Source organism: Carya illinoinensis, chromosome 8, assembly GCF_018687715.1.
Source record: "Carya illinoinensis cultivar Pawnee chromosome 8, C.illinoinensisPawnee_v1, whole genome shotgun sequence".
Classification (NCBI taxonomy): Eukaryota; Viridiplantae; Streptophyta; class Magnoliopsida; order Fagales; family Juglandaceae; genus Carya; species Carya illinoinensis.
In genome coordinates, this window is record NC_056759.1 from 8,522,356 (window position 1) to 8,594,444 (window position 72,089).

At 34.0% G+C, this 72,089-nt stretch overlaps 3 protein-coding genes and 1 non-coding gene across 4 annotated transcripts; 3 read left to right on the forward strand and 1 right to left on the reverse strand.

The window, feature by feature from the left end:
• Positions 1-15,413: 15,413 nt before the first annotated feature.
• On the forward strand, positions 15,414-16,937 carry LOC122274370 (alkane hydroxylase MAH1-like). Its single transcript, XM_043083413.1, has one exon. The coding sequence runs from the start codon at positions 15,414-15,416 to the stop codon at positions 16,935-16,937; it is 1,524 nt and encodes a 507-aa protein (XP_042939347.1).
• A 4,944-nt stretch (positions 16,938-21,881) lies between these two features.
• On the forward strand, positions 21,882-24,143 carry LOC122317965 (small nuclear ribonucleoprotein SmD3b-like). Its single transcript, XM_043135062.1, has 5 exons — positions 21,882-22,140; positions 23,158-23,210; positions 23,330-23,396; positions 23,484-23,540; positions 23,844-24,143. The coding sequence occupies exons 1-5, from the start codon at positions 21,982-21,984 to the stop codon at positions 23,904-23,906; spliced, it is 399 nt and encodes a 132-aa protein (XP_042990996.1). The 5' UTR covers positions 21,882-21,981; the 3' UTR covers positions 23,907-24,143.
• Positions 24,144-24,901: 758 nt separating this feature from the next.
• On the forward strand, positions 24,902-24,974 carry TRNAE-CUC. Its single transcript has one exon. It is a non-coding gene; the product is annotated as a tRNA-Glu (tRNA).
• Positions 24,975-25,677: 703 nt separating this feature from the next.
• On the reverse strand, positions 25,678-29,039 carry LOC122317869 (G2/mitotic-specific cyclin-2-like). Its single transcript, XM_043134917.1, has 12 exons — positions 28,729-29,039; positions 28,527-28,585; positions 28,300-28,432; positions 28,005-28,061; positions 27,870-27,915; positions 27,638-27,784; positions 27,426-27,551; positions 27,020-27,109; positions 26,691-26,912; positions 26,505-26,603; positions 26,230-26,408; positions 25,678-26,131 (listed from the first exon to the last, which is right to left on the reverse strand). Exons 2-12 carry the CDS (start codon positions 28,579-28,581, stop codon positions 26,002-26,004), a joined length of 1,284 nt encoding a protein of 427 aa, XP_042990851.1. The 5' UTR covers positions 28,582-28,585; positions 28,729-29,039; the 3' UTR covers positions 25,678-26,001.
• Between the last annotated feature and the right edge of the window lie 43,050 nt (positions 29,040-72,089).

Consider the following 72,089-nt stretch of genomic DNA (forward strand, 5'->3'; position numbering starts at 1 on the left):
CTGAGGCAGAATATGTTGCTGCGGGTAGTTGTTGTGCTCAAGTTCTCTACATGAAACAACAACTTGAAGATTTTAAACTCAAGTATAATCACATTCCAATCAAATGTAATAATACAAGTGCTATAAATCTTTCAAAAAACCCAATACAACATTCTAGAACTAAGCATATTGAAATAAGATATCATTTTTTTCGAGATCATGTGCAGAAATGCGATATAGTACTAGAATTCACAAACACACATGATCAGTTAGCAGATATTTTCACAAAGCCTTTACCAGAAGATAGATTATGTATGATTAGAAGAGAAATAGGTATGATGCATGCTATGAATATCTCTTAAAAGATAGACTAGAGTCAATAAAAATAGAGATAGATTTTTTAAATACTTTTACATAAACTTGAGATTCTTAGCCTCATGTTTGAGACGCTCATTCTCTTCATACAATATCATGTCATTCTTATCCATGGGAACCGGCAAGCGGAATGAAGAATCTAATAAAGATTTCAATTGTTTATTCTTCTGCCGAATGATTCCTTCCCTTGTGTGAGACTCTTGAACAATTCGTTGAAGTACAACAATTTGTTCTTTGAGCCTTTCAACTTCATGATTTTTGGCTTGTAGCCGCTGAGAAAAAGCAACAATAGAGGAAGAGTAGCGAGTCCCAAGACTCACCAAGTCATAAATAGCATCAGAATCTGACTTATTAGTCAGATTATTATTTGCTTGCTGCAACATGGCACCAATGGTAGCCGCAGAAAGGACAGGAGGTTGAGATGCAGAATGCCTCATGGATGGATCTAGAAAAATGTTAGAAGAATGAGCCATTGAGAAAAGAATAGAAGGCTTAAAACGAGAATGCCGAAGGAATACAGATGAGTTATAGAGATGAGATGAAAACTTGATACAAATTAGATAAACTTCAGGACTGATTTTATAGAGATAGCATAAAGAATAAGACAAACTATTGTCTCTTCAAATCTTATTTAGTCAAAAGAAATACAAGATATGCTGGACACACATTGTCAAAAGTTTTCTTACTAAGCCAGCGAGATTAACAGTAGATTGTCCCTATTTTTCTAGTAAACGATGAACCTCTGCTGTTATCTGCCGATGTTGACCTTGTATCTGAACCCTTTCTCGTTCCAGCTCCTCTATTCGTGGTTGCAGATTATAAGCATACCAATCTACAAATTTTTTCAACTCTTGGTTTTCTTGCTTTAGCCTTTTATTCTCACTATCCTTATTAGCAAGCTTCTGTCGTAACTCAGATATTTGCATGTTAAGATGATCAATCTCACTCACCCTCGCCATTAACCTTCGAGACAAGATCGTAACAGATGCAGCATATTGACTACTGAGCATTCTTGATTCTGCAATAATCTCAGAATCAGTCTTACTAGAAAAACGGTTCACTGCTCCTATCATGATATTGACGGCCTCAGGAGAGAAGATTGATGATTGATGCGTCAAGGGTTCCTGATTCAAGTCTGGAACATTAGTGGAAGAGAATTGCTCAGCCATTCTATCTTTGTGGAAAAACAGAACTCAGGTCAAGAAGCGATTATTTTTTGGCAGCCGATAGATGAAAATGATCATTTTTTTATAGAAACTCGGAGCCTTCAATCCCGTTTGTCAACAACATCAAGCGATTGTTTAAATTTTCAGCCGTATTAAATTCATAGAGTTAGGCCTCGAGGCTTTGCAGCACTTGTCGGGTCACGGACGGCTCCATTTTTCAACTATCTATAGTGTCTACTTACGCACCGTTTTCTTCAGTCTATTTACTTGTTGCGGATCCTTTTTAATGATGCTAAAAGGGGGAGAAGTGTTAGACTAGAACATTAACACTGTTTACATTGCTAAACTTGTTATATATGCTTGGAATTATATTTATACTTTTGCTTGAAAAACTAACGCACATTCTCAGGGGGAGCTTAAGTATTAATACAGGTTTCAGGGTCTATCAAGTATTTGTCATCATCAAAAAGGGGGAGATTGTTGAACCCAAGATTTCAAATTTTGTGTAATTATATATTTACACATAGATTTTGATGATAACAAATGAATTCAAAGAATAAAGAAGTCTTAAGCTCAAGTTGTCTACACAATAGAGTCAAGCACATTAAGGAAACAAGCATGAGCAAGAAGGGAACAAGTTCACATTAAAATTATAGAGTAATGTTGTAAATCTCTTCAAAATTCGAAATTAGGATTAATGCTCAAAATTAATATTTTATCATAAAGTATTAAAATACATTTTCCACATGTGCATGAATATTTTTGAAAATTAAATTTGAAAATTTTGAAAGATGATTGATTGTCATCTTTTACATGTGCATGCCTTGATTAAAGGATTGAACTTTGAAAATATTAAAGATGATTGATTGTCATCTTTCACATGTGCATGTTTTATTTGAATATTTTCAAAAGTAATTGATGATTTTTTAGACTTATACAAAAGGTAGATGATTTTGTTTGAAAATTTTGAAAAGTAAAGTGTGCTCATTTTGTCATATGCAAAAAGTAAAAGATTAGGTTTGAATTTTTTGAAAAGGAAAATGTGCTCATTTTGTCATATGCCAAAAGTAAAAGATTAGGTTTGATTTTTTTGAAAAAGTGAATGATGTTGTCTTTGACAATTGAAAAAGAAAAACCTTTTATTTGAATTTTTTGAAAAAGTGAATGATGTTGTCTTTGACATGTGAATCTTTTTAAATTTGAATATGAAGTCTCATATGCCTATAAATAGATCATTTGAGAGCTTGACATTCACAACACCAAGAGCATACAACATTCATTCAAAACTTTCATTCTCTCTTCTCTAAGCATTGAGCCTTAATCCTTGTTCATTTTGAGAGATATAGTTTGTGCTGTATTGTTCTTATTTCACTCATTGAGGAGTTTTTTTCTGATAACCTACCCACTATCAGCTCTTGTATCAGAAAAATGGTGTGTATAACCCTTGTGTGTGTAGAAAGTATTCTACACGGGGAATAGTTGAATCACCACGTGTAAGGTGATTGCAAGTGTAGAGGGTGTTCTACACGGATCCTTTGTAGTGGTATTGTTCAAAGGTGTAATAGGTTTCTATCTCCACTTGAAGGAGGTTGAATAGTGAATTTGGGAATCCTCAAGGGGTAGCTTGAGGCGAGGACGTAGGCAGTGGGGCCGAACCTCGTTAACATACTGAGTTTACTTCTCTCTTACCCTTACTCTTTATATTTATTGTTATTTCATATTTTGTTTATTTTTTATATTATATATTTGATTTATAATTGTTACTTTTTTTTTTTAATACAACTCAATTCACCCCCCCTCTTGTGTTAGTCATCTGGGCAACACTATATATATATTAGTATTTTGTTAATTGTTATAGTGAGTTTCGTTTACTATAATTATATTATTGATAGACTATAGTGATAGTATTAGTATATTAATTTAGTATTAGTATTACTATATCATTCTTTTATATGTGACTATTTAGTATAGTGATTTATATACTAATTTATGTTAACTTAAAGTATATTACCAATAGTAATATACTATTAGACTATTAGTATTAGGTTATTGTTGAACCTAAGGTTTCAAACTTTGTGTAATTATATATCTATACATGAATTTTGATGATAACAAATGAATTCAAAGAATAAAGAAGTCTCAAGCTCAAGTTGTCTACACAATAGAGTCAAGCACATCAAGGAAACAAGCATGAGCAAGAAAGGAACAAGTTCACATTAAAGTTATAGAGTAATGTTGTAAATCTCTTCAAAATTCGAAATTAGGATTAATGCTCAAAATTAATATTTTATCATAAAGCATTAAAATACATTTTCCACATGTGCATGAATATTTTTGAAAATTAAATTTAAAAATTTTGAAAGATGATTGATTGTCATCTTTTACATGTGCATGCCTTGATTAAAGGGTTGAACTTTGAAAATATTAAAGATGATTGATTGTCATCTTTCACATGTGTATGTTTTATTTGAATATTTTCAAAAGTGATTGATGCTTTTTTAGACTTATACAAAAGATAGATGATTTTGTTTGAAAATTTTGAAAAGTAAAGTGTGCTCCTTTTATCATATACAAAAAGTAAAAGATTAGGTTTAAATTTTTTGAAAAGGAAAGTGTGCTCCTTTTGTCATATGCAAAAGTAAAAGATTAGGTTTGAATTTTTTGAAAAGGAAAGTGTGCTCCTTTTGTCATATGCCAAAAGTAAAAGATTAGGTTTGATTTTTTTGAAAAAGTGAATGATGTTGTCTTTGACATGTAAATCTTTTTAAATTTGAATATGAAGTCTCATATACCTATAAATAGATCATTTGAGAGTTTCCCATTCACAACATCCAGAGCATACAACATTCATTCAAAGCTTTCATTCTCTCTTCTCTAAGCATTGAGCTTTAATCTTGGTTCATTTTGAGAGATATAGTTTGTGCTGTATTGTTCTTATTTCACTCATTGAGGAGTGTTTTCTGATAACCTACCCACTATTAACTCTTATATCAGAAAAAGGGTGTGTATAACCCTTGTACGTGTAAAAAGTGTTCTACATGGAAAATAGTTAAATCACCACGTGTAAGGTCATTGCAAGTGTAAAGGGTGTTCTACACGGATCCTTTGTAGCGGTGTTGTTCAAAAGTGTAATAGGTTTCTATCTCCACCTGAAGGAGGTTGAATAGTGAATTTGGGGATCCTCAAGGGGTAGCTTGAGGCGAGGGTGTAGGCAGTGGGGCCGAACCTCGTTAACATACTGAGTTTGCTTCTCTCTTATCCTTACTCTTTATATTTATTACTATTTTGCATTTTGTTTATATTTTATATTGTATATTTGATTTATAATTGTTATTTTTTTAAATATAACTCAATTCACCACCCTCTTGTGTTAGTCATCTGGGCAACAATTGGTATCAGAGCTAGTTGACCTGTACTGTTCATACATGCAGATCACTCATGGGAACTCTCGCTTGTGACCGTGTCAACGAAACAAGACTCTCCGACCATGAGTGACGGTGCACCGGTAGAGACGGTGGCCGGCTAGTCTGGTAGGTACAATTGTTAGGTGACATAGGTGCGGCCTATGATCAATAACAATTGGTATCAGAGTTAAGAGCTCTATTATAAGATTAACTATCTTTTGAGTTAAGATCGTATGGCTACCATTACAACTTCATTTGGTGAAGGTTAATCTAGCAGTCGGCTTCCACTCTTTTGTGGAGATAATTACTCATTCTGGAAAGTTAGAATGTGAATATTTCTTCAGGCTCAAGGTAGAGAAATCTGGAAATGTATTGTAAATGGACTTTATATTCCAACAAAAGTGGTTGATGGAGTAAAGGTCAAAAAGGAATAAGAAGAGTTTGATCGTGAAGACGATAGACTTTATACTTTAAATTTAACTGCTATGAATTTATTATATAATGCTGTTAATGGAAATGAATTTAATAGAATAATGAATTGCGCTACAGTAAAGGAAATTTGGGATAATTTAGAAGTAACTTATGAAGAAACTTCACAAGTCAAGGAATCAAAAATTTATATTCTTACTCATGAATATGAAATGTTTAAAATGAATGATGATGAATTTATTTCTAGTATGCACACTCGTTTTACTAACATCATAAACAGCTTAACAGCTCTTGGCAAAGTTTATTCCAAGGTGGAGATAGTAAGAAAAATTCTCAATTCTTTACCAAAACGTTGGGAATCAAAAGTTACAGCGATTCTTGAAGTTAGAGACCTCAAGAAGCTCGAAGTCAATGAACTCATCGGGTCACTTATCACCCATGAGTACACATTGAAAAGAGGAGAAGAAGAAGGAAAGCCAAAAAAGGGCTTAGCACTTAAAGCTGTTCCTCATGAAAGTGAAAGTGGTGAAGATGGAGAAAATGAAGATAAAAATGAAGAAATTGCGATGATAACAAGAATAATTCAGAGGTTCTTAAAGAAAAATAGAACTCCTACAAGGAAATCTTTCAAAAATTTTTCCAAGAAAGATTCAGGTAAAAATGACACTTTAATTTGTTATAAATGCAATAAGCCTGATCATATCAAACCAGATTGTCCTTTGCTAAAAAAAAATCGAAACAAGAGCAAGAAAGCAATGAAAGCTACATGGGATGATGATTCAAATAGTTCAGATAGTGAAATAAGCAATGGAGAATCAGTAAATATTTGTCTTATGGCTAAAGATGACATTGAGGTAACAAATCTTGATAATATTGAAGATCCTTCATATGAAGAATTGCAAAATGTTTTAGAAGAGGTATATGAGGAATTTGAAAAATTGGGTATCAAATATACTGCTTTGAAAATGAAAAATTCTTCTTTAACAAACAAAATTGAAATTTTAATAAAAGAAAGTATCATTTTGAAAGATGAAAATCTTGAATTGAATAAGAAGAAAACTGATTTAGAAAATATTGTTAAAAACTTTAAGAATGGAAAAAGAAATTTTGAAAAACTTCTTAGTAGTTAAATATGTGTTTTTGACAAGGCAGATTTGGGATATATGCCAAAACAAAAATACAAACCTTATAAAAATTTCTTTGATAATCATTTTAAATCAAAGACTAATATTCAAAATTCTTTTCATAAAATAATTTTGTCAAAAAAGGATATTATTATAATCATTCAAGTTTTTCATATATGTCACATGCTATTTGCAATTTTTGTAATAGAAATGGTCATAATTATCATACTTGTCCTATTAGAAGAAATCATACAATGACTATTAGGGTCATATGGGTACCTAAAAATCTTGTTTCTTCTAATACTAATAAATAAAGGACCCAAAGAACTTGGGTACCAAGAAAAATCATTTTAATTGTTTTTATAGGTATGCATGAAGTCATCCACAAGCAAAAACAAGTAGTTTTTAGATAGTGGATGTTCAAGACACATGACGGGAGACAAAACAAAGTTCTTTGATCTTAGATCTAAAGAAGAATGACACGTGACATTTGGAAACAACTCGAAAGAGAAGATCGTGGGAATAGGTCAAATTGGTAATAGATCTTCTCTCATAATTGAAGATGTTCTACTTGTTGAAGATCTAAAACATAATCTTTTAAGTATAACTCAATTATGTGATAAAGGATTTACAGTTACTTTCAAAATGGATAAGTGCATTATTTTAAATGATCATGATTGTAATATTTGTTTTATTGCTTTTAGAAACAATAATGTTTATATAATCGATTTTGAAAAAATTACCTCACAAGATGCTATTTGCTTTTCAGCTCAAAATGAAACTAGTTGGTTATGGCATAGAAGATTAGGTCATGCCAACATGGAACTTATTTCCAAACTTTCAAAAAATGATCTTGTGAGAGGTTTACCAAAAACAACTTTTCTTAAAAACAAAATTTATGATGCATGTCAATTTGGTAAACAAACAAAAACTTCTTTTAAAACTAAGAAATATATTTCCACTACTAAACCATTGCAACTGATACACATGGATCTTTTTGAACCAAATAGAGTTGCAAGTCTAGGAGAAAAATATTATGCATTTGTTATTGTTGATGATTTCTCTAGATATACTTGGGTCATCTTTCTTGCTCATAAAGATGAGGCACATAATGCCTTTACCAAGTTATGCAAGCGAAAAAAGGGTTATACTATTTCAAGTATCCGAAGTGATAGGGGAAAAGAGTTTGTTAATAAAAATATTGAAACATTTTGTGATGAAAATGGTTTTGTGCATAATTTTTCTGCTCCTCGAACTCCTCAACAAAATGGGATAGTAGAGAGGAAAAATAGATCTCTTCAAGAGATGACAAGAACAATGCTCAATGAGAACAACTTGCCTAGTTATTTTTGGGTCAAAGCAGTAAGTACTGCATGTTATGTTATAAATAGAGTTATACTAAGGTCTAAATTAGATAAAACCCCCTATGAGCTTTGGAATGAGAAAAAGCCCAACATTGGTTACTTTCATGTATTTTGATGCAAATGTTTTATTTTGAATAACAGAGATAATTTAGGCAAGTTTGATGCAAAATCTGATGAAATTATTTTTCTCGGGTATTCTACTAATAGTAAAGCTTATAGAATATTCAATAAAAAGACTTTCACTGTACAAGAATCTATACATGTAGTATTTGATGAATCTAATTCTCCACTCTCCAATAAATCTATTGATGATGAAGCAGGAGGTATAAATAACACGGAAAGTCTCAATCTCAACAAAGAGAACACAATAGAAGAAGTTCAACATGGAACCATAATGAAAGATCATCAAAATTTAATACAAGATGCAACCAAACAGTGAAAATTTGTGAAAGATCATCCAGTGGAACAAATTTTAGGAGAACCTTCACGAGGTGTAAGTACTTGATCATCTCTTAGAAATATTTGCAATCATACTACTTTTCTATCTCAGATTGAACCCAAAATATTGATGACGCACTTCTTGATGAATCTTGGATTCTAGCTATGCAAGAAGAGTTGAATCAATTTGAAAGAAATGATGTTTGGACACTTGTTCCTAGACCCAAAAATCATACTATTATTAGAACAAATTGGGTTTTTAGAAACAAGAAAGATGAGTCTGGAGTCATTACTAGAAATAAGGCTCGACTTGTAGCCCAAGGTTTTAATCAAGAAGAAGGAATCGATTATGATGAGACATATGCACCAGTCGCAAGATTAGAAACTATTTGAATGCTACTTGCATATGCTTGTTATAAAGATTTCAAATTTTTTCAAATGGATGTTAAAAGTGCTTTCTTAAATGGTTTTATAAATGAAGAGGTATATGTTGAACAACCTCAAGGTTTTGAAAATCATATTTCCCCAAATCATGTTTTCAAACTCACAAAAGCACTATATGGATTTAAACAAGCTCCTAAAGCTTGGTACGAGAGACTCAGTAGTTTCTTGATTCAAAAAGGTTTTTCAAGAGGAAAAATCGACACAACTCTTTTCATTAAATATGAAAATGATGATATTCTTTTTATTCAAATTTATGTTGATGATATAATATTCGGTGCTACTAATGAAAATATGTGTAAAGTTTTTATTAAGACTATGCAGAAAGAATTTGAGATGAGCATGATGGGAGAACTTACATTCTTTCTCGGATTGCAAATTAAGCAAGAAAAAAGTGGGACATTTATCAATCAATCAAAATATATTAAGGAATTACTGAAGAAGTTTGGGATGGAAAATGCTAAAGAAATTAGAACACCAATGAGCCCATCAACTAAACTTGATAAAGATGAATCCGGTAAGTCAGTTGACTCGAAGATATATCGAGGTATGATTAGTAGCTTATTATATTTAACAGCCAATAGACCAGATATTATGTTTAGTGTGTGCTTATGTGCACGTTTTCAATCATCTCCAAAAGAATCACATTTAATTGCAGTTAAGTTCATTCTTAGATATCTTAGTGGTACAATTAACTTAGGGTTATGGTGCCCTAAGCACACATCTTTCAATCTAATCAGCTACACAGATGCAGATTATGCTGGCTGTAAAATAGATCGAAAAAACACTAGTGGAGCATGCCATTTCTTAGGTCATGCACTAGTTTCCTGGTTTAGTAAAAAATAAAATTCTGTTGCACTATCTATTGCTAAGGCAGAATATGTTGCTGCTGGTAGTTGTTGTGCTCAAGTTCTCTACATGAAGCAACAGCTTGAAGATTTTAAACTCATGTATAATCACATTCCAATTAAATGTGATAATACCAATGCTATAAATCTTTCAAAGAATCCAATACAACATTCTAGAACTAAGCATATTGAAATAAGATATCATTTTATTCGAGATCATGTGCAGAAAGGCGATATAATACTAGAGTTCATAAACACATACGATCAGTTAGCAGATATTTTCACAAAACCTTTACCAGAAGATAGATTATGTATGATCAGAAGAGAAATAGGTATGATGCATGCTATGAATATCTCTTAAAAGATAGACCAAAGTCAATAAAAATAGAGATAAATTTTTTAAATACTTTTACATAAACTTGAGATTCTTAGCCTCATGTTTGAGACGCTCATTCTCTTCATACAATATCATGTCATTCTTATTCATGGAAATCGACAAGCGGAATGAAGAATCTAATAAAGATTTCAACTGTTTATTCTTCTGCCGAATGATTCCTTCCCTTGTGTGAGACTCTTGAACAATTCGTTGAAGTACAACAATTTGTTCTTTGAGCTTTTCAACTTCATAATTTTTGGCTTGTAGCCACTAGGAAAAAACAACAATAGAAGAAGAGTAGCGAGTCTCAAGACTCACCAAGTCATAGACAGCATCAGAATCTGACTTATTAGTCAGATTATTATTTTCTTGCTGCAACATGGCACCAATGGCAGTTGCAGAAAGGACAAGAGGTTGAGATGCAGAATGCCTCATGGATAGATCTAGAGAAATGTTAGAAGAATGAGCCATTAAGAATAGAATAGAAGGCTTAAAACGAGAAGATTGAAAGAATACAGATGAGTTATAGAGATGAGAAGAAAACTTGATGTGGATTGGATAAACTTTAAAACTGATTTTATAGAAATAGCATAAAGAACCAGACGAGTTATCATCCAAGTCAAAGAGCAATGTGATTTTTTTTCCCGATCGGTGAAAATGACATTTTTTAAAAACTCGGAACCTTCAATCTCGTTTGTCAACAACATCGGGCGATTTTTTCAGATCTCCAGCCACACTTGTCGGGTCACGGACGGATCAAATTTATTTATTTATTTATTTTTTCAACTATCTACAGTGTCTACTAACGCACCATTTTTTTAGGTCCATTTACTTGTTGCAGATCCTTTTTAATGATGCCAAAAGGAGAAGTGTTAGATTAGAATATTAACATTGTTTGAATTGCTAAACTTATTATATATGCTTGGAATTATATTTATACTTTTGCTTGAAAAACTAACGCACATTCTCAGAGGGAGCTTAAGTATCAATACAGGTTTCAGGTTTTATCAAGTATTTGTCATCATCAAAAAGGGGGAGATTGTTGAACCCAAGGTTTCAAGCCTTGTGTAATTATATATCTACGCATGAATTTTAATGATAACAAATGAGTTCAAAGAATATAGAAGTCTCAAGCTCAAGTTGTCTACACAATGGAATCAAGCACATCAAGGAAACAAGCATGAGTAAGAAGGGAACAAGTTCACATTAAAGTTATAGAATAATGTTGTAAATCTCTTCAAAATTCGAAATTAGGATTAATGCTCAAAATTAATATTTTATCATAAAACATTAAAATATATTTTCTACATGTGCATGAATATTTTTGAAAATTAAATTTACAAATTTTGAAAGATGATTGATTGTTATCTTTTACATGTACATGCCTTGATTAAAGGGTTAAACTTTGAAAATATTAAAGATGATTGATTGACATCTTTCACATGTGCATGTTTTATTTGAATATTTTCAAAAGTGATTGATGATTTTTTAGACTTATACAAAAGGTAGATGATTTTGTTTGAAAATTTTGAAAAGTAAAGTGTGCTCCTTTTGTCATATACAAAAAGTAAAAGATTAGGTTTGAATTTTTTGAAAAGGAAAGTGTGCTCCTTTTGTCATATTCAAAAAGTAAAAGATTAGGTTTGAATTTTTTGAAAAGGAAAGTGTGCTCCTTTTGTCATATACCAAAAGTAAAAGATTAGGTTTGATTTTTTTGAAAAAGTGAATGATGTTGTCTTTGACATGTGAATCTTTTTAAATTTGAATATGAAGTCTCATATGCCTATAAATAGATCATTTAAGAGCTTCACATTCACAACATCCAGACCATACAACATTCATTCAAAATTTTCATTCTCTCTTCTCTAAGTATTGAGCTTTAATTCTTGTTCATTTTGAAAGATATAGTTTGTACTGTATTGTTCTTATTTCACTCATTGAGGAGTGTTTTCTGATAACCTACCCACTATCAGCTCTTGTATCAGAAAAAATGTGTGTATAACCCTTGTGCGTGTAGAAAGTGTTCTACACGGGGAATAGTTGAATCACCACGTGTAATGTGATTGCAAGTGTAGATGGTGTTATACACGGATCCTTTGTAGCGGTGTTATTCAAAGGTGTAATAGGTTTCTATCTCCACCTGAATGAGGTTGAATAGTGAATTTGGAGATCCTCAATGGGTAGTTTGAGGCGAGGACATAGGCAGTGGGGCCGAACCTCGTTAACATACTGAGTTTGCTTCTCTCTTATCCTTACTCTTTATATTTATTACTGTTTTGTATTTTGTTTATATTTTATATTGTATATTTGATTTATAGTTGTTATTTTTTTAAATATAACTCAATTCACCCCCCCTCTTGTGTTAGTCATCTGGGCAACAGTTATAAAATATAATATTGTAATTAATATAAATTATAATATAATTTATTAGGCCATCAAAATTTAGTAATAATATTTGAGTAGTGATTTTTTTTTTTGTTCTTACTTCTTATGATAAAATTTTATTAATATATATAGTATATGTTTAAAGCATATGATCAATTAAATTTTCATGTTTAAAATTAAATTTTTATTTTACAAATTATAATTTATAATTATATATAAGAACTAGTTCGGTCTGGGCAAAAAATAGTCGAATCGGTTTCGACCAATTTTTCAACTCTAGAAACTAATTTCAGACTGGTTAAACCGGTTCAGGTCGGTCTGAATTGGTTTTTCAGTTTTCCATATTTTTTTTTACGACCCTATCATGCAGAACGGCATCCTGAATTGAATGAGTTTTATTACGTATAAGTAAAATTGCGTACTAATCTGAGTATCAATACTGATTCCTTTATATTTAAAATTTAAATTAATATTATTTTAGTAAAATTTATTATTTGACTAATTATATTAAATTAATATATATTAGTGCATAATTATATTTGAAATTAGATTTTTCCGAATTAAATAACAAGAGGTAGCTATCTAGACGTTATATGACTAACTAAATAAATAAATAATACTATCTGGCTAGCTGTGCAAGTTGATCTCGATGACTCAAAAATGGCGGCCTTTACTGGCGGGTAGAATTTAGCTGGTCTCTCATGCGAGTAGACCCAAAAAAAAAAAAAAAAAATTAATAATAATAATAAATAAAAAGGAACACTGCGGTACTCCTCCACATATATGGTTGACCAAGTTATTGGCTTATGATTTTTTTAATATTTATTAAAAAAATGGGTGGGAAAAGAAAATATGTACAGAGAGAGGAGCAAGACCAGGATACAAATAGATCATCGAGGGATCTGCAGGCTGCAGACAAGCTTGACCGAATCGGGAAGATCAGGCCCATCAGGGTATGAAGACAGCTACTTAGCTGTAGCTAGGGGTGGCAATATGTCACACGACCCGTTAACCCAACACGAACACGACACAATAATAGCGGGTTAGGGTTTAGCCTTAATGGATTCGGGTCAAAACGGGTTGACCCGTTAAGACAAGATTGCTTAACGGGTTGATAACGGGTTAACCCGTTATGACACGTTAAGAAAGTTAAAGTTACAATTATACCCTTATATCTAAAAATAAAATTGTTAGAATTTCAATTTCGATATTTTTATTATTTGGATTGTAGTTTTGGACTTATAATTAGTTTTATAATTTTTATAAATATTGTAATTTTAACATTTATATAAAATTATGCTAAATTTAATCAAGTTAAAAAGGTTAATTTCAGGCCTATTCAACGTATTTATATAAATAGTTAAAAATGAGTTGTATTATGTCATATTAACCTATTTCGTAATATTTTCTTAATTTATTTGTTTACTTATAAAAAAAAACATATTTCGTAATATTTATTAATGGGTCAAAACGGGTTGACACGACACGACCCGTTATGTTAATGGGTCGTGTTAGGGTTTGAGATTTTGACACGATAAGCTTAACGGGTCGGGTTAGGGTTGACCTATATGACCCGTTAACACGATTTGACACGACACGAACACGACCCGTTAACACGATTTGACACCTCTAGCTGTAGCGGGCAGGAGCGAATTATAAACAGCCAACTTCACCGTCCAATTACTCGGTAAGTACGTACGTCACTATAACATGACGGATTCTTTATAATAATAATTATTATTTATAATAAAAATATTTTTATTTTTAATAAAACAAAGTCATTTTTAAAAGCAATAGCTAGCCGTGACAAATAAATAATTTTCTTATATAAATATATGGCAATCTTTAAAACTGCCCGTATAAATATTTAGAATAATATTATATAATATAGAATTTATTTGATGCATCTATATTTTATCTTAGAGATAAAATATTTTGATATCTATTTTACAAGTATTTTATAACTCATTTTATAATAAAAAATATATAATTTTGTTATTTAATTAATTGGTAAAACCAATTTCAATTTGATGCAAATTACTACCGTCAATTTGAAATAGAGTTGGCAATTAATGTAGTTGTAAAGCAATAGTACGTATGGTTGATTCAGCGTAGAAGTACCCATTTGCGAATGGGTTAATGAAGTTTGCATGCTACCTTGCGTTGAAGTTTTCTCTTCAAAAATGGCGGTGTACATGATCGACATTCGTATATATGTTATATGATCAGTCCGGTAAGAGAAGGTGGCGAAGAAAAGGTTCCAGAGCAGACTGAGGCGGGCCATCTTATAAAGATCATGCAACTTTCATTGCACTGAGGTTGACATATTAGAGATGAGTAATGTTTCCTATAATCTTAGAATATATAAGTTTTGTATATTCATTTTGAAAAAAGTAAGGTTCATGATCATTTAAAAAATAATTTTTTTATGTGGATCTCATATTTACTTTTTTTAAAAAAAAAAAAAAAGAATATGCGGGATTTGTATATACTAGAATTGTAAATATTATTTCTTAAAATAAATAAGCGAGATTTGCATAGTCTAAAATTGTATGTAGCATTACTCTTAGAGAATAGACAGATTCTAAGATAAGCAAGTTTAGACACTTGGAAGTATTTCAAGATAGGTCCATTAATTTAAATTGCGTCGAATATCAATACTATAAATTCTTATTTAAAAATTATCAAATTCTCTGGATTGGAGTCTCTTTAAAATGTAGATTTATTTTTTTATTTTTTTTATTTTAGAAATTAATCTTATTTCTTGAAAGCCTTCTGCTCATGTTATTTTTCTAAAGAACGTTTAAAACTAAAATCGTTCCTTAGGGGCCTTTTTAGGGGATTCTTTTTGTTTAGAAAAAGAAAAATATCAAGAGATATACTAGAGGGCTCATTCAGTGGGGCCTTAGGCAAATTGCCCTATAGCGGCAAAGTGTCGTGCCTCCCCCGGCTAGCTTTACATCATTGAAGACTTGCATGCGTTGACATATCCTTCCGGTGCCTATAAAACCCATGAACCTATGCACCCACCTGGAACATGCAACCCTACAGAGATTCATTCAGCCATACACAGCTCCATCGATCATGGCTATCCTTGGCTATGCAGTTTTGCTTTTAGGAGTTGTCTTTTTCCTTTTCCTTGGCCATTGGAAACGAAAACAAAACTCGCCCATCACAAACTGGCCTGTTGTTGGGATGGTTCCGGGGCTTATTCGCAATGCATCGCAAGTGTACGAGTGCACGAACCGGGTTCTAAAGCACTATGGAGGCACTGTCGAGGTTAAGGGCCCTTGGTTTGCTGGTATGGACTTTATTGTCACCAGTGATCCTATGAATATCCACTACATTTTGAGTAAAAACTTTCCCAACTATGGAAAAGGGCCTGAGATCCAGGAGATTTTGGAGCCTCTGGGAGATGGGATTCTCAATTCTGATTCAGATTGGTGGACGTACCAGAGAAAGATGATGCATTCTGTCGTTAAAAACAGCAAGTTCGAGCTGTTTTTGGAGAAAATTGTTAGACAAAAGGTATCGAATTGCCTAATTCCGGTTCTCGAACACCTCTCCAAGCAAGAGAGTGAGGTGGATTTACAAGAAGTTTTCAAGCGGTTCACATTCGATAACAGCTGCCTAATGGTCTTAGGCTTTGATCCAATTTCCCTCTCAGTTGACTTTCCAAAATTTACGTATGTCAAGGCTTTCGATGATATGGAAGCGGCAGTCATATACCGACACATCCTGCCAAAATGGTGTTGGAAGTTTCAGAGACGGCTTCAACTCGGACAAGAGAAGAAGCTGAACAAAGCTTGGGAATTGTTTGATGGATTCTTATACAAATGCATCTCATCAAAGCGAGAAGAACTAAGCCGATGCAGAACCCAATTGGAGGAAGCCGCGGAGTTTAACTTGCTGACAGAATACATGCTGCATGAGGATAAAGAAGGACGCATGGGAGGTACGGACAAATTTCTAAGGGACACAGCATTTAATCTCATGGCAGCAGGGAGCGACACAGTTGGTTCAGCTCTCACTTGGTTTCTTTGGCTCGTTGCAACGCACCCATCAGTGGAAACAAAGATTCTAGACGAGATGAGGAAGAATGTCATGGTTAAAGATCATGACCAAAAGCGTGCATGTTTTGGCATAAAAGAGCTAGATAATCTGGTTTATCTCCATGCAGCCTTGTGCGAGGCATTCCGGCTATACCCGGTGATTCCTTTCCATCCGAAAACTGCAGTTAAAGCAGATACTCTTCCAAGCGGCCACCGGGTCGGTCCAAATGCAACGATTGTAATATTTCTGTATGCAATGGGAAGAATGAAGGAATTATGGGGTGAAGATTGCTTGGAGTACAAGCCAGAGAGATGGATATCAGAGCAAGGAGGAATCATATCTGTGCCATCTTACAAATTCTCTTCGTTTGGTGGGGGTCCCAGGAGTTGTTTGGGTAAGGCCATGGCTTTCATTCAGATGAAGATCGTTGCCACGTCCATCTTATGGAATTATCACGTTCAAGTGGTAGAAGGTCATCCTGTTTTGCCAAGTGTTTCTGTCGTACTTCAAATGAAACACGGTTTGAAGGTGAAAATCAACAAAAGAATTGTTTGACTTTGATGCAGCTAGAGATGGTATTCTATATATAATATCTGCATTAATTAATACTTGAGTTATGTAAGATATTTTTTTATAATGCTGTAGTCAAATCTAGACAGGCCATAAATTAAAAATTCAACGCTTGTAATAAAACTACATTTAGCTTATAATTAAGGTAAGGAAAATGTTAGTATATTTTTGAGTTTGTCTCTTCATTTTGACCGTATTTATTTTTTTAATTTTTTTATTTACTTAATGATTAAGAAATAAACTTTTAATATATTAGTATAATTTTTTTTTAATTTTTTAAAAAATATTTAAATATGTTAAAAAGTATAAAAAAGAAAAGAAAATAATTTATACCAGTAAGAACGCCTAGAGATCAAAACTTGACGACACACTAAACACTGTCTTTTAGGTAATTTATTTATTTCATTATAAAAAGAAATTAAATGTCAGCTCATAAGATGCATGGACCCTGCCACCTTTAAAAAGGTCCATTCAAAAGATAGGCTGGGAGCCTGCAAATCTAAAATAAGGCATAAGATTTCTCAATGGGTAGGCCCAAGATCCGGATTTAATAAAATAAGATAAAGTATAGAGCTAATGTTTAAACTCATGACCTTTGCTTCAATACTATATAAAATCATCACTTGTTTTAAAAGTTTAAATTGATGGAAAGAGCAATGCAGATATAACTATTTGTATTATATGCTTAACATAATTAGTAAATCCTTATAGCACTAAGGCATTAAAATGATTAACCTACGACTCTTTTGCAACTTTATTTGAAATGAATTATAGTTTTGTAAAGTTAACATTCATTTTTAATGAAGTGACATGCGTATATTGATTGATTGTATAATGAGTTGTAAGAAAGTTATAAGAAAATTGTAAGTGTATCAAAGAACAAATGGTGAATTCTTATGGAGATAAAACACAAAGAAATCGGGCTAAACAAATACTTTATATAAACTAAGGGGACAGGGCATGATGATTAGAGGTTGAAACTGTTTGCCTAGAGGTGCTATTATCCTTAATCAGGGGGCCCTAAGTCCCTAAACGAGTCCATGAGAAGCCCCTTATACGTCCGGGTCAAGTACGGGGGATCATAGGCGTTTCTTCATCAAGCCATATTCTAACCCCTAACTCCATCAATACAGAGATAATGGGCATGAATCATGTCCCATTAGAATCCATTTTGATTCTTATATTACTATTTTGATAGGAGGAGTATTACAACTATAAAAGGATCACATAAAAATAATATAACAAATTAATATAATTTTATATAATTCGTTAGATCTATTTTTTATCATACAAAAATGTTTTCAATTATTAATACAATTAAGACGACTAAGACGACTTTCAATTATTAATGTTTTCAATTTGTTTTTTTTTTGGGGGGGGGGGAGGAGGGGAGCTTTGATTTCCACTTATTAAGACGACAATTCTTGCCCGTTAAACAAAATCATCGTCTTAGAGCATTGGCATTGGCTTCATTAAAAGCCAATGCAAATGCATAAATTGATGAACGTCTACGAAATACCGCTGCATTGGTCTCGGTAAACTTCAAATCTGAAGTTTTGACATACAGTAATTCTTTCGTTTCCTTTAAATTTGAAGGAGCACTGCACATTCATCTTTAACTTATTTTATTCCTCATTTAATGCCCAACTGCTGGTTTTATTTTCTCTCTCTCTTCCCTCTCTCCTTTTTCCTCCCCGTGTTTTCTCTCCCCCGTGCCTCTCTTTTTCATTTTTCGCCATTGACGGAAACGAAATCTCTCGGATTATTCACGCAGAACTGATTTCATCAGAGAAGAAGGGTGTGTATCTCTCGGATTTTCACGCGAGCTTCATCTCCTTTCCAACCCGTATGTTTTCTCTCCCCCTTTCCCTCTTTCTATCGTTTTCAAGCTCTAATGCCGATCGATAAATTCCTTCTATTCTTCAGCAGAAACATGTTCGCATACTCTGGGTTGGCTCAGATCAGATTCGCAGCTTCAGGTTGGTTGCTTTTTTTTTTTTCTCCTTCAACCCTAACTTCATTTATTTATACCGTTTTATGGTCAGCCCCGATTGGGGCTTTTGCTCTCAGTTTTGATAGGGAAAAATTTATATATATGAATGTGTAGAGATTTACTGAGTTTGCTTTAATTTATTTTGTGATATTTTTGCTGATTTTCTTAGGTGCTTCCAGTCTTTCCTTCGGTTTAAGCCCCTACACTGATTCTGGTATTGTTATGCTTTGGATGTGTAATGTATTGTGAAGTAGTTGTAGATTTTAGTGGTTGTGTTAGAAAATTTATAGGCTGACTTTGATATGGACTCATTTCCAGTGTTGGTATATTGTTATTTTGCATCTGATTTGTGTTCCATGCAATCCCAGTGTTCGGTTGTGGTTGGAATTCCTGTGAACATTCTGTGTTTATTTGTTTGGATTCTGTGGAGAAGTGGGTTTGAAGTTTTCATACTCTCTGACTTTGTGTTCATGGAGCAGTGTTCATGAAGTTATATTGATGACTACTGAGCCCCTACTTTATAGAAACACCCTTCTATTTCATTGCATTTTTTTCCTTGCAAATGCATCATGACCTTGTGCCTTATCATCAAGCTGTTTAACACGACCATAACATGGCATGTGTTTCTTCATTGTTCTGTTTGGCTTTCAATTTTTGCGGTTGCAGAGTTCACAAGGATACGGGGAAGCTGTTGCTCCTTACTTTGTGCTCAGGTGGGTGTAAGGTAAAAGTAGCATGTAAAACCATTTTGAGCTTTATGCCTCTGTGTTTGTGTGCTAGACTGAGTTCTTTTATGGATGAATTCCAATGCATATTGATGATATTGTTGAGTTCCTTTATGTGTTATTATCTTGCTAATAACACTCATTATATTTTAATTGTTTACTAAGAGTTAATTATAGGTTCCAGAAATGTTAATATTCGTTTTATGAGACTGTTGCAACAATGAAAGTGATAATTGCAGTGAAAATTTTCAGTTGTTGCCTCATTGTTGAATGGCAAAGATGAGTTATACTATGTATTCATATCTTAGATGTAGAAATTCAAGAGTGAAGATGAAATTACAAACCTTGTTAATTGTCTAGAATTTTCAGTTGTTGGCTCATTGTTATTTGTTTCTGCTTTATACTGGCTGGTATATTAACTTACAACTACTCATCTTTTTTAGGAATTCATAGAGTACTCTTGCACTTGGTGGCTGCTTTATAGAGTACTCTTGCACTTGGTGGCACCAACTAAAGTCATTACAAATGAAAAAGTTATGAGAAACAATTTGCTTAACTTCAAAGACCTGGATAATTTGAAGCTTGCAGAGGGTTTGGCTAAAATATGTTTTGAGATGCATTTGTAGAAGTCACAAGTTTTTGTAAACTAGATTATTAATTCAAGGAGGCATTTCATCTTGGGAGTGCTTTTGTTGATACTCCCTTACGTGCTTACTTTCTTAGCTAGGCCCTTAAAATCCTTGTGAGATTTTATTACACTTGCAATTTTATTGGAAGTGATATTGTAGAGTAATTTGGGTGGTTTAGCCACGTGCATCTGTTTGTATATTAGCATTATAGTATTCTAAAGGATGTGGTTAAGATACTTCTGTTAATATTAATATAAAATGTTGATATTAGAAGAAGGGTTGGCAAAATGTGTTTGTTGGATAATTAGGTAGAGGAAAAAAATTAGTTGGAAAATAATAATTTAAGTATCAAATTAAATTATTAATTAAGCAATGATTAGTGTAATTGCAAAATATGAAAAAAATATAAATATTATTATTAAAAAAATATAAATATTATTATTAAAAAATAATATTATATTATTATTTTGATGAATCAAATGGCTAATCCAATATAGGGATATGGCTAAGGAGGTTTTGGACTTATGAAAAATATGTACTTTTCATCAAATTTTAAAGATGGCTTTGATGAAGCCAATGCTAATGCTCTTAGTGCATGTTTGGGGTTGTGGTAGAAAATATTGCTTTTAGCTTAAGGCTTATAACTTAGAGCTTAACGTAATAAGCTCTACTATTAAAAAGCTATTTACTGTTTGGGATCCGTATGTCTAAAGTACTTTCAAATATATTAGATTTGTTTGGAAACGAATTTAAAAAGTACTTTTTGAGGTAGAAATGACACAATACTTGATAGAAATAAAATATTATAATAAAATAACAACGAAAATAGTCTAATAGATTTTTCAGTAATTATAATTGAATGAAAATAACTTCAACCATGCATAAGTGAAAGAGCAATATAATCTCTCTCTCTCTCTCTCTCTCTCTCTCTCTCTCTCTCTCTCTCTCTCGGTGTTATAAAAAAAAAAGGTTGAAGACAAACTGCCATATTAAAATTTTCAGCTCTATCTAAAAGTTAAAAGCGTGAAGGTCTTCGGAGTCCGAGATAGAGAGAGAGAGGGGGGGGGGGGAGGGGAGGGGCAAAGTTGTCGTTGTGGTAAAATAGTGAGGATTTTTTCGTAATATATATGTCATGGAAAAATAGGACTTATTTTTTGCAAAGTGCTTCTGACAAAAAGCATCACTTTTGTTGAAACGTGCTTTTTTAACTTTTTTTAATTTAAAAGTACTTTAATATAAAATTATCAAACATGTAAATTTTATTATTTAAATACTTTAAACCATTTTAAAATACTTTTTAGACTTTTTACCGCAATTCCAAACAGGCTGTTAGTAATTAATAGTTTTAACCTTGCTTTCATTTTCGCGTTAATAAAATAACCTATTGCGGCTGTGTAGCTCTCAAGACACTCGGTACAAGTACAACCGTTGCAATGGATAGACTCTCGAGCAAATCTAACGCCACGTGGATAAAACTAAATTCTTGCATTCCAATAATAGCACCATATACTTTCGAAATGACAAAAATACTCCCGATTGGTGTTGCGAAGCATAATAGCTTATAAATTTAATTTATGACTCGAGTCCACGGAGAAACACACAGAAGAGTTTTGGGGGTTGATTAGGGTTTTGCAGAGAGCGACCGAGAGAGAGAGAGAGAGAGAGAGAGTGAGAGAGGAAAAATGAGCAGGAGCTTGGGGATACCGGTGAAGCTACTGCACGAGGCTTCAGGGCACGTGGTGACGGTGGAGCTCAAGAGCGGAGAACTCTACAGAGGAAGCATGATCGAGTGCGAGGACAACTGGAACTGCCAGCTCGAGAACATTACCTACACTGCTAAGGTATTAAGCCTGATGTGGATCTGGTTACTTTAGTTGTTTTCTTAGTTGCATTTCATAAATCCTAATACAAAATCAGGTCGCATTACTTCCTTGATTACCCAGAGGAGACATTTTTAAACCCGTAATTGGTTGTTCAGGTAGTTATGCTTCATGAAAATGTCGTGTTCTCTGTGTTTTATTCTAAAACCGTAGGTCATGACGGATATGCCTGAGAAAATTCTAGGCCACTTGTGCTTTGAATGATCGGTCTGAATATACTTTATTCATAAGTATTTGATGATTTCAGAGTTTGAATTGGGGAATATGTTTACTCACTTTTTTTAAAAGGAGTGCGTGGCGATTGAACACTCTGTAACTGCAAATATCATTTCTCATATGTCAATACCTGCAAAATATGGTGGCTATAGAATAGCAAAATGACGTGATAACTTAGGGGTGAATTTTTGGTCTATCATCGCGCTTTACAGAAGCTCCTGTTAACTTCATGTGTCATCACGCTTCACAGATCATGAATTTGAATAATCATAGCCTTCCTCTAGATCTATGAATGCTGTCCTTGGATATATGTGCATCTATTATTCATTGTTGAATTTGGGATCATGAGTTACTTATCAAATATAATTTGAGAGCATTAGTTATTTTGACACTTCATTTAGTATATTATATACACCTTATAATTTGAGTATAATGTATATCTAGGTAACAAGTGTGGTCGATAAAATATAATTTCTAACAAAGATGGAATACCTGGGGCCACCAATGCTAACACTTGCTGGTATAAGTTTCAAGCGATCCGCCTCAGTACTACCAATATTCTGTTTGAGACATTATTCCTGGTTCAAAGAGGCTTTCTTTTTCTTTTTCTGTAACTGCAAGTTTTTTGGTTTATTTCTACTTGCTTTTTGGTTCTAATTGAGTCATTCATTCCTTATAGCATATTTAAATTATTATTTTTCCTTGTGTTTCTGTTCTTGTTCTATTTCCAATGGTTGCTCATTCATGTTGACACATCCACAGGATGGGAAGGTCTCACAACTTGAGCACGTCTTTATTCGAGGCAGCAAAGTCAGGTATCTAAATGATGTGTTGCTTGATGAGAATATCTGTATCATTTGTTTCTCAAGTCATTTATTGCGTGCTACTTGCAAATTGACTGCAATGCATTGAAAATGATGTGAAACTTTAACAGATTTATGGTCATACCGGACATGCTGAAGAATGCTCCAATGTTCAAACGCCTGGATGCCAGAATAAAGGTACCTTTCCGTTTTGAAGTAACTAGATACTCCTAAATTCTACTTTGCTTTACTTTTTCTAATCTATGCTTTGCAAACTTCTTAAAGGGTAAGGGTGCAGCACTTGGAGTTGGTCGGGGTAGAGCAGTTGCAATGCGAGCTAAGGTAAAATGCCTCCTTTTAGGGAGTTTCCTTAAAATGAGCGTTAGATCTTGATACTGAACTGACAGTTTTATGTTTGAACTTGATTGAAACAAGATAAATGATTTGTAATGCTAATAAAATGAGGAGAAACTCATAAATGTAGGTTACTGCATGAACATTGTTTCTTCTTTTTGGTCTTTGAGTGCTGGGTGCCCGTGCCTGCCTGGGGAAGTGTCTGCTTAGTTTTGTTGTTCTGCATAACCTGTTTCTTATCTCAATGGATGGGAAGTGTCCTGACCCCATAAATAATACTTTTTACTGCAGGCTCAGGCTGCTGGACGTGGAGCACCACCTGGTAGGGGCGTTGTACCACCTGTTCGGAGGTAAAATCAACCTATGAATGGCTTCTTTTTGTCTTCATCCTTGAGCATGGATTGTCCGCTCTTGATATCTCCCAAATACGTGTAAAAGATTGAGTTTTTGGGTGGGAAGGGAAAAAGAATGGAAGAATGGAGACCCTATGTCTGAACTTCGATAGACTACTCTTACTTTGTACGCGTGTATGGTATTCTAATTAGTTCTTTTGACCATTTATTTACTACTTACATAAGCAGCTTGTCTTTACTCTTTAGTGTTGTGATTCTTAAAGAAATAAGAGGAAAAAAATTGTGGGCAAAGGAGAGAGCATTAAAGAAATAGGTACGGATTCGCTGGAAGACATACCCCTCTGAACATGTAGCCCATGCAGAGACATGCTACATTCGTTTAACTAATGCAACGGCCACACTGTATACATATTTGACAAGGTGAACTGTGAATTTTGTGCTACCAAACCTCGATACCGCAGCAATAGTGCGTTGGTTATAATTGGACATGAGTGGATGAAGATCTCTCTAGTACTCCCATCTTCATAGGCAGAAGTAAATACATTTTGAGTTTTGCATTTTAAATTCAAAATTACCAAAATCAACTCGTTGTATTCTTAAACTAAAAAAAATTGACCTTTTGGCCCTTCACTGTCATCCATATTAACGGTTTTAATAGACTATGGTACAGAATACAAAACGATCAATAATTTAATAGTGCAAATTTCATTTTATTTTCATCAATTTATTTAGAGACGGCAAGAAAAAGAATACGACATGAACAAGTAAGGAGGGAGAGGGTGGAGATAGACAGGAATAAAATGTAAACAACAATTGTGAAAGATGAAGATGGGGGGAGAAGGTGAAGAAAAAAAGAGAAAAAAGTATGATACAAGTAAGCGAGTTAAATCGCAAGGGATCTTACCAAAGGAAACAAAAGATTCAAGCTTGAGTTTCCATCCATTCGTATTTATTTTATAGTATTTATTAAATAATGTAAGCCAATTTACCCAGCCTTCCGTTGTAGTCTAGTTGGTTAGGATACTCGGCTCTCACCCGAGAGACCCGGGTTCAAGTCCCGGCAACGGAATTTTCAATGTAAATTTTTAAAGTCCTGCTGTGTGGTACCTCTTTTATGTTTTTTACACTTTTTTTATAAATATTTAACACGGACTTCTCGTTTTAAGATTTGTAAATATTATCCACTAGTTGATCAGGAAACTGTAGTCCCTGACTTTAATTTCAAACCTCGTACTGTGCACAGATTGGTTCTGAACTTCTGGTAGTGAGCAATTTGGCTGATTTCAACACCAAGAGTGTATTTATTTAGCCGAGAAATAAATAAAAGCCCCTTACAAAAAAGTAAATCTCACACATAAAAAAATGTGTAAAAAAAATATTATTTATTAGTGAAACCTAATTTTTTTATAAAGGGCTTAAGAGATATTTGTCTATTCTTTGTACCATTACTCTTATTTCATACCATTTAAAAAGTTTTTAGACATCCACTCTGGATTATAAGGGGCGGTTTTACCTTCGAGTATAATGTTATACATCGCACCACAATTTCACTTACATCTTATTATATATGATGTGGCGTATTTATCACCATTTGATTATAAAAAAATATGCAATAAATGATCATTCAATGGTAATAAATATACCATATTTTATTTAATGGGAGAGATGCAAATGGGATGATAATGTGGTGGTGTATATAAAAATCAAGTGGTTCTCCTTTTAAAACAAACAAATCTGAATATATTTATATATTATATATAATAAATAATATATAACAAAACAAACAAATGAACTTTGATTTATATCATCCACAACGAACAAATATCCAAAACAAGTTCTGATACAACTTGCTCAGGAAAAAAGTTCAACAGAACTTAAACTTATTTTCCTCCGCAGACGAAAAAAAAAGGGAAAAAAAAGAAGCTGGAAATACCTCTATGTTCAAATAAAACATAGAACAAAAGACCTAATTTTGGAATGCCATATCAGAATGTTCAAAAGCCCCAGGGGCAACTTATGTTGCTCAATTACACCCCATTCCCCCAATTGACTTGTAAAAAAGTTAGTTTCTTGAGCCCCTGCTAGAATCTGGTCACCTAGAGAAAGTTGGCAGGATCAGTTTTTGCAGCATAACCATACTTGGATGTACTGTACTTCCGGTGAACACCCGTGAGCTTCCCTGTGCCAGATTTCTGATGGAAATTAACCATCAACCTTGAGCATTCCCTGTGCATAAAAAAAAGAAGCAATTATCATTCAGTAGGAATTCACCCACCACCTAGTTTAGTAAATCCCCAAAGTTTCTGGGGAAAACAACCACTTACAACAGTTGCTCCTCCGAGTAGTTGCTGTGCCACACACAGGTCTTGCTCCACTGCTTAAACCCACAAAGAGTACATTGAGCTGTAAATATTGCAGCAGCAGCCAACAAAGAAGGCGGAAACTTGAGCATCTCATACTCAACTAGGCACATTTCGATCATGTAGAATGACAGCAGCTCAAGCTGATTTCAAGGTCACAACAAAATCTGTCCAATCAAAATCATTGCAAAATATGCAAGGCTGTGTGCAGTTTAGTCGATTCATATAAAATAACATACCTTCGTGTCAGCTTCAGCAGCTTTGAGAAACCTCCTCATAAACACATATGGCGTGGGAACCGACAGATTGAATTGTAGGGTGTTGACCATTAGCTTCTCCTGCAGGCACATGAGCAAATCATATAGCCGAATTCTGATTTTTTTATAGAGAACCTAAAAAAACATTAGAGTTTTAGTTAAATCTACCATCTCAAGTACTTCTTTTCTGCTGTAAGCCTTGTCAGAAATCACAATGAAATCCTCCACAACAGGAACTAAAACTTCTTCATATTTGCAGGCGAGAAGCATTGCTGTTACTCCAACTAGCTGGAGTCTCCTCCTCACCACGGGCTGAGCGGCTAGGAATCTATCAATCAGGTTTATAGTGAGATATAAGGTCTCATCCATCAGTTCAAACTTGTAGTGCACCTGTTATTGTATTCACTAACGTGTTAGTGATTTCAGTTAAACTAGATAGCAAGTACCTCAATCAATCAGGTTTAGCAGATGAAAGCCACAAACAGAATTTTAGGTACCTCAATCAGCCAATCAATGAGAATGGCTCTCATTCTCTCATTAATATCAGATTGTTGTGCTATATAGTCTGGTGGAACACAGCAAGAACTCTGGAAACCACAATATTAGTAAATTGTCAAAGAGGAGAGAAATTGGACATACCGACTCTTCTTGTGAAGCTAAACATCTCATCAACCACAAATCAACAAGGCGAAAAAATTCACCACATCAACATAAAATCTCAAAGTTTAGATATACTATTCTTGGCTGATAATTGTGTAACATTCATTCTCGTTAATTAAAAACAACAAAAAATTGCTTATGAAAAGTATAAGAATTCAGAATTAAACGAAAAAACTAAATCCACTAAATGAGTTCAGACAATCTCGAAAATGCCAAAAAAACAGAGTTTTACGACACTACGACCTCTGCTTTCTTGTAGTGTGCATATAAATCATCAATATACTCAACAACTGCAAGCGTGTTCTTCTTATCACAGCTGTCTATGTCAAAAACCGGCTCTTCGGCTACGTCTTCCATTTCTATCTCCTCCTGCAAGGAATTAAAACACCAATGGCATCCCAACTGAAACTTCCACATATAAATTGCAGTGAAAGGAGGGAGAGGTCGAACAATACCATCCGATCAATCTCCTCCAGCATTGCTTCTGTGTGTTGCACGAACATTGGCACATCATCAGTCTCCTTGTAGTCTTCCACATCTATGATGCTATAATGTTCAGACTCACTAGGATTTGGAATCAACTGCAGTGGTTTCTTAGCTTCCTGTTGAAGCAATAACCCATCGATCTAATCAACATCGATACCACGCACTCAAATGAACTAACTTTAATTTTTACAGAAATAGGACCTCGGGTATAAGTTGCTGCTTGTTGGACATCTGGGCAGCAAATTTTCTGAAAATATAAAAGCCACAATCAAAATCCAAAGAAAAATAAAGGAAAACCGTTTAACATAAAAAACCATCTTACAGAAGACAACTGACCTCGTAATTGGTCGGTGTGCCGGAATTGGGGGTTTCTTATTGCGATCTGCATGTATTCTGGCGACCAAACGGATCGTTTTATTTTCTTTGTCCATGAGAATTAATTTTTAATGTTTTACGATCTTTTATATAAAATCGGAAGGGAATGCATCGATTTGTCCCACTTAAACTAAGTTGATCAATTTTGCAAAAACAAAAGCACCAAAAGAAGAACACAACACTGGAATTTTCATTTCTATACTTTCCTCTTGTTTTTTCGCAGCAACCAAATAGACAATAGGGTTTAAGAGCTTACTCTGAAAAGACATTTTTGCTGATTGCATAAGGGTAAGGAGCAGCTTCTATTATATTCCGGTCAATGCTGCTCAACGCTCGCCGGTTGTGTCCACTGCCCAAACCAAATTTTCCACCTCCAGCACGAAATCCACCTTGTAAGTCGCAAAGCAAAATGAGAAAAAAATCCAGACTGGGGTTTCGAGCGTAGACTTGTAAGTTTCACAACAATATCAGTGGGTCAAGTACCTTGAAAATTCGGCTGTCCGATAATGCCCGGATTGTTCTCGTCTGATCCAGCCATTTATCTGACAGAAAAGAAGAAGAAAAACGAAAAAGACTCAGAATCCAATTAAAAAATTATGAAAAGAACACCGATCCCATCGGTCAAAATCCGAAGTAAAAGAAATGAGAAAGAACCCAATCAAGAACAGAGATTAACAAACAATACCCAGGTCTTGAATTGCAAACTCCAGAAACAAAAACAAAGAATTTCTCGGATTCCCTTTACTGATTCCAACCAAACACGCGGAGTCTTTCAGCCCGTGATGCGATCTTTTCTTGAAACGCGAAAGAAGAGAGACTACTCAGAAAACTTCATTGAAACCCAAAGTGGATCTCTCTCTCTCTCTCTTTAGCTCTATCGCGAACACACTAATCTCTGAATCTTCTTCAGGTTTTCATACGTTTATACAAAAGGGACAAAACAATAAAAAGAAGAAAAAAGGAAAGGAGGTAAAAAGGACGAACTGTATAAGCGATACTGGGAGGCAAACAGCGGATATATGTCCGCACATGAGCCGTCTCTCGTCTCCACAAATTTTTAAATCTAACGGCTAGTGAATCGTAGCCGTCAGATCTCCAAGATGAAAAGTCGCGTTCTTCTGTCTCCGCCTCAACGCAACGGCTACTTTCGCATCGCATGTGCTTTCAAATTTTCGTAATCACGCTCGCACGTCATCTATATGCCCGTTTTAAGGGTAGGGTTGTATTAATTATTAATTAATGAGATGGTCCTATACTATATACTTAATGAGAAAAAAAAAATAGATATATGGTGTAAAGATAATGCATAGAATAACTCATTAATTAAAAATATATATATAAAGCTACAATTAATCTATAATTATTTTACCGATCTAAACTACTTAAAACGAAGAATAGTTATGTAAAATCAAAATTAATTTTTAAATAAAATGTAATAATTATATTGATTGATTTAAAATTATTTGCAAAATAATTGTAAGAGAAATGATATCAGTAATTACATAAAAATAGTGAATAAATATAAAACTCACGTAATAAAATTAATTTTTTAATAGTAAACTATATTATTATTTAAAATGCTCGCACAACCTATGGTTGTATCTACTTAGTCTACTTGTCATCCCCTATCCTAATTGTTATAGAATTGCAAATGTATCATTATCCTTAATTAAAACTACCGGCCTTCGTGTTAATTGCCTACCCTAATCTTAAGTTCCTTAAATAATGATTAACTAGAAGAATCTTCTATTATGATATATAATTTCATGTCATTAAAATTAAATTAATGTTATAAAAAAAATTTCTTCGTTTTCAAACAAAAATGGATAGCATACATCAAAGTATTTTGATTATTTCGCTCGTTAAGATAATGTGAGATGACTTTAATATTTTATATTTTGACATAAATGGATACTATCAATTTTAAATAAAAATAGAGAAACTCCCATCACTAATGCTACTCTTCACGTGATATGATATATTTTGAGTGATTTCATGAATGATATTATAAATCAACAACTTGAATAATAAATAAATAAATAAAACATTTAAAATGTAACCCAACAATAATTAAGAATAATAAAAGGATGTGACTACTCAGTCATCTGAGTTTACCGTTCAAATGGACTATTAGACGTGGTAATACTTAAGGCCGGCTCAATAGTAAGGTCATTTAGGTGATTGTCTAAACTCTCACCCTATGTAAGGTCCCTAAAATAAAAAATGAGATTTTTTAAAAAAATAAAAAATAAAAACCATTGCATTAAATAAAATTTTAAATAAATTTTATATTTTTAAATGTGTGCAAGGCCCCAAAATACTAAACTTAATATTTAATACAAGGAATTATTTATATTTTAAATTTTTTTTAAGATCTTACTAAATTGATGTACAAAATTTGCATTGAGGCCTCATTTTAAATTGTAATATTCAATATAAATTCAAAAAACTTTATTTAAAAATTTTAAATAAAGTCTCATTTTATTGAAAATTTTTAAAATATTTCACATAATAATTTATATTTTATTATATTATAATTATGAATAATTAATTTAAATTTCGTCTTAGACCTCAATTTATATTGAACCGCCCCTGGTAGTACCACATGACATTGCCATGTTATATTAAAAAAACAGAAACGTAAAACTCTTTTATTTTTCTTATCAGGGGCGCTTCACGTCGGTCGGACTGTAAATCAAATAAAAACAGTCCTTCATTCATCTTATGCCACGTAGGAAAAATCAGTGTAAGACAAATGCACTCCGCCACAGGGAATCATCAATTCGTATAGCCCCTTTCCGTCTGCCAAGCCCTTCTCCCTTTGTGCATAGCCCTTCTCCCAATCCACTCAAACACCAACGACCGCATCCCATCTCAGCACGATGCCGACGGACGCATCCCAGCACAACGTTGACGAACGAACGCATCTCAGCATGATGCCGAAGCCTGCAATCTCAGCCCAACGGCGACGCCGACTTAACCATCTAAGTGTGAAGCCGATGGCGCCGTACGTCAGAAATCGCACCCTTCTCAGTCTGAAGCCGACGCTGATGTTGCTGCCCCTCTCTTCCGACTCGATTGCACCACCCTTCGCTGCTGTTGTTCTCACCCCCTCATTTTTCATGGCTGTGCTTCTAGTTTCACCGTCGAGCAGAGTTCTAACACCAGCATTCCACCACCACCCATCCGACGCCGAGTATCCATTGCCCACCTCAGAAATTGCCCACCGTCTCAGTCGTTCACTCACCCAAACCGATTTTGCCTCCTATGCCTACATGAATAATTGCCTAGATATTCTGGGGCGAGAGTACCCAGTTTCCGAAAACAAAACATGCACAAATTAGTTTTGATGAGATTGGGTTGTGGTTTCCTCTTGCGCATTTGTGTCTCTTGGAGAGATTGAATGCTTTGGGTTTTTGCGTGGTGTGGAGAGTAGATTTTAGCGATAATCCATGATGATGAAGGCCCTTGAGAAACTTTAATTATCAAAATAATATGGAGTCCAGTAGTGAAGATTTGCTAACTGCAATAATCTCTTTGATGAAGCTCTTTTCCCTCACAGCTATCGGTCTGGTTGTTGCCCACCCAAAAACCCATATAGAGCGACATTTAAGCTCCTCAGCAAGCTTGTTTTTGCTCTATTCTTGCTTTGCCTCATCTTTACCGAACTTGGTGAAAGCACTACACTTGAACAAAACCATAGAAACCAAGTCTAAATGGACCCTTTTTTTTTTTTTTTTTTTTTTTCTGTTCAAGGGATGGGAGTAGTGAGAAATAAATGACCATTCTTATTTATGCAACAATGTTTCTGGAAAATGTTTTTGGGCAACCAAACACCAAGTTAGTGAAAGCAACGTCAGAATTCTAGTATATATTACAAATAAGCAGGGAAAATTTCAGAATTAAATATCGTGATAAAATCGCCCCCTTTCTCTCTGTTGTTTGGAAGGCAAATTTAAAAGCTAGAAGGCTTTAGTTCTTCTTATCAGGTGAGGTGCGGTCACATCGTTATAAAGATAAAATGCATACGTGGCAGAAATGTATTGGCGGGCTAGTTTTAGTGGGTTATCAACCCAATCGGTCAGAAGGTTTTTCCTTTTCTTATTATCGACAATATTAACTTGTTATTATGATAACAAGCATTGACAAAATGATTTACTGATTATAAAAAATTATTAAATCCCTTAATAAACTTTCAAAATATATCATTCAGTTCATTACCAAACAATAATGCTACCAAACGTCTCGATCAATCTCCTTTATTTCCGAAATCATGATTTTAGATATTCTATTGTGCCAAATAAATATCACATCCCACAATTGATGAACCTTGTTTTATAATCATTGTTATTAATAAAAAAAAAATAGAAGGAAAAATGGATTTGAATGCTTGAGAAACCAAAAAAAAAAAAAAGAGAGCTTCGTTCTTTTATTTTAATTTTTTTCCTTTTAATATGACCTAATAGTACCACGTGGCACTATCAGATTAAGCGGTCTATCGAAGCAGTAAACTTATATGACCAAATAGCATTCCTTGTGATAAAATCTCTAGAACAAAAAATAGATAGTCTCTCATGCCACAATTCAAATGACATGGAGTAGCGTAATCTCATCACGTAATAAGAGGTTTAAGATATGAGTTAAGTTGAAAGTTGAATAAAATATTATAAGAATATTATATTTTAATATTATTATTATTATAAGATTTAAAAAAGTTGAATTATTTATTATATTGTGTATGAATAATGAGATGAAACATTTCTTATATCCAATCCGAACTAAGACATTGTGAGAATTATCATTGGTGGAGTTAGAGCAACGATATACCTGTATGGATTGTTTTACAACTCATTAATGTGACAGTGCCACCTTATTAAAAATGTTAAAAGAAATTTGAACCGAATCCTTTAAATTCTACATAATTTCAGTAAGAAATGTAAAAAATTAAAGTTAAAATGGTAAGTATATCATTATTTGTGGATTAATGAGTGATCGATCCATAATTCTATGGGTGTAACTTTTTATTATTATTATTATTATGAAAAATGATTAACCTATATTAAATAAATGATTAGCTTTTTTATTACAATTCTTTTGCAATTCTATAATAAATAATTGAAAGTTTTATAAAATTGTAATAAAGTTACATGCTTGCACTAATTAATTATAAAATACGTTACAATATATCATTAGTCATTATTATTACTTCTTTGATAGGTGGATTCCACTGTCCAGACTCCAGAATACGCTCTACAGCACTGTGAAGGTTGGGACGGAGCTGACAGATTTTCTTTCAACACGTGGCTTGTTATTGTTTAATCCGGGTTTGTTCAAGATCTCAGAGTCTTTATATTGAGTTGTTGCATCAAACTAAGCTCATTAAATTAATCATAAATGAGATTTATTATTTTTTTAATTTTTATAAAAAAAATTAAATTCATTTTAACATACACATTTTAATCTTAAAAAGTTAAACTCATTTTAATAAGATTAACAAAATATTATTATTTACAACTCAACTTAACTCATCTCAATATCTAAATGTAATCTTAGGCCTCATTTGATTACACAAGTTATTTAAACTAATCTCATCTCATTTCATTTAATCATTATGTTTTTATCAAACTCTCAAAAATTTCAATAAAAAATTTAACTTTTTTAAATTTTAAAATAAAAATAATATTAAAAAAGTTATATTTTAATAATATTTTATTCAATTTTTATCTCAATTCATTCATATAATCAAACAGTACTGCCACTTTGCCTATGCAGCTGGGTGTGTCTTATAATAAATTTGTATTTATTATTATTTTTTAATATTTTATACATATTTATAAAAAATATATAAAAACTTATTAATAATCACTCTCTTAATTATTAAATAAAAATAAATAAAATAGACAAACACTCAAACTGAAAGGGCAAACCGGGATAGTATCATTTTCCGTTGAAGAAATATATAAATACTTTTCGTAAAAAGGACTTTGCTTTAAGGCTTGTTGCGTGATGCGTGATGCCCCTTTCAATTTACACATCTCTTTTGGCGTCCACTTTGTGTGAAATCAATCCAACCATCCTAATATTTAAGGGAAATGCTTAGGCATACAGAGTAACTCTCGCCAAAAGAAAGAATCAGTGTCTTTCCGTAGTCCTCGTTTGGGAGAGTGTTGAGTGGGTCAGATGGACGAAATCGAATACCAATTGGGTAACCTGAGATTGACGGAGGAAGAAGAAGCTGTTATTGAGCTTCCTCAAGGCAACAAAGATGAACTACAACGAAAGGGAGGGAGAAGTCTCATTGGCAAGGTTTGTTCCGACAGTGTGGTAGGGAAGGAAGTTATTGCCAATACTATGGAGAAAATCTGAAGAATAAGTAAACATGTAGTTTTCCTAGAGGTTGATAAAAATGTTTTGTTATCACCTTTGCCAATCATGCTGATAGGCAACGAATATTGGATGTAAAGCCCTGGCTTTTTGCTAATATATTATTCATGATCTTGCCTTATGTTGGGGTATTACAGCATACTAAGATGCAATTTAGCAAAGAATCATTTTGGCTGCAAATCCGTAACCTATCCCTGGGCTTTATGACGGAAGATTGGGGAAATCGCATTGGTGCCTCGGTGGGTAAAGTGCTTGATGTTGATGTGGATGAAGATGGGATATGTTGGGGCAAGTGCCTGAGGGTGAAGGTGGAAATGGAGTTACAAAAGCCTATTGCTAGAGGCAAGACCATAATGGTGAATGGTAAAAAACTTTGGCTTAGTTTCAAATATGAGAATCTCTCAAAGATTTTATTTTAGTTGTGGATAGATAATACGTGGGGACAAGTGCTGTCTGAACGAAGGAGGTTATGATCAGACATCCAACTCTCAGTTTGGTCCTTGGCTCCGGGCTGAGGATAGCTACTGGCGGCGGCTAGTTTTTACTCCTTCAAGTGGTAACTTGAATGGACATGAGGAAGGCTCAAAGGACCCTGCAAAGGAGGCAATGAACAGTGAAGCAGAGAGGTCTATAGGTAGCACTGCAGGTAGGAGGTTGACAAAGGATTTGGGCCAAGATCAAGTCAGAATCAGATCTAACTATAGCAAGAATTACGGCTACAAAGAGGGAACTGAGAAAATGGATACTTTTCAGGCGGAGTTGGCGGGAGATGCTAGGGAGCCTTCTTTTGAGGATAAGATTGATGGGACACGGTTTCGGGCGGCCCAGAATACAGTCAAGAGCCTACATAGAGACAAGTCCTTAAATAGGGAAGACATGCATGTAGGACAGGAAACAACTATAAAAGTGTTGGGTCTAACTGTTTCGGGCCTGGCAAATAAGGCCGTTGGGAAGTCTGTTGTTGATGATGGGCCAAAGATCCAGTTACAAGATGGGAAGCCTGTTACTAAGGGGAAACTTGCGATGGAAATTGTGAAAGTTAAAAAACAGTTGAACCTTTGTTTTCAGATAAAGGCAAAAGCTCCTGGTGTGGTTTTCTTGATGGAAACCAAACTGACACAAGTGCGAGCCATTAAGGGGGCTAGAAAGGCTAAGTTTGAAGGGTGTGTAGCAGTAGATGCAGTGGGTGGAAACGATGGTTTGATGATTATATGGAAGCAAGAGGTCCAACTGGAACCAGTGAATTACTCTCAAAGGCATATTAATGTGCTTATGAAGAATGATGATGACAACTCAAGATGGTTGTTAACTTGCTTTTATTGACATCCTAATACAAATAAGAGTAGGGAGGTATGGCAGTTTTTACAATCATTCAACCCTATTAATATGGGGTGGTGTATTATAGGAGATTTTAATAAGGTGCTTTCCCATGATGAAAAGTTGGGAGGCAGGGCAAGATTAGAGAATCAAATGAGGTTGTTCAAAGAGGTATTTGAAAATAAGAGTAGGGAGGTACGACAGTTTTTACAATCATTCAACCCTATTAATATGGGGTGGTGTATTATAGGAGATTTTAATAAGGTGCTTTCCCATGATGAAAAGTTGGGAGGTAGGGCAAGATTAGAGAATCAAATGAGGTTGTTCAAAGAGGAATTTGAAAATGGCAACTTATTTGATTTAAGGTGGAGGGGGGCTAAATATACCTGGTGCAACAGTCACGAGGATGAGACTTTTACCAAGGAGAGACTTGATCAAGGTTTGGCTAATAAAAGGTGGATGAAGGCTTTTCCGGATACTAAAGTAATCACGATGACTGCAATATGTTCAGATCACAGGCCTATATTGCTCGAGGGTACGCATGGCAAGGGTGCAGGGGTACAATTTCAACCTTAGTTTAAGTATGAGGTGAATTGGGCAAAGGATGAGAGATGCAGCGACACAATAGTTGCAGTCTGGCAAAGAGAAATAGGTTTATCAAGCCAAATCAGTATGCTGCAAAGAAACCTGGAAAACTGCAGTAAGGGACTTCAGAAATGGAGCAGGGCTTTAAGAGGAAACATAATAGTAGCTATTAAACAGAAATCCAATGAGAACAAAAAGTTGCAATCTGAAGAGAGGGCTAATAATATGGGAGCTCTGAAAAGATTACAAAATGAGGTGGGTTTCTTACTCGATCAAGAAGATGTTAGATGGAAACAAAGGGCCAAAACTCATTGGTTAACACAAGGGGATAGAAATACTAAACTATATCATGCTTGTGTTAATCAAAGGAGGAAAAAGAATCTAGTAAAAAAGGTAGTGGATGGGAAAGGTAAAGTCCTATTGACTAAGGAGGAGGTGGCAATAGGATTTTGGACTCATTTCACCCAAGTTTATCAGACCTCTAACCCATCAGGCAGGTCTATACAGCATTGTTTGACTGGAGTGGAGCATAGAATTTCTCTGGGTATGAGGGAACAACTAGACAGAGAATTCAAACCAAAAGATGTCGAAGCTGCCTTAAAACAAATGTCACCATTCAAATCTCTAGGGCCAAATGGGTTCAATGCTAGTTTCTACCAAGATCACTAGGGGTACTGTTGGCTCTGATGTGGCCCAAACTGTTCTAGACTTTCTCAGTAGTGGGGTGATGCCCCTAGATCTGAATCACACTCTCATTGCTTTGATTCCTAAGGTTAATTCCCCCAAAATTGTTAATGATTACAGGCCTATCAGTCTCTGCAATGTTTGGTATAAACTTATCTCTAAAGCTTTGGCAAATAGACTTAAACTACCATTGCAAAAAATTATCTCTTGGAACCAAAGTGATTTCATTCCTGGTAGATTAATTACAGACAACATTATGGTTGCCTATGAGGTTCTCCATACTATGCATTCGAGGCAAAAGGGAAGGGAGGGTAGTATGGCCATCAAATTGGATATGTCTAATGTGACGCCCCCAAATTCCGTTTGGGATCGGACGGACATTTGAAGCGTCGAGACATGCAACACAAGGTTACCTGCCCCCGTTCATGACATATAAGATGCAATGTTCCTAACATGCATCTAACATTATGCAATATTCGCAGCGAATAATTTTTTTCTTTAGCAATACTATGCACCAAATTGAAAATATCCCAAATGCTTAAAACATACTTCATACATAAAGACCCATTGAGTAGATCACAACACTAGTCCAAAATGGTTATGATCCAAAAAATACTAAAGATGCAACTCCATTGTACAAGTAGTAATTTACGTTAACTACTATATTAACATTGACGTCGCACAGTCGCTTAGTCAACTGTGTCTAGTTAATCAACTCCTGATTCTCCTTCAGGTCCTGTAACAAGATCTACCATTCGGGGGGAATGGTAGTTGGGACTACCAAAGTGAGATTTGATTACAAATCTCAGTAAGTTAACAAAAAACTTCCACACAAGCTAATGATGCATGCATGACAGTAAAAACATAAATGCATAATCAAATTCATAAGTAATTAAAGCATAACTTGGCGTACAACATAACATAATTGACATAACTTAAATTGAAACATGAACTGAACTTGACTTGACATGAACTTGATCTGAAACTTGACTCAACATGAAAAATACATACTCCACAGTTGTTGTGGCCCCATGTATTCTACGTGTAAATACATACTCCACAGTTGTTGTGGCTCCATGTATTCTACACAAACTTGACTTAACATGAAAAATACATACTCCACAGTTGTTGTGGCCCCATGTATTCTACGTGTAAATACATACTCCACAGTTGTTGTGGCCCCATGTATTCTACACAAACTTGACTTAACATGAAAAATACATACTCCACAGTTGTTGTGGCCCCATGTATTCTACATGTAAATACATACTCCACAGTTGTTGTGGCCCCATGTATTCTACACAAACATAATGTACTCAAGATGAAACGTGACTGGAATACAAAAGGACTGAAACCCTGACGTAACATAACGTGACTTGAACATAACTTGAAATACATGACCAACTTGAGATAGAAATATTTCGTAACATGGCATAATATATAATAGACAACATATTTAACATGACATATTTGCAACAGTGAATATTACATGACTTGACATACATGTAATAGATGGCATACTTAGCATGGCGTACTTGTAATGTACAGTAATACATAACAGAATATATTATGTAACAGATAAAAATTGATGACAGAATAAATTCTGTATAATAGACAATTATGTGATAACTTGGCATGGCATGACATATATGATAACACACATACATACACTGTAGTTCTTTTACTTAGCACACATACACAGTAGACTGCTAGTAAGTTAAAAGCTAACTTACCTCGATCTCTGCGTTTCTTATAAAACTTCAAGTGCGACCACGAGGAACTGTAATTAGTGATTCTAAAAGTTAGAACTAAATCACTAAATATTTGAAATATGGAAAATACTAACTTAAAGAGTAAAATTTTCATTTTACTCTCTACATGTGGAAAAATGACCGTTTTACCCATAACTTAAGGATTTTGCATACTAACTCCAAAAGTTTCTAAAATTTACATTCCTCATGTAAATTTTGTCCTAAACTTAAATATCAACTCAGAAAAATTTAAAACAAAACACAACTATGAAGAACACACTATGGCCTAAACATCCATAGGACATTTCCCTTGATTTTTGTTACAATTCCTTCCAACTTCAAAACTCATGCTTAAACCAAAATTTTGCAACAAACATCTTCCAATCCTAAGTTCAAAACCATACTTAAAACATCCATTTAGAAAAAGCTAATAATCAATACCAAACTTTTTTTTTTTGTAAAAAGATCCAAGCACTTGAATCACAAATTTTGACCTTAAATCAAAACATCTCCAAGAATTTCAAAAATCAAATCTTACTTCTAACATATTCATATTATCATCCTACCATCAACCATGCTTTAAATCATCAAACTAAAGTCACAAAAATCACAAAATAACATTTGGAGTTTTTGGTTTTACACTTAGTTCAAAAACAGAAACTTTTTCCTCAACTAGTTTTGATAAATCTCTTGATCTATGACTTATAAATATATGATCTTCAAACCAAACCATCACATGGTTTAAAAAGATGTCCTAAAACATATATAAGCTTCTAATTCAAGATCACATGGTTAGAAATGAACCAAAACATAAATTTAGCCAAGAATATCCACACTTTGGCTTATTTGAATATCTCTTTGCATAAAATTTCATATCTTTGAAACTAAACCAAATATTTTCAAAATAATAATATAAAATGTATATAAGATGCTTAGGATCCTCCAATAAAATTATCAAAGTCATTGGAATAGGTTTAGACCACCAAAGAGTTAAACTTTCTCAAAACAGAAACTGTTTTTCTTCTTCCAGTTTCTAAGTTTCTAAATCTAAGAAAATCTTTCATCAAAACCTTTAATCATGCAAAAATCCTCAACCAATAGTCACATATACATGTTAACAATACTCCATAAAAATTTCGGACCAATATCTATCCATTAGCTTGGTCAAAAACTCCAAACTATAACATATTCTCCAGTTTATCTCCCAGAATGACCTTTCTATAGTTTACACAATATTTGACTGACCAAATGATCTTCAAATGGGGTAAATAAGATATCCATGTAAACTAGACTAAAAAATGAACAACTTATATGAAGAAGATTTTATGATAAAACACTTAAAAAAGCTTCGAAATGGGTGTGCAAAAGACCTCCTAAAAGCTGTCCAAGAGAGAGTGTTTGATATTCTTTCAATGGAAAGTGTAAATGAAGATAATTTCGTGGGGAGATGTGGCTGGAGATACTTATGGATGAGATATGGAAGAGATGAGGCTGGAGTTGAGAGTTGAGTGTAGTTTTCTCCTACCCAAAATATCTATAAAAGATTATCTCATAATATTCTATCCAATAGTATCTACAAAAAATCAACTTAAGATATTTTTATCTAATAATATCTATAAAAATCAACTCAAAATATTTTTACCCAATAATATTCATGAAAATTACCTCAAGATATTTCTTTTTATCCAATAATATCTACAGTTTTGAACAGACGTTTTGTCCGAAAATATGAAAAAATGTTATTGCGCCATAAGACTTTAAATAACCCTCCGAGTCTAATGGCACAAACCATAATACATTTTGACACTTCTAACTATCTCCAATAATCAAAAACACACTTCTGATACCATAGTAAATAATAACACTAACTATGTAGTTAGACAAAAACCTATACGATTAATGGATTCGTGAAAACTTATGGGGTTTTCACGAGGTTCCTAAAGTTAATAGAAATTTCACAATTGAATTTTTAGCGGGCTGTTACATCTAAGGCCTATGACAGGAGGGAATGAGATTTTCTGTAGACAATGTTGAATAAGTTGGGACTCAGTGAAAAATGGATTAAACTACTCATGGCTTGTGTTAAATCTGTCACTTACTCTGTGGTTGTCAATGGGATCCCAGGTGATGTTATCTTACCTTCAAGAGGGTTAAGGCAAGTGAATCCTCTTTCCCCTTACCTATTCTTGCTTTGTGCGGAGGGTCTAAGTATTTTATTGCAACAAGCTTAATCAAAAGGCCTCATCAAAGGAGTGGTAGCCACAAGAGGAGAGGCATAAGGATCAACCACCTCCTATTTGTTGACAATTGTGTGATATTTTGTAGGTCTAAGCTTGAGGAATGGTTCAACATTCTCCATCTATTAAATGTTTATGAAATCTCCTTTGGACAAACCCTGAATAGATAGAAGACTTCCATCCTCTTCAGCCCAAATACTAAAGCTGCAACAAAAGAGTGTATTTCTCAAAATGCTGAAGGTGTCATATGCGATAGCTACAACAACTACCTAGGTTTGCCTACTGTGGTAGGTAAATTAAAGTATAACACTTTCTGAAGGCTTAAAGAAAAGATTTGGAAGAGGATCAATAGCTAGAAGTCAATCTTTCTCTCTTCTATCGGAAAGGAAATCTTTATTAAAAGTGTACTGCAGGCTATACCAGCATATATAATGAGTGTATTTAGGCTGCCCAAGATCTTACTTAAAGAAACTGAAGCAATGATTACTAAATTCTTGTGGAGCCACAAAAAGGATGGTAAATGTATTCACTGGAAATGTTGGAACAATCTCGGTTAAGCTAAAAGCATGGGAGGATTAGGATTCCATGATCTAAACTGTTTTAATAGAGCATTACTCGCAAAACAAGGGTGGAGAATTATTCAGGAGCCCTCCCCATTGGTGGCTCAGATCTATAAGGAGAAGTACTTCCAAACAAGTCACTTTGTAGAGGCAAAAGTAGGTACTGTCCATCCCAAATTTGTATAAGCATTATGTCTATAATGGACTTGATTAAGGCTGGTTTTGTTTGGAGAGTTGGCAATGAAAAGAGTATTAAAGTATGGAAAGACAAATGGGTGCCAATCCCTTCCACCTTCCAGATTCAATTGCCTCTTACTATGTTGGAGTCTAATGCAACAGTGGATGTTCTAATTGATGAAGAGAGTTAGACTTGGAAAAAAGAAGTGGTGCATGCTGTTTTTAGACAAGAGGAAGCTCAATGTATATGCAGCATTCCTATCAGTACTAGGGGGATGGAGGATAAAATCATTTGGCGTTTATCAGACAAGGGGATCTTTTTTGTGAAAAATGCGTATTTTACTGATCTTGCTAGAAAGAAATAGAAGGAAGGGGAGTCCTCAATTGGTGATCAAAATGAGGGGCTTTGGAGGAATATTTGGAGGTTGACAAGCTCAGGTAAGGTTAAACAATTACTTTGGAAAGAGCTAAAAGGAATCTTACCCAACAGAAGCGATCTTTTTTAAGAGAATGATTATAGATAGCTCAAAGTGCCCAGTCTGCAACATTGAGGAGGAAACAATAATTCATGTTTTGTAAAAATGTCCAGCTTCAGCTGACGTATGGGGGGAGGAAAATAGTCCAGTAAAAAAATGGAGATTGAATTATGATGACTTTTTGTCCTTATAGTCTGATCTTCTATCTAGACTAGAAGATGACAAACTGGACTTAGTAGCTGCTGTGCTCCATGGTTTATGGAGAAGGAGAAATGATCTCGTTTTTTAGGAAAACTCAAAGGTCCTTCTATTGTGATTCAGATGGTAGTACAGGAATTGGAGGCTACCAAGCTAGCTCAAGCAAAGAGTAGGGAGATTCAAAGAGGAGTAGCAACTAGGAATGTAAGAAGAATTTGGAGACCTCCATTGCCTGACTTTGTGAAGGCTAATGTTGATGCAGCTTTGGACAATAAGTAGAGAAGGATAGGGATTGGCATTGTCGTGAGGGATTTCAGGGGGGAAGTTCAAGTGGTACTAGCTGCCCCAAAGGATGCTATTAGATCAGCCAATGTCTATTAGATCAGCCAATGTTGCAGAGAGTTTGGCATTGTTGCGAGCTATTTTCCTATGTAATGAACTGGGTTATAGGCAGGTGCTCCTGGAAGGAGATGCAAAGGCAATGGTGGATGCTGTCAATTCTACTTCTACTAACTTCTCCTGGTCAGGGCAAGTGATTGAGGACATCAAGTCTGTTTTGTCTTCTCAACCAAATTGGTCTTTATCTTTCTCGGGTAGAGAAGGAAATAAAGCAGCCCATGCAACTGCAAAGCTGGCATTATCTTTAGGCTCTGAGTATATATGGATGGAGAAGGTACCTGTCGAGGTGCTCCCCTTCGTTACCTTAGATAAATCTTGTATCAATTGACAATTAATGAATTAAAGTTTCATTTCAAATAATAAAAAAAGCTAAATGCTAAGGCCATAGCTGGTAGCTTCCGCTGGCCTCTTTTATTTATTTTTTATTTAATGATCAAGTAAACATTTTTTAATAATGTTATGATTTGTTTTAAAAAAATATTTAAAAGTGATAAAAAGATACATATAAAAAGAGCTAAAAATAAAAACACACACTACAACTAGCGGTGGTTCCCAACGACTAGCGGTAGCTGTAGTGCTGCCCAATATTTAAGAAGTAATGTTAGGTATAAATTTTAAGTGTGTAAATTTTACGTAAATTCTTCAAAAAAATCAGGACACTTTAAAAATGATTTTTTACACATTTTTTTTTTCTTTTAGCGGTAAATGGTTAGCTTTTTTTTTTTTTTTAAATTTTATTTTATAAGAGTATGCGCAAGATTTGTATATTTGAGACATGAACATATAATTAATCATTACCCTACACATATTATATTTAAAATCTAATGAATATAATTTTTTTCTGTGAGAATATTATATACATGGAATTAGATTTTTGTTTTAAGCATGTGAGGTACTAGTCTACCTAATTTTATTTTTTTTTTGAAATAGACTTCATTTCATTTTTGAATGAAGGAAGTTACAGCTATGACTAATAATAACGGGTGACAAGCCCCGATTACAAGCCAACTACCCATCGGTTGTACGCTCCCCCGCGCACAACTTTCATTGCGCCGGACAATGTCTAAAACTTCTAAACTCTTCAATGACAAAACCGTACTGAGATGCAAGACTCTGTAAAACAGAAGTGTCCATCTCGGCTTGTCTGCGAGAAAAACAACACAATACGTCTTCACCCTCCAATGGAGGAGAGGAACTACCCAACCTTCACCCTTCATAGGAGGAGATGACTCACACCCCTCATCCCCAAAAGAGGAGAGGACTTACCTATTTCAAAAACATATTTATTCGAACCAAACAGACAACTGAAAACCTATCCTATCAGACCACTTGAAAAAACAAAATGAAAAAACACCCTATACTCTTCATAGGCGCACCCACTAGCCTTCGGCCCATCCACTTGCTGCACCTGGGATTTCTGACACCACCCCACGGTCTCCACGGGTAACAGACCATATTCTGCATAGCACTCTTCCACAAAGCAACCGAAACCATCATGCACAGAAGCAAAATAAATCACCTGCTTCGTCTCGTCACCATCGCCAGCCCATAACCACCAAAATAAGCCATCCTCCACTACGGTTAGGAGAGACGAAAACCAGAGACGAGACCCAGAGACCACAAAAACCAGAGGTGAAAAACCATGAAAGGAATCACAGAAAAACTGCCCCCCTTTGCGGCCACCATAACCTTTATTACAACTGGAAAAAACTGAATAAAACCAGGCTAAACAAACAAAGAAAAGATAATGACAAACTCAGATTAACCTGTAACAAATAAAATAGAAACCAAAAAGGAAAACCTAGCACTGTCGCTGACGCCCTTTTCCGACCATCATCCGTGAGGAAACACTGTGAGTTATGGCCAAGCTCTGCCCCAGAAGAGACACCTTATCCCCCTCATGTGCGTTGGCATGCCTCCCGAACAACTCCTATGTTTTCTATGGATAAAACAGAGTACCATAACCCCACAGAAAACACCCCAACCACATAGAAAACATCGCCTCCTAGAACAAGCTGCCTTGACCCCGTTCATGCCGTAAAACCTCCAACGTATCCCCTCAGCAGACCATTCATCCAGGCAACCTCACGTACACCTCTCAAGCACTCCTAACTTCATTTTATACGTAAGAGACTGGGTCTTTGATTTTATACTCCTCTCCGCCAAACAGTTAGGAACACCGGACTGGATCTTTGATTTTCAGCCACCCAAACCACGGCCAGACAAAACCGAGGTCCTCCACCTTCATCGTGAAAACTCCCCTCCCAACATTGTGATTTATGGTTGAGGAACTCGGAGGCCAAGCCTGGTTGTGCCATTCGACTCCCCTGAGATTGGCCAACAGCTTTTATTCTCAAAACTAAGCACACAAAAAAACACTAAAGAAGAAAACCAACACAAAACTGAAATAAAGAGAGAGAGAGGAGGGCTCCCACCTCCCTCAAACGTTTACTCCGGACTTGTTTTCTAGAGAGAAGGTAGAGGTTCTCTCACTAGGTTTTTTACAAAAATTGTTACTATGTTAGTGCTAGTGTACTAGTCTACCTAATTAAAAAGAAAAGAAGAGAAGAGAACGCATGGTATTTGGATTTATTTATTTATTTGCTATATAATTTTTATTTCACAGTAACATCCATGTTTGGATTTTGAAATTTCCCCAAATGATCAAACATAGTCCCTATGTGTTCGCATGAAATGAAGCCAATAAAGACAGCAAAAATAGAAACGAAAACAGCTAGTAAATTGAAGTTTAACAATAAGTGCCCCGTTGCTACTTGGTTGAAACATTACTTATATATTTTGTACAAAATAACATATATATATATATATATAATTTATATAGAAAAGCTATTAGAAGAGGGCTATGTTAAGGGAATGTTTTGGGTTTCTTTTTATGGAGTCTGATTTTATTTGTGTGCTATCCATTTTGAGATCCGATTTGACAAAGATTCATTGTGATTTTTTGGTGAATTTTCAATAAGACTAGAGCCACGGTATCATGCCATTGCAAATGCTACATCCAAGGTTTTATGATTATGTTGGCTTTTGGGAGATATGGGTGCCCCTCAAACGATTTGTTCTCCAATTTATTATGACAATCGTAGTGCCATACTGATTACTCGTAATAATGTTTTCCATGAGCGTGCTAGATATATTGAGATTAATTGTCTCTTCATTAGGCATCATCTTCAGCAAGACACTTTTTTTTTTTTTCATTTCTTATGAATACCAGCTTGTTGCTATTTTCACGAAATCTCATTCACGTGATTTTATGATCTTGTTTCCAAACTCAAGTTGGTTCTACTATCTAGAGTTTGAGGGGATGTTGATGTATATTATTTTGGTTAGAATACTAACAAGATTAGGTTGGCCTATAATTTGTTAATTAGAATACTTCAATACTTCACTTGGCCTCTTTTCCTATAAATGTACATGTTATTCATTTAGAAATGATAGAAATATCTTTCAAATTCCATTTAGATTTTCTTCAACTATATATATTATATTATTTTCGTACGGTTGCGTATTGTGTATTTAACTGTCATTTAAAATAAAATTTTCTATCATTCCGTGGACATAAACATGTTCGAACTAAGTAAATCTTATGTATTGTGTGCCATTGATTTCGTTTTTATTTTACTCTCTCTCTTATTCTTGTTAGCAGAAGGTGCTTTTGGATAAAATATGGGGCCATTTCCTATAAAATACGACTACCTTCATGGTTTGAAAAATCTTTGGCAACTTATATCGGTAAATCGTCTCTTTGACAGTCCCTTTTATTAGGAAATAAGACACCGAAGTGACCGAACTATGGATCGGTATGTCAGACGGCATTGTAACATGTTTGTGCAAATCACATGCATTTAGGCACATACCGAAGTAGACGTCGGACAAGCTTGGCTCTGCTGCCTGCTAAGCACAGAGATGAAGCAGGTCCGCAGGATCAATTGCATGGAAGGGCGTAAAATTGGGTACTAAATTCTAATTTCTAGATGATTTTCCAGACTCAGAATGCATCGATCTCTATGTCAATCTAAAACAAATGCTTTATGCTGAAGAAAGAGCCATGCTACATCTACTAGTCTTTCTGAACTAGAATGAGAAACTAAATTCTGCTACCCATGCGGGGAAAAGGGAATATCTACTTATAACCCAAAAAAATGAAGAAAACAGAAGTATCCCAAAATGATAGATGCATACCAAATCTCCAACCTTAACAGCATCTGAATATGCAATTGATTCCAGACATGAAGAACAACCCATGAAACGAGCTAGGGGTGCCCCTAAGATACCAAATGATAAGAACTAGCTGAGAACGAACAGTTTGGCAAACAGAGTTTGCTTCTAAAGAGAAACTACTCCTAATAGCTCAAGAGGTTTATCAATTACAGAACGTGCATGCATGGGCTGATCATGAGTATTGATAACCATTAATGAGTTATCATCTCGCTATTTTTTATTCTATATTTTATCATCTTCAATTTAGTTAATCGATTTAATGAATTTTTATTAATTTTATGTGTTCGTTTAAAACTTTCGATGCAATAACAAAATTTAGAATAAAGACTAATATTTTTATTTACTTTTATTGCCTTCTCAAGTTAGACAGTCAGATGAAATTTTGTTCTAAAAAGAAAAAAAAATTACAAAAATGGACTAAATAACCAACAAATTAAAGCACAAAAACATAAATAAATAAAATAAAATAAAAAGGAGGAGCAACACATCACTAGAAAGCGTGTGCCAGCTATTGATGCACACTTTGTGGATATAAAACGATCGGACTATATTGTCTATAATTAGGTGGGACCGGAACGAGTAGGACTAGTACAATAAGGGGTTGAGAAAATACAATCGAACAAGGTGCCTAGTGAAAACACCCTATTATTGTAAATAAATTAGGTTTATACCATTTTATAAATATCCCTGCCTCAGAAAAAATAGAGGTCTTTTTGTTATTATGGTGACCAAAGGTGGATATCGAACCGGTGCATGCAAATGTAAATGCTATTTCTATTTTAATTTATTCTGATTCTCCTAATTATCACTGATTGTCTACTTTTGTTTATACCACAGCTCAATGGAAACACAAAGCAAACTTCTGATCTAATTTGGAATCGTCCCATCAATCTCTCCCAGGCCCTTGGCTTTGTATTGAAGATTTCAATAATCTACTTAGTCAAATTGATAAAATGGGGAGCTGACCAGTCACTTCTATATCTATAGGTGGATTAAAAAGCTTAATGGATTCCCATAGCCTAATTGATATAGGCTTCTCAGGACCAACTTTCACATAAACTAATGCACTAATAATCACCAAGGGAAAGCGATGATCTGAGAGCGATTACATCGAGGAATAGCTAATGCACTTTGGCACACACTCTTCCTGAATGCCTTTATTCAGTAATTAATATCTTCGACCTCAAATTACAAGCCTTTCTTGCTCAACACAATGAAGATAAGAAAAAATGCTTTCTCTTTTAAATTTGAAGAATTCTAGACTCGAGAATCTCTCAGCAATATTATAATCCAAGATGTATGGAGCCAACATTTCAACGACAATCATGCTTTTATCCTTTGTAGTAAGATCAAGGAAACAAAAAAAAAAGGCTCAAGCTTTGGAATAAAACTTATTTCGGGAGAATTCAGTTAAATATCTAGCAAATTGAGATGGAGCTTAGCCAGCTATAGAGTACCATGCCAAACCTTTGGAGTTTACATAGAGAGAATTTCCTTCACCACATACTTCAAGAATAGCAAAAGCATGAATAAATCATTTGGAGGCAAAAGTCAAGAATAAATTGGCTGACTACAACAGACTTGAATACAAAGTTCTATCATCTGTCAACAACAATACACCTAAGAAGAAATGGGATAGACTCCGTCAAGCTAAGTCCAGGTAATTGGACAATGGATTAGGAAGTGATTGAATCAAATTTCATAGAATATTTTAAATCAATATACACATCTACTAAACCAACATTTCCATAATTGCCCATGAAATGTTCCATCATCTCAAGAATTTCAAGGGGAAGAAGGGTCAGGTGGCCTTAAAGTTAGATATGGAAAAAGTTTTCGATTTTATTGAATGGAATTTTCTTTTTGCTGTTATGAAAGCATTAGGATTCAACTCAACCTGGATAAATCTCATTAAGGAATGTATTACAACGACTTTTTTCTCTATTCTCATTAATGGATCCTCAATAGGTTTTTTCAAAGCTCATAGGAGCCTTCGGCAAGGTGATCCTATCTCGTCATTCCTCTTCATTCTATATACGGAGGTTTTCTCAAGGCTTTTGGCTCTATTTGAAAATTTCAGACAATTGGAAGGTATTAAAATTAGAAGAGATACCCTACCTATTTCTTACATTCTCTTTGTAGATGATTTAATTATCTTTGAGAAAGCAAAAGAAAGATCGACAAAGGCCATAAAAAATACCTTAGAAAAATATTAAGACTGGTCAGGCCAACGCATCAATCAAAGTAAATCCTCGATTTATATTACTCAAAAGACCAGACATGCAGCGCGAAGGGCAATCCTGGACAACTTGCCATACAAAGAATCGTCATAAAAAATAAAATATCTGGGGATTCAAATGACTTTCAGCCAATCTAAAAAAAAGGACTACAAAGAGATGATGGGAAAAATAAATAAAAGATTAGATGACTGGAAATCCAAAATACTATCTCAAGTGGGTAGAACTATGCTTATCAAAACAATAGCAAGCACCATCCCCACTTATCAAATGTCAATGTACATGCTTCTAAAATCTATCTGTAAGTCTCTGAATACAAGCTACAAAAATTTCTGGTGGGGAATCACAAAAGATCAAAAGCACAAGCTCAGACTAAAATCATGGAAGTCAATTTGCCAACACAAAAAAAAAAAAAAAAAAAAAAAAAAACAAAAAAAAAGTGGAGCTTTGAGATTACGACAGATGGAAAACATGAATGTAGCCTTATTAGCAAAGACAAAATGAGAAATGAGTCAACCAAATGTGAGTATATGGCACAAGCTCCTTCAAAGAAATACTTGAAACATAATGCCTTTGCAAATGTAGCATCTAAGATCACTAACTCAAGTCTTTGAAAAGGAATTATGAAAACAAGACCCTTGCTGGAAAAATGTATGTTTTACAAAATTACAAATGGCCTATCGGTGAGAGTTTGGGTGGACCCCAGGGTTCTGACTTAGGAAAATTTCAAACCTCTCCCTATAGACCCTCTAGCCGATCTTTTGCCAAACCTCAATGTCTCAAATTTGATTAATATGGCAAATAGATATTGGGATTTTCAAAAATTACAATCCCTTTTCCAATAAAGAAGCGTCTTAGAAATTCAAAGAATTCTTTACCCATAAAAATACAAAGACCGGACAGTCTCATCTGGACAAAAACTCAAAATTGGAGATTCTCTATCAAATCAGCCTATCATCTTGCATCCAATCTGGCAAACACTATCCAATTTGCTACACCAAATATCCTTTGGAAAGAGATATGGAGTTTCAGAATCCATGATCGTCACAAGCTCCTTTTATAGAAAATCCTTTGAGATATACTTCCAACCAGTGAGAGATTAAAAAGATTTATCCCTAGCATCCCCTTTACAAATTGTCTTTTTTATGATGGGAATGAAGAAACACGTATACATCTCTTTATTGAATGTCCAATTTCTAGAATATTGTGAAGTCAGAGTAAATAGCCTCTAAACCTCTCTTCCTTGCCAATAAACTCTATGAATAAATGGTTCCCTTTCATCTTAAATCTCAAACAAAAGCTTGGCCTCAATTCACAAATATGAACAACCTTTCAGACTTCTTCCAATCTTGATTATTGATTTCATTTGGCAGCTTCGGAATGATTTAGTTCATAATAATACGACTCTTTCTCTTTATAAAGCATCGGAGTAGCTGAATTACTCATATCAAGAAAATTTACATGCTTGGCAAGAAAAGAAAAATGCTTCAGTTGAGAAATTATGGCAAAAACCACTCCAAAACCAAATATGTATCTCTTTTGATGCAACTGTCAGAAACTCCTACTCTACAGTCTCGGCAATAAGCAGGAATTCAAAAGGGGAGATTATTGAAATATGGACTGAGGAAAATCCCACTACTACTCTAGTGATTGTAGAAGCTTTAATAGCAAAGTTTTCTCTCAAAATAGCAAAACACTTTAATTATCCATCCATCCATTTAGAGGGAGACTCCTAGTTGGTCATCTCTTCCATCTATAGAGAAGATGTAGTCTGGCAAATTACCCAAATCTTAGAAGACATTGCAAGCTCATTAAAATCTCACAAAGATTGGAGTTTCAAAAAAATCGTTAGATCTCAATATCAATTCGCACTCAGTGGCGCAATGGGCTGTTACAAACTTTATGTTTGGTAACATTCCTTTAAATATCATCCCTACTAGTATTCTGCATATTGATAGTGGGAAAGACCCTTCTTTGTATATTGTAATACTTTCTTTTATAATATGCAAGCTTGCTTAAGAAAAAAAGAAAGAAAAAAGAAAGAAAGAAAAAAAAAAAAAAAAAAAAAGAACAAGGTTTCGCTATTCAGAGTCGCTTTGGGTGAGCCCCGTTGTTTTTGGGCGAAAAACAGCCCTCCAACCATGTGGGTCCACGTAAGAAAAAGAAGAGTAGCACAATACACTGGTATGCAGATGATTAAATCCTTAAATTGCAGGTGATTATCCTTCAATAGCAAAACAGCACCCATTCGGCCATTTCCCTTAGAAACCCACCTTCTTCCCACCGAAGCTCTCCCACACCCTTCTCCATTGCACAGACAGCTCCACAATGGTTCACTACTGAAATCAGTTGTCGCCGCCACCACGATTAGAAGTGTTCAACAACATGAGTACATGGGATTTGAAAACATCTGCACATATGAACCAACTTGAAAGTTCTTGATTGACTTCCTCAATCTCAAATTTTTAGACGATGTTTAATTTTCCCTGACCTTTAAAATTCTTCCCATGCTCAAGAATCAATTGGACCTTGATGCTGAATTGATGCTGGACATTTTCATATTTTCAGCTCCATTCTTTTTTGCTATGGATTTTACAAATTTTCTGGATTGTTGGGAAGATGGTGCTCACTTTTCTACACTCGCTGATTTGGTTCTAAAATTCGTCCAAGTGCAGAAACATAAACAGTTGTGAAGCATTAACACCCTTGCACCTGGGTATGGGCTCGAAGCACCCATTCTTTAAGAATTTGTATTTTGAAAGTCGAACCAACCATATTGCCGCAGGGTTCTGAAATCTTAATTCCATTGATTTGATAGGCAAATTGCCAAGGCCAATCATAAGTTCTTGACACTGGCAAGTTTTTGTAATTTTCATGAGCGTTGAAGATTAGCCTCTGGATGAATGTCACGTCAAAGGAGAAATTCTGGGGAATTTGTTTCATTCTAGTCTGTTCTATGCCATCGAGCGTGAGCTCCTTTGAGAGGCAGTTGCTGCGTTCTCTGCCATCGAAGATGAGTGGGGTGCCGTTGAGTTTGGGTTGGGATGGAGTGAGGTGAGGATGGGTTCGGGTTCAAAGGGAAGAAAGTGAGATAGGGGTTGCTGTTTAGGTGTAGGCAAATGTATGGTAATGGTGATAAAATACTTAAGGGGCAGGCTTGTATTCGAGGGATGGTTTTCTTCTAACAATAGATGGGCTGGTCTCCATGTTTTCTCTTTGCCATTTTGTAAAGAATGGTTTCTAGACAGGTTGTCTCTTTTGTCACGCCAAAAATTATGTACATCAAGTTTTCATTTTATTTTTATTCCTTTATATAAGATAGTAACATATATATCAACATTAAATTATCTTTTATTAAATTATCAAATAAACAACTTGCATTTGTAGAACTAGCATAACTCAAGCAAATGCACGAAAAGCTCTTAGGCTGTATTTGGAGATTGAATTGAACCGAGTTCTTTATAAATAATAGTACTATTTATAAAAAATTAAGAAAGGTTGTGGGTCCCACATATAAATATGTGTTAAGTTGAAAAATATTGTAAGCCTCACATGTAAGGAGATTTTGAATTGATATAAGTTTTATAATCAAAGAGTTTGGTGTTGAAATGTTAGACTTAATTTAAAATTAAACTGAACTAAATTGAACTCAACTGAATCTTTCAATCAAACAAGGCCTTAGAGTATTGGTATTGATTTCATCAAAATTATCTCTAAAATTTAGCTAAAGTACATGTTTTGCATACAACCAGAATCATTCAATATATAACTACACGTTAGATTAGTCAAAATAATAATATAATATTAATTTTTTAATAAAAATATTTATATTTTTTTTCATATTTTCCAACTATACTAACTATATATTAATTAATAATTTAATAACCTAATATTTTATCCAACATTTCAATGTAAAAGACCCAACCGAATAGTAAGAAAATGAGTAATATCCTCACATGCAATTAGTTTATATTTTTAAAATAAAATAACTTCTTAAAGATGAATAGTATATCTCCAAAGAAAACTTTAATAGCACTGTAACTAAACCTTAGAGATGCCAGTACTCCTAAAACGGGATTACGGAGAATAAAAGTACAGTTAATCAAAATCTGACACTAGCATATGAGTGCATAAAGGATAGTTTTAGGCAATGTTTGGTTAATTAAAATCAAAAATTTTATTTTATTTCATTTTAATTTATCATTATACTTATTTTAAATTCTCATATAAAATATAATGAATAATTTAATTTTTTTAAATCTCAATATAAAATTAATATTAAAAAATTATATTATAATAATATTTTATTTATTATTATTTAAAATATCTCATCTCATCTCATCTATATAACTAAATGGGACCTAATCTTTTAGAGGCACAGCTTGTTGGAGTCACTGCTAGGTAAAAAAAAAATAAAAAAATTAAATTGTTTTTTAATATTTTTAAATATTTTAAAAAAGAAAAAAATTTATAATAATATTAAATAACTTTTTCTTAATCATTAAAAAGAAAAAGTGAGCGGTGGCTCCAGGAGGAGCTGGCCAAAGCATTTTCCGTGCATAAAACACATTTTTGAATCGTGACAGGAGGACCCTACAATTATAATTGGTAAGTTTGGCGCTTTATGTAACGTCGGTGGAAGAGGAGGATCAGCAAAAATCTCATTTACATTTTAAGAAATTGTTTATAGGTAGTCAATTAGCTATTTTAAGAAAATCATTTTTTATTTATTTATTTCGGGAACTGCTATGGCCACAGCTGGACCACCGTTGGTTTTTTTTTTAATAATTAAGAAAAAATTATTTAATATTATTATAAATTTTTTATATTTTTTTAAAAATATTAAAAAATGATTTAAAAAAAAAATTAAACCTAACTGTGGCTGTAGCTAGGGCTGTAAAATGAACAGGCTACTCGATAGGCAACTCGAGATCGACTCGATTAAACTCGAAATCGACTCGATTCGAATATTAAATGGATCGTTCGTAAACATAGAATTAGGCTCGATTATTAAACGATACAAATTCATATAAAACTCGACCGACTCGATTAATGTTCATGAACAAACTCGTATGAAACTTGACTCGACTCGTGAGCCCAACTCGTATATATTTATACATATATAATACAATATATAATAGCCAAAAGTTAGATATATATATATAGATAATATATATAGATACTATAAATATAATTTAGAATTTTCATAATTATGTATATGGACTTAGTCTAACTTATAGTTATAGCCCACTACATATACTATATATAAATTTATAATATTAACTAGTCTTATAGAACTAGCCCTTAATTTATAATACCAACTAGAAGTTATATAGAATAAATATAACCAAAATACAAAACCCTATAAGTTTACAAGTTATAATGAATACATTAGCTTTATACAAAAATATTATTAACCAAAATATTTTATATATAATATATAAAAAGAAAGAAAATCACTCAAATGGTCATTTTATAACTAATTTACATTCATAATTACATATACCATTACTAATGTATGGTGATATATTAGCATAACATATACTAATATACTAATATAATAATATTACTAACATAATATATAACATTATATATTTACATAATATACTTATATACATAATACATATGGTGTTGTATAACTTGTATTAATAATTTAATAAATATATAATATAATAAATTAATAACTTATTATATTATATAGTGTTAGTATTACAAAATATAATAATACAACTAAAAATTAAGCTGTTGTCTTGTAACTTGTATTATTATTTATATTTTTGGAGCCGTTGGATCTCTTTGAATGAATCGTAGCCGTTAACTTGCTTAGTATATAAGACTCTTTTTACAGCCCTAGTTCTAAAAACTAACCCTAGCCGCCCCCTTTCACTTTGTCCTTCACGGCTTCACGCATCTGTTCAGACTGTTCTGCCGTTTCACTTTCACAGTTTCACTTTTACTTTCACTATTTCACACTTTCACTCACATCTCACTTCCTCTCAGCCCTCAGACTCATCGCGATTTGCGATTTCCTCACTCCTCTCAGTCTCGATTCGGCGATAGTGTGATACGATTCAATGAAGCCTTGAATCGAGGCTTGATTCTTGAAGGTTCTGTACTTCTGTGTCTGGGACTCGGAGACCGAAGTCTGCGATTGCACAAAACCCTCGCAATCGCAGGCATCGACCGATTTTGTTGACTGCAATCTCAATCTCAGAGATGGCAGTCAGGCCTCGACGGAGGGGTCATTAAATGCTAGCATTTATGACTCCCAACCAACTATATCTCTGATTTCGTGGTTCATGCTTCTCTGGTTTGATATTTGGTTTGTCTATCAGTCGATTAATTAGGTTATTTTTTGTTTCTAACAATTTCGTTGGATTTGTTTGGATATTTGGTCATTGACTCCTTGAATCCTGGTTTATGTTTGGAGATTTTCGTATTTTCCTGTTCCTGTTCATTTTTCTAATTATTAACCCATTTTTTAACCTCTAGTTCTCTCGTAACAATTTCACAAATGTAGTATTGTAGATCTAATCATGTTTTTTCATGTTTGACAAATATTTGTAACTTTGTAAACCCTACGCCGAAATGGTGTGACTCATGACTTGATTGTGTGTCTCTGTGACTCTGTCTCTGTTAATTAGTTAAATATTTGATATCTATGTATATAAACTTAGATCTAATCATTTTTTTCATGTTTGTAAATTGTAATTGTATTTGTAAACCCTAATATGCCTGCTTAATGTGACATCTTGATTCTTGACTATCTTTGTGAGTGTGACTCTGTCTCTGTTTATGACTTCAAGCCTTACATCTATCTTGATCTTGCTGTTGTTTGCTTATTGCACTTGCACTATACTATCTGTTTTGAGAATTATAGCTGTTATACTGGAAATTCTCTCAAGTGTTGAGAGAAAAACCTTTTGAAGAAAGAACTTTGCTTCTGAAAGTTGAAGCAAAACTTGCAGTCCACAACACAGTGAGTAATACTTATTCTTGCTTGATTTGGTTCTTGGTTTCTGTCTGCTGAAAATATGTAAACATGCTTTCTTGAATATGTTTATCTAATTATGTGTTTATAATCTGTTTTGTTCTGTGTTTATAAATTGTTCTATGTTGATGTGTTTTTGTATACTGTTATGTGTTTATCCAATATGTTTTTTCATGGTTGATTAATCTTATTCAAGCTGTCCTCTGTTTATTTTCTTGCTTCAAGTATATCTCAATGCTTTCTTGAATCTATTTTGTTCTGTTATGTGTTTATCCAATATGTTCTGTCTTGGTTGATTAATCTTATTCAACCTGTCCTCTGTTTATGTTCTTGCTTCAAGTATATCTCAATGCTTTCTTGAATCTATTTTGTTCTGTTATGTGTTTATCCACTATGTTTTGTCTAATCTTATTCAACATTTTCTTTGTTTATGTTCTTGCTTCAAGACTTAAAGTATACTTTCTTCAATTTGTTTTGGTTGATTTTAAATTATTATTTATGGTTCTTGCTTCAACTATTTAATTATGCTATTTTTAACATGATTTGATTGATTAATCATATTCAACCTGTCCTCTGTTTATGTTCTTGCTTCAAGTATGTTTGCTTGAATCTGTTTTGGTTTATTTTAAATGATCATATATTGGCCTTTCTGCAACTATTTAATTATGTCATCTTTAACATGTCTTGCTTGCTTAATCTTATCCAATCTGTATTGTGTTTATGTTCTTGCTTCAATTATGAAATGTACCAGTGTTTAATATGTTTTGGTTGATTAATTTTATCCAATTTGTTCTATGTTTATGTTGTTGAGGTGCCTTGCTTCTGGAGGCACATCGAGCCACTAAGGCAAGATTGTATACTAAAACTGTTCGAGTCAAATTAATTTGACTTTAACATCTGTTTTAGTTGATATTAATCAACTATATCAGCCTTTCCTTTTGGAGGCACATTGAGCCATCAAGGCAAGGCTGTATAACAAAACTGTTGGAGTCATATTATTTTGACTTTAACATCTTTTAGTATCCTTGCTTCTGGAGGCACCTTGAGCCACCAAGATAAGGAGACATTGATTTTTGGCTAATGTCTTTATACTTATTGTATGTTTCTGGTTTTGTGTTTACAATATTTTAAACCCTAGCAAATGGGTAATCCAGTGAATGAAGTTCATCCGGTAGAAGAGTATGGAAATGAAAACTCGATTGGGATTAGTTTCGTAAAGGCCATATCTGATAATGATGGAGATACTGCAAATACTCAAGCTCCTAATACTGTGTCTACTGAGAATGCTTCCATAGAATTGCAAACAGTAGCCTATGAAAGAAAAAAAAAGAAAGAGGACTTCTGATGTATGGAATGATTTTGTCGAGGTTGATAGGGATGGGGTTAAACAGCCTCAATGTAAATGGTGTAAAACCTTGTTTAAAGTTTCTCGATCAAGTTCTACGACTACTCTACGTAGGCACTTACTAACCTATTTGCCATACATGGGGTCTAAGAAAAAACAAAAAGTCTTAGCAGTTGAGTCTAAGGAGGCAGATGGAAACTTCACTGTCTCAAACTTTACCTATGATCGTGGTAGGGTCCGAGAGCTTGCTGCTCATATGATACTTTACCATGAATATCCATTCTCTATAATGGAGCATGTGATATTTAATAAATTCATGAGTGCAAACACTCCATATTGGAAAAAAATGTCACGAGCTCTTGTAAAGAAAGAATGCATGAGAACTTATGAGAATGAAAAGGCTAAGTTAAGGACTTTGCTTAAACATGTGAATAAAGTTCATATCACAACTGACATATGGACTTCCTGTCAAAAACTTTCATATATGGTAGTGACAGTTCATTTTATAGATGCTGATTGGCATCTTCAGCGGCATGTGTTGAACTTTTGTAATGTGCCACCTCCACATACTGGCCTTCTTATTGCTGATGCTTTAGAAAAGTGTTTCCAAACTTGGGGGATTGAGAATAAAATTAGTTCAATTACTGTTGACAATGCTAGTTCTAATGATGTTGCCATTCGGATCTTGAAAGATGATTTTAGGTTAAAGAGAACATTGACTGTAGGTGGGAAACTATTTCATGTACGTTGTTGTGCACATATAACAAATTTACTTGTACAATATGGACTGGGTGGAGATTAGGGATATTGTTGATTGTGTAAGAGATGGTATAAAATATTTGGTAGCATCAGAGAATAGGCTAAAACAGTTTAGTGAAATTGCAAAACAGTTGCAATTGCTTTCAAAGAAACTGATTTTAGATGTGCCTACAAGATGGAACAACACTTATTTAATGTTGGATGCTGCAATTCAGTTCAAAGAAGTTTTCCCTAGATATGGTGATAGAGATAGATGTTTTGAATGGGTTCCAACTGTTGAAGAGTGGGGGCAAGTTGAAAATGTTTGTCAACTACTAGCTATTTTCAATGAAGTCACCAATATTGTATCCGGAAGTGATTACCCAACAGCAAACTTATTTCTTTCTGAAATTTGGAGAATGAATGACATCTTAGGTAAGAAGAGTAGAGATGAGAATGAGTACATGAAATCAATGGTAAGGAAAATGAGTGCTAAGTTTGACAAATATTGAGGGGAGTGTAATCTATTGATATCAATTGCTATAGTCTTAGACCCTAGATTCAAAATGGTCCTGATCCAGTTTTGTTTTCCTTTAATTTATCACGTGTCGGATGCTGCTAAGAATATTGATCATGTCTCTCAAGTGTTGCATGAGTTATATGATGAGTATGTTCATGAATACAATTCAACTCTTGAGGCACAAAGATAGCAGGATAATGCTCGAATGAATGTATCTGGTTCTTCCTCAAGTGTCGGGACTGGGAGAAGCATGCAGAGTGGCCAGTCATTATTTAAATATTTTGTTAGGAGTGTTGATACCGTGCAGCCTAGTAAATCAGAACTGGACAATTATTTAGAGGAGAGTATATATATCTGTGAAGAGGGTTCAGATGCAAGTTTCGATGCCTTGGATTGGTGGAAAACAAATAGTCTCAAATTTCGGACTTTGTCCAAATTAGCCCGAGATATATTAGCTACCCCAATTACCACAGTTAGCTCAGAATCAACATTTAGCACAGGAGGCAGAGTCATTGATCCTCATCGAGCGTCATTGTCAACTGAAACTGTCCAGATGTTGTTATGTGAGTCTGATTGGGTTAGAGCATTATATGGGCTTAAAAGATCATCAAGCAATTCTGTAAGTGTAATCTATTTATTTTAACTGTCTATTGCTATTTTATTATTTTATACTTACTATTATTAATTTATTTACAACAATACTAACTATTTTTTTTTCTTGTCAATAAAAGGATGTTCCATCAGAAACTCAGATTCTCTTGCTATAGCCATAGGCCCATACAGACTCAGATTCTGTTTAACTTAGCATGTTTAATCTATGGAGCTTTTGGGCAATTTTCTAGTTTTATCTAGTCTATTTTGGTTAATCTATATGATTTAATATCTGATATTTGGACAGTTTACTTTGTAATATTTGGACAGTTTGGCTTTTCTATCTAATATGATCATATGATAGTTCAGGTAATTTCTAAGTTCTAACTCTTCACCATCTAGATTTTCTAAATTTCTTTAAATGGCAAATTAAATTTTGCATTGCAAACATCCCTTGACAATATTACTAAGTTAAAAGTACTTGAGTAATTTTGCAAGGGAATAAATATTATATTAATGTTTTTTTTTTGGTTTATTAGTGTGTGCAGGTTGTCCTGTGGTGATTCTGTTCAAGTTTAGGAAATTGTTTACTTCTGTCATGGTGAACTCAAATATTGTATAAGTTTGGGCCCTTCTAGTCATTGTGATTTTGTTGGTAACTAGTTGGCATATTTGCTTTAACTTAAAGCATGAACTTTTGTTTTTGTATGCCTATTGCTACTGCAGCCTGCTGCTTTATATATCTTCTGTCATGTTGACTTTGTTTTGGTAACTGCATGAGGACTTTGATTAATTGAATAGTGTATGCCTTTTGTTTCTTGAGAACTTGTTTCTATGAAGAATTTCACGTGCAACTCTAATGTATTTTGTTTCACTGTTAGTTACCTTGCCATGTTGATTGTATTACTTGTTTGATTTCTGTTTTGTATAATTGCTGTGTAATTTGGACAATCTAGCTTGCCATTTCACTCTATATGTAATTTAAAATGCTGATGTGCTTTGTAAAATCAGTGAGCTTGCCATTTTCTTCTACTGCTCGTGAAATTCATGTTTTGTATACTTTATTGGGTTTGTCAGTTGTTGTGCGAGTTTGCCATTTGATTCCATTTTATTGCAGTTTGCTAATTCTAATGCTACTACCTGCTTCAACTTGTTTGAAATATGCTTTTGGTATTGGTGTACCGTGTATCTAATATATGTAGAGATATGCCATTTATTTTTCGTGCAAATTAAGTTTTGCATGCCTGTTAGAAATCCCTTGACAATATACTAAGTTAACAGTACTTGAGCAAGGGATTAAAAATCTGTTAACAAATTTTTTTGTGTATTAGTTAGTGTATGTAGATAGCAGTGCAATAATGTATATGGTTCTGACTTCTGGGCTGCATTCGTGAAGATTGAGGACTTCACTGATTTCAATTTTAGATCTCATTCTTTGTTTTGGAGTTTAATGTACTAAGTTTCATTTCTTACTGTTGTAATTTATAAATAAACTCTGTTTTCATTCACTAGTTCTATTTAGGAAGTAAATGTCAATAAATAGTCTCTAGAAGGCTTCATGATGTAAATTTAAATTTAAGTTGCTATTGCTATTATTCTCCATTAAAAAAAAATAATTTGTTATTATTCTGATGCAAAATATTATTTGTATATTGTATATTTTGTAAATAACATATATGTACTCGAGCCGATCTCGAGTCGAGCTTGGGCTCGGCTCGTTAACAAACCGAGCTCGAGCCAAGCTCGAGTTTTGGTTAAATGTAAATGAGCCGAGCTCGAGCGTCAGCTTCGGCTCGTCCAATAAATGAGCCGAGCTTGAGCTCGACTTGAGTTGTGAACGAGCTGAGTTCGCACAACCCAAACTCACTTGAACTCGGCTCGTATACAACCCTAACTGTAGCATCATCATTTTATTTTTCGTTATAAGTCATAATACTTAATAAAATTAAAATAGTAGTTTTTAAAAAAATAAAAATATTAATTTGTTACCTTTTTTATAATCTCGATTGAGAAAAGTTTAACCGAAATAGTAATTAATGGCATCTTATCAACATGACCTTTTATTTATGGGAATTGCTTATCCGGTTATCCCCAGAGAAAAGCCGCCCATGGTGGCACCGATTTCCCTTTTTCGCTTTTTGTTTTTTTATTTTTTTATTTAATAATTAAAGAAGGTGTGTTTAAATAATATTGTAATTTTTTTAAAAAATATTATTTAAAAATATAAAAAATTATATGAAAAAAGTAAAAAAATAAAATTAAGTTATTCGGTAATCTTTCTCTATGTCTATAGCTGGCTCCTTTATTTATATATATTTGTTTGGAAGAAGAAAAGCTTTTTAAAAAATATTACATATAATCATTTTTATAAATTATTTATACACTCTATTGATATAAACAGTTATTTTGTATTAAAAAAATAATATAACTAATTATATCAATAAACTACGCAAAGAGTACATAAACATGACTACACATATCATTTTTAAAATTCTTTTACTTCAAAACTAGCTAGGGATAAAAAATGAGTCACGTAAGATTGACACAATTACTAGATATCTAGCTTGCAACTTTTTTGTTTTTTTTCTTTTATATAAAACATATTGCATTTATTAATAATGGATATTACAAATTTGACTTGAAATATATATTATAAACTAACTACAACATTAATAGCTCTCAATACATAAATGTGACTGACATGGTCTAGCTCATGCTACAAATCTTTACAGACCATTATCTGAGAGACAACACAACCCTGTCCAAGACATAATTAAACAAATCTCATACTTTTTCTAAGACAGAATAGATGATACACTTTATGAATAAAAGTTAAAGAGACTATGTTTTTTTTTTTTTAATTTTTTTTCTAAAACAAAAGACATAATAGGAATTAAAAATACATGAAAAAAATGAATTACATCTTAGAAAGACATAGATTTGCATTTTCAACCTTGCAAAAAAAATTACAAAGTGATTATGGTGGCGCGTCTCACCCTAAGAATTTGATGATTAGTTAGGTCTGAAGTAACCTGTGGCTTTGGACCTAGAAAAGCCGCACGTGGTTGTAGAAAAGCACCCTTAGTGGTGACACATAGATTTCATGTGCTCACTTTAGACCATGTGTTTGTCTCATGCACAATGTCTTTCAGCGAAATTCCTCGCCTTTTTGAAACATTGGCATCTTGAAAAACCTATGGTAGAGCGTGTGGTGGTAACTGAACACTGGAGAATAGAAAATCGGCCTTCTACCATATTTAACCCTAAAAAAGAAAACAACTTAAAAAAGAAAAATGAAAGAAGAAAATTAGAAATGAGAAGGAGGGATGAAGGAGGGAGGAGGGAGGGAGCGGCTCCTCCTCCATCTATGCAGATTTTAATTTGGTTGTAATTTCTAAAGAGAATGAGAAGCCTCTCTCTAAACTAGAGTCGGCTTTTGAACCAACCCTGTAATTTTTGGGACTACAACAATTGAGTGTAAAGAATAATCACCATTTAAATAGCTTTATAAATCATATTTATTTAGAAATATTATATATATTGTGTATGGTTTTTTTTTTTATAAGTTTCAGTGTATTTTATTATAATAAATTCTTAAGCTTTATTAATTTGTCCGTTGTTAAAATATAGTCACCGTGGCCATGTCGCTTAGAAATTATAGCCAAATACAACAGACGATATCCTTCAGGCATATCCTCTCTCAAATCATCTAGGAAAACTGCACCAACAGTTAATAGTGGGGTCCTTTGAATTATTTTATGAGCGGCGCTCAACCTTTAACGCTAGCATACTTTTTAACTTAAAAAAAAAAAAAAAAAAAAAAAAAAAAAAAAGTTTTTAATATATTTAAATATTTTTAAAAAATAAAAAAATATATTTAAATACTTAAAATTATTTTTTTAATCATTAAATAAATAAATAGAAAAATAGAAAACGATGAAATAGAACGGTCAATGTTGGGCTAATTTCTTTCTTAACTTATTTTGACACCAAAATCGTGGATGAGGTTATAGCAGCCTGCTACGTGTTTTTTAGCAGATTAAAGAAAAATAGGGGGATTTTTTGATTTATTTATTGTTTAAATAATAATTAAAGTATTTTTTAGTAAATAAATAGTATTTCTCTTGTTGAAATCAATTACTCTAAACTTCCAACGGACTTTTCAGTATAATGGAGTCTACTTAATCAATACTTTCAACACTTTAAAGTAGGATAAGATGCGAGTGAATTTAGCAATCCAATCCCACATTGAACACCAAAATTTCCATGTAATACATCTCATTGATGAAAATTCTCTCATTATTTATTTAAGCCCATATCTCTCTGGTTTTTATTTTTTTAGATAATATTATGCAGAAATGCAAAGACAATGCCCATACATGGGTTCGGATTTGCTCCAACCAGAGGCAACGTCAATGGGGTTGGATAAATCTGGAGATAGTGATGCATCCATGAGATGCTCCACAAGGTCTTGGCTCTCAGCTATTAGCTAAGGCCTTAATCTGTTCATGCCGAAGGAGAATAGTTGGTGTTTTTGAGTTTCAAGATAACAAAGTTACCTACATCAAGGGCGATATGACCATGGAAGGAAGACTCTTCTCTCATAAGATTTTTAATATTATATAAAATTATCACTTATTTCAAAATTTTAAATTAATAAAAAGAAATAAACAACTAAGTGTGAATGCAGTAACTAAATAGCTGCTATGCACATGCACCGTCTTATATGTTGAAACTATAGCTGCTGCAGCACCGTCCTATATGTTGATTTTCAACTATAGCTGCTGCAGCTGGAGGTTAGCCATCAATTATGGCTGATAGTTAGAAACATGTTTAGTGGAACTTCTCCTATAAATATGAGAGTTCTGATGTGTAAGAGATGTGAGCAAAACAGAGAGATAGTGGACGTGAGAGAGAAATTATTGAATGTTTGTAATCTCATACAAACTTAGTGAATTTTGGCTCCAATGGATGTAGACAATTTGCTAAATCACTTAAATATCGTTTTGTGTGATTTTAGATAGGCTATAAGCGCAACATTGAAGTTATTAGATGTGCTATTGACATGTTATCTTTTAACGTTATTCATAGGATGTTATTATTATTTTTGGAATATAGCGAAGTAAACTTTTGTATTTAGTTGTTATTATTAAATTACTATTCACAACTCAACTCAACATCTAAACGCAACCTTAGAGTTCGTTTGATTACATAAACTATCTACTCTAATCTCATCTCATTTTATTTAATTATTACAACTTTCTTAAATTTCTACAAAATATAATAAAAAATTTAACTTTTTCAAATTCTAAAATAAAAATAATATTAAAATTTTATATTTTAGTAATATTTTATTTAACTTTCATCTCAACTTATTAATCAAATGACACTGCTACTTTGCTTGTGCAGCTAGGTATGTCTTTTAGTAAATTTGTATTTATTATTATTTTATAATATTTTATAAATATTCATAAAATATATAAAAATTTATTTATAATCACTCTCTTAATTATTAAATAAAAATAAATAAAATAGACAAACATTCAAACTGAAAAGGACAAACAGGGATAGAATCTTTTTCCGTCGAAGAAATACATAAATATTTTTTGGAGGAATTCTATAGGAAAAACTCTACTTGCAGTATTTTGAAGGAGTCGTCGTGCAGTCATGTCTGACATGGCACACAAATAAAACGGTGCGTTTAATAATTACTGGAATGAATTTCAATGAAACTTTTGGGCGATTTCAAAGAACATACTCACAAATGTCTTCTTTTCCGGTGATTTGGGCGATTTTGGGGACAACAAAACAAGACTATTCGGAGTCATATGAACCTCCACTTTCCTTTCGATTTGTAGCTGAGATGGAGGCTTGAAAGGTTGGATTTTGCCGGCATCAAATAGCTCATCAACCGGCAAAGAGCTCCTCTCTAATTCTTCAAAAACATCAAACGCAAATTCTCCCGCTGCCTCCTCCCTCATGCCACCAACTTTACTTTCATTTATCATCGGAAACTCATTCGGGTAAAACTCGAAGATGCCACGCAACAAGCTGGTCGTAGCACTGGAATATAACTCACCAAAATATTTAGGGGTAGAAGGAGCACTTATTTAAAGCAACGAAGGATGTGAACTACTGTTGTTGACTCAAATCCACGGTAGGCGGTGGAATCACAAAGCCCAATTTTTTTTTTTACTTCAGTAATTTGTTTTTTCGGGCGAGCAGGGGGGGTAATTGGTGCTTAAGTCAGAGAATGTTGACCCCTTGAGGTTGCGAAGCATTGTATATACTGAATTGAGCTACTGCTTTTTTTTTTTAAATCGGTTAACATGGCACATGCCACATCATTCGACTACACGGTGACTCCAATACGAAGACTGTACCTAGAAGAATTGATTATATAGAGCAGCTACTGTAGCAAGGCACACAGTGCACAGCCTACGTAGCTGCTCTTTTTTTATTTTTCTTTAACAAAACATGTGTTTTGTTTTGGTCTTTTTGGGAACAGCACTTCTACATGCAACCGCAGTTTTCCACCGCGAGGTAATCGACTTAGTGGCATTATGCCACATCAGCCTATATATTATAAAAAATAGAAAATGGACAAAAGAAAATTCCTACACCTGCAAATCTGCAATTTCCCTTTCGGTACACTTGCGGAGAAAAAGTAGGTCTTAGATCTTGCTTCCATTTTTAGTGTTTTGCCCTCAATCCTTGCTTCCATTTGCCCAATATTTCATGCTCAAGTAGTTATGAGAAACTTAAAACATCCTCTACTTGAAAGGGAGACGACACGTTCTATTGCTGATGAATATGTGTTATAGTGTAAGTCGAGTGTATGTTTGGATGGAAGGGAAGCACTATGAGACAGGTGTTACTTCAACTATTAATTTGAAGTGGATTTTCTAGACAACCAATTTCTGCATTCCTCCAAACAAAGTTTGCAGGTGTTTTCATTTTCAACGGTACCCTTAAAAAGAAAGAGAACTTCACAATGAATCAAGTGCTCAAGACCTTCTATAAGAACTTTCTAAACCAGAAACACTAATATGTTAGTTTAGATAGGGAATCTTGGGTGACATGGGGTTCCAGGCCTTTCTCTTTTAGTCAAGTGAATTTTTTTCTTGATCCTTTAAGCAACACCACAATACACAAGAATAAACAAACCTTAATTTTTACCAGAAAGGCAAAAGGCATTGAATCACAACCGAACTCACATCGAAGGGGAAGATGGGGCTTCGTGGGAAGGTGGGTTTTCATGGGAATGGAAGATTTCAGCTTCGAAGGGAGAGTGGGGGAAGACTTCAGATCTGTGCATGGCGAAGACAAAGGGGAAATGAGATTTGGCTTATCTGTGCTTGGAGAAGACGAAGGGAAACGGGCATTTGACTTTTCTGTGCGTGGGGAAGACAAAGGAGCTCATTGTTGTCTTTGGATAAATGAGAAGACCAATTCTCTATGCTTAGAAACCAACCATTTTGAGAAAAAATAAAAACGATGTCGTTTCATTTATGCCACATGGCTCCGGTTTCCCCATGATTCCCTCAGGCGGTTACAACATCCCTATCTGATTCCCCATATCTCCCCTATCCTCAAAATTTAGGAAAACTTTTAGGGTTTAACCCAAAAACCCCACTCCATCCGTGTCCCCATTATGCGGTTTTTGTTTACGATTTGTATAGGGTTTTCCCATATTTACGATTGCACTGTACATTCGCATTCCCAACAAACCCCATTCGGTTTCCCCTTCCCCCGCGTCTTCTTCTCCGTCGGTTGGCCACGCTTTCTCAAAGATGCTTCGTCGGTTGTAGCTCTCCATTGGTTGTATGTTTCTCTTCAAAATCTTTGTGGTTCATGATTTCATGTTTCTCTGGTTCTCTATTTCTGGCTTTCCGTTGAGATTGATCTCGACGCCATGACCCATTTCTCTTCCTCAAGTCTGTGAGGGATCTGTGAGAAGAGAAAAATTATATGGAATTAGATCTTGGAATTTGGATCTTTCATAGGGATATGATTCTCGATTTTCAATTGAATTTCAATTGAAGATTTGGAGTTTTTTCGATTTGGCCGAATTGCTCAATCCTTGCATCATGAAATTGTTGATTTTTTATTTATTTATTTGATATTCATCTTTATGCTCTCTATTTGAATCATATTGTTGTTGGTTTATTGCGTTTGAATCCTTGCTCCATCTATTCAGTTGTTGTTTTTATTCCTAGTTCATTTTCGATTGTTTGGATTTTGGTATCTCTGTAAATATTACAAAACATATGTAGAAATTGTGAGAACACTGCTTTGTTTTGAAATATGAGAAGTCCTTTTCCTTTACAATCAAATTTTTTGGTTGAGAAAAGGCCACAATTGTGAGTCCTCTGCCACGAGAGTCTTGCCTGATTTCTATTGAGCATATTTTGGAATTTGATTGTAAATGTACAAAGATAAATCATCAGATGTTAATGCCCTTCATGTTGATTGGTGGGGAATTGGTCCTGGCTAGGACAGATCTTCTATGAGGCTCCCCCGTGCGCCCATTAATGTTTCTTTGCCCTAATTTTTCTCTTCTTTTGTTGTTTTCATTTTTGTTGTTCTCATTTTTCCCCCTTTCATTGCTATTATTAGGGTGGATTTTAGCCATTGATGGCCATGAGATTGCTCTGTTATAGGTCCCATTCAAATGAGGAACTTTTTTTGGTTATAAAATGGTATATGTTATGTAAGATTAACTATAGACATTGAAAGAGCCAGAAAATTCTTTTGAACTTTCTTCCATCTGTATGATTTAATGATAGGCCCATATACTATTGTGTAGTATATTGTGCATGTACTTTTTGGTATGTATTCATTATGTCATCCAAAGGAAACAATTGCCACAACCTCGTCCTTGCCCTCATAGTTATTGTTTCTTTTGCCGATCAGTCATTGAACATTTTATAAAATACTTTAACATGGTTTAAAAATAGCATAACACATTTATAGTTAGTATCGATAATCCATGCACTGCCTCATAACAAGGTTTTCAAGAATAGATTCTTTTATAGAAATGGAACTTGGTGAGTTGGTGCTTACCATTCAAAATATTACCTAAAAAATTTGCTAAATTTTTATCTTTCGAGGTGCATGGTTCCTTATCTTCAAGACGTTTTGTCAACAAACCATTTCCACATAATCACATATTCATTGGTCTAACCTTTTGTCACTTTGCTGTTCCTTAACTATAATACACTATTTGTTGGTCAATAAGTAATTTCTTCTATGTTGTTTGGTCATTTGCAGTGTTTCGTTTTATTCAGGGGAGGGGGGATATAATTAGGCTGTGATGATGGGGTTAATTCAAAAGTGTTAATGGGGCTCCATCGATATGGCGGGGTAATCTTTACTCAAATGGGCCAAGTTGCATTTTGTGGTACTTTCCATAAATAGCAATCGGGATTCGGGTGAGGTTTTACAGCCATTCGATGTTGAACTCCTTGGTTACACATGCTGTCAATATTTACACCATTCTGAACCACATTTATTAATTTATTCAATATGGGGAACTGGATGAGAATGCTCTTATTTGCAGTTTTGTGATTTGCATGCTGTTTGTTGTTGTTTTGTATTCTTTTGTGATAGATGTGTAATGTGTAAACTAAACCCCCTCGGCTTTGATGATGACAACCGCATGTGGGGATTAGGGATATTTATGGCCATCTCCTCAATGGTTAGGTAACCCGGACGGCCAACAAGTCCTGGCAACTGGTTGTTGCAGCCATGAGTGGGTGGCCAAATTTCCATAATGTCACCATTCTGTTCCTGAGCCCCGACCAAAACCCAAACTTCAAAGTGACGGGAATTTTCTAACATTTCATTATTTTTTTAGAAATGGATTCACAAGATCCTGGTGACCGGTGCAAAACTGCAAGTGCACAGTATCGTAGTTTTATAATAAAGTGGTAAGAAGAGTATCGTCCTCAGGGATTGGTACCTTACTCTTGCCAAATACCAAAATTATACTAATCTCAATTTTATCTAGAGGAATCGCTAAGGTTTTTGTAGTTGCAAATATAACTAGATCAACTCAAAGAGAAATAAGCAAATAAAATAAAACTGACTTTCAAAGATCAAATTCAATAGGGAAGAAAACTTCTAGGAAATCGATTTCACCATAATTCTTCACTATGCTTTTCTCATCCAGCTAATTTAACTTAAACCTCTTTTGTCTATTAGCAAATCTCTAATTCATCCAAAAGCCTCTTTCGATAGTCAATTGGAAGTGATTCTAGTTTATCAATTCACACAAGAGTATGCAAATTAATAAGCAAGAACGCAATAAGGCCAATGATTTAATTACTACACAGGTTCATACAAGTCTTTCGATCTCTATACTTACCTATGCTGAAATATCCAAGATCTACCCTATGATTCCCTCTTTCGATAGCAAATCACAAGATTAATAATCATCTAATCAGTGGCCAGTTAATTAGAAGCATTAAACTCAGAATAAATCAGATAAACCAAGAGAGAATTGCATTAAATTAGCATGGACAAACAAGCATAGTTCGGAATTAGGTTACATCGTTTTCCTAGAAAGAAGAAAATTTAGCTCATGCTAGAATTGGAATTCAACATAAACGAATTCACCATAATTGTTCTGAGAAGATGGGAAGAAGAAAATAAACACTGAAAAATCCTCCTTGCAGCCTCAACTGGTCGTCAAAAGCTCAAGGGAACGATTCAACGCCTTTCTCCCGTCCGTGCTCGTGTATGAATCCAACGTACGTGCAATAAATTGGAATTCCATCTCCAAAACAAATGATTTGAATCCCTCTAGCTATGTTTTTCTCTCCCAAAGAGTGTTCTCCAGTCAAAACTCGCGGCTCTAGAGTGAAGAATGGCCTTTTATATGGTCCCACGGCAGAAAACCTAAAATCTGTCAAAATACGATGTTCGCTCGAGCGGGGTGTCGAGCGCGCGTCGAGCGTTCAACTCTGCCTGATTTCGCTCGAGCGTCCTATCGAGCGCACATCGAGCGTTCGACTCTGCCTGATTTAGCTCGAGCGGCCAATGTCTCCGCTCGAGCGATCTTCGTTTTTCAGCAACCTGCTCGAGCTCCCTGTCGAGCGGCAGTCGAGCGTTTGAATCTGCCTGAATTCGCTCGAGCGGCCAAAAGCCTCCGCTCGAGCGAACTTGTAAAATCTGCAATATGAAATTTTGCAAGCCATCACCTGGATATATGTACTTCACCAATCTCCTTAGTCAAGATCCTCAACTCGACCCCACTTACAGTGGGCAAAGTGGAACATCTTTGTTGACTCTTGATGACTCTCCACCCCCGTGCTTTCACCAATACGTATGTATTCATTCATAAAATCTCCAGTAACCCCATACGCAAGTATTCTAGCTGCTGCAGTTATTTTTTACATAGAAGATAAACCAAGTCTTCCGGCATTATCTCTTCTCAGGACGAAGTACGGCTCGTAAGACTCTATCTCATTTAGCATACGAAGAAATAGGGGACGGCTCATCCGAAATACCCTTCGAAATAGATTCGAAGGATATACTGGATTCTTTGCGAAATAATCACGAAATAGGCACTAGTGCCCCTAATTATGATCAGGTCGAATAAACTTACGACGTTGGCTATTGCCATGATGCTTCGATGATTATCCATCAGCCTCCTCATTATGAACATTGCTATCATCTTCAGAGGATATGTATGTCAATAATTTGCTAAAGAATGTACGAGCTATTTGATGAAGGAAGTGGGAAATCAAATGATAGAATAGAATCTCTGTTTTATAAATGAAATGAAACTCGAATTTGTGAGAATATGAATATTAGCAATATGCGTATTTATAGAAAAAAAAGTTATCGTTACACCATAAACAAAAAATATTACCGTTTGAGAGAAGACAAAAAAGTTACCATTGGAGAAAAGATAAAAAAATTTTACCGTTGGAGAAATGACAGAAAATATTACCATTAGAGAAATGACAGAAAATATTACCGTTACAGCCAATTAAAAATTTTTTATCATCAATACATGACTACATATCCTCATTAGAGAAATTGATAAAGAGTACTATTCTAAAAAAATTTGTCATCGCGTTAGAAAATGCATTAATTAAAAACAATTACTTTTTTTATAATACGAATTTTGGTTTGAAAAAAAATAATGTATTGGTTAGTCAAAATCATATAAATATTTAGTAGAGTGATATTTGAAAAAAAGATAATAAGACAAAAGAGTTAATAGTTAAGATTGTAAATGGAAGAGAGAGAAAAATGTTATAAAAAAAGAATGAAGAAATATTATTTAATAGAATAGAGATAGAGATATAGAATGAGATATAGGAGATTTTTAGAAGATGAATAAAATTTAGGAATAAATTTAAGGAAATATGATTTTGAGTTAAATTATAGAGATGGAGATGAGAAACCGAATGGGGATACTCTTACCTTTAACATTTTTATTTTGGGAAATGGGTTTTCTTCGCCATTCGAATTTACCCAGCAAAAAACATCCTCCCTCACCTGTAGGTTGTAGAGATAACATCTTTGGCTGCTTTATAGCCCTCCAAGTAGAAAACAAGATTAACAATGGAAAACTAACATCTAAATCTTAATCTTAAACATAT

Bases quoted from the DNA above. Each gene is read 5' to 3' on its own strand.
- LOC122317965 (XM_043135062.1), top strand. From the start codon at position 21,982: ATGAGCAGGAGCTTGGGGATACCGGTGAAGCTACTGCACGAGGCTTCA. The intron at 22,141-23,157 runs GTATTAAGCCTG...ACACATCCACAG, and splicing joins ACATTACCTACACTGCTAAG to GATGGGAAGGTCTCACAACT. The intron at 23,211-23,329 runs GTATCTAAATGA...AAACTTTAACAG, and splicing joins ATTCGAGGCAGCAAAGTCAG to ATTTATGGTCATACCGGACA.
- LOC122317869 (XM_043134917.1), bottom strand. From the start codon at position 28,581: ATGGCTGGATCAGACGAGAACAATCCGGGCATTATCGGACAGCCGAAT. The intron at 28,433-28,526 runs GTACTTGACCCA...GCGACTTACAAG, and splicing joins CGGACAGCCGAATTTTCAAG to GTGGATTTCGTGCTGGAGGT. The intron at 26,132-26,229 runs GTAAGTGGTTGT...TTTTATGCACAG, and splicing joins TACTCGGAGGAGCAACTGTT to GGAATGCTCAAGGTTGATGG.
- LOC122274370 (XM_043083413.1), top strand. From the start codon at position 15,414: ATGGCTATCCTTGGCTATGCAGTTTTGCTTTTAGGAGTTGTCTTTTTC.